Raw genomic sequence first — 72,089 nt, forward strand, 5'->3', positions numbered from 1 at the left:
ATTATGGTCAGCTGTCATACCATTTATCAGAAAACCCGTATTACATTACCCAGCCTTCGTAGCAGTTTAATATTGAAGAGCCGTATTCCAATAGTCAACGTTCGTACCCCTTACCAGTAGAGGAGTCGTATTGGTCACAACTAGAACCGGACCACATTCTTGAAACTGCTCAAGAGACTGGTGACAACGAGTACGCCACACATATTTCTGGTTACAAAGATGAGGACGACGATGATGGTGATAATTACATTCGCGAGGCGACGATGTTGTATAAAACGGATAACGTACGAAACCATACGTTTTGTTAAAAAAAGATAGATTTTGTAATTAGTATTTTGAACGTGTTTTAAATTTGACGTTATATTGTTTCATTTTTTTTCTTCTCGTGAGGAGTTGGATGAATGGGCAAAGAAAAGAGGTCAGGAGCATGGGTGTGTTGTTGTCCAACGGTCTAGGACAAACGCCTTGGATCTTGGATGCAATCGCGGTGAGGAACCAAAAGTCACGACGACAATAAGGCGTAACGACAATATAAAGAAGGGTTGTCCGTTTAAGCAAAAGGAAGGTACGACAGGGTAGGTATTTTTGGAAGCTTCGGGTCGTAAACTAGACGCACAACCACGATCCGTTCGTCTTTAAGGAGGGTCACGCTTATCTAAGGAGAATGTCCGATGAGGAGGTTGATATGGTTGCGAGGTTACACATAAATGGCTTCAAGACGCAAAAAAAAATTACACTCTTACGAAAACGGTTTCCCGAAACCTGCGTTATTGAGAAGGACATACACGATCTAATAGAGAAGTTGAAGAAAGAAAATAGAGTTGGCGATACCCCAATGCAGGTTCACGTTTTTGAATTTGACTTCTTACAACAGATGTTTAAAAAATTTATTAACGTCATATTAAACCGGGTGCAGGTATTTTAAAACTTCCTGAATGATAACAGGTTCGTTTATTATACACGGGAGAACCCTTCCACAAACCGCGTGGTGGATGTATTCTTCTGTCATGATACGTCATTTAAAATGTGGCGTGCGTTCCCTCATTTGTTGTAGATTGACACGACGCACAACACCAACATGTACAAATGGCTATTTGTTCAGTATATTGGTGTGACGTCAACATCGAAGTCGTTCTGTATCGCGCACGCGGCTCTATTCACGGAACGTCAAAAGGATTTCACATGGGCCCTTAAGCACCTCAAAGGTATGCTCGAGGATTCTATTGAGCCGCACGTCATAGTCACGGATAGAGACTTCGCCCTGATGAATGCGTGTGAACAAGTATTCCTGAGTGCTACCAAAAACCTATGCAGGTGGCACATACGTGAAAATATAAAGAAAAAGTGGAAGGGTATATATGATAGCGAGGTAAGAGAAGATTTCGCTCTCTTGTGGACGGTCTTGTGTGAGTCTTCCACATTAGATGATTACGAATAGAACTGTGTAAAGTTTCAAGGAGATTTAGGCCAGCATGGGAAACAACGTAAGTCTTTCGTATTATAAATATACAGTTAGTGATAATCTACTAGTACATTACATAATTTTATTTTTGTTTCCTTTTTAGAGGTATGGGACTATATCCATGATAGCTGGCTGGTGCAATACAAGGGAAAGTTTTTATCTTGTTGGATGGATGACTGGTTAAACTTTGGTGAGACTAATACTTCTCAAGCCGCATAGCAGTCAGACCTCTTTCCCGATGAGAGAGGGTCCAGAGTGGTTTCGTGACTTTCCGATCCTGGTCATTTCTAATGTTACAGATACTCATTGGATATATATATATATATATGAAACTTGAAGAGGGTTTCATAGTGTCGTTGCCGGTGTATACTTGGGCGAGATTTGCAAAAGAAGAGGCTTACGGATGGAGAGCCTTGTACGAAAATCGTATAAACGAGTACCTTAGAATCATGTAAAGCTGGCCAGTAGAATGTCCTACTGTTGATTTATCCAATTGATTGTATACATATATCGATGGTTCACTGTTAATTATTATATGCACGTTGCGTTTAAATTAAAAATCAATATATAACTTTTTATATTAATGTAGCACCAATCCTGGAACTATTACATTCAGTTATTTGCACCGTGTTAAAAATGAAAAAAAAAAACAAACGGTTGGGTCTATAAGTATTGTTGAGAGGGATTACATACATAAATATCAACGAACCCAACTACTGTGACAAATGTGAACCCTGTCCCATCCTCACCATCATTGAATCTGAAGAACAATGGAAGACGTTCACAGAGTTGTCCAAAATAGCATCTACACAACCACCATTAGCTCTTTGACCATCCGTCTTAGATTGTTCGACGAGTTTTATCTTCTTCTAAATAATATTTACACAGAGTTTGTTCGAAACGTATGGTAGTTGTTTTGGTAAAATATGGTGTATGAGTTTGGGAGAGAGGTGACATACGGTGTAGAGGGTTTGGGGGATTGAGATGATGACTTAAATTGAGTGGCTGGGGCTGGTCTAAATATCTTAAACCGCCACGTTAAGTCCTTTACGTGATGGTTTAGACGCTTATAATATCAATTAACCCCACGTAGAACTCCCTACTTGACGGTTATGTTCCATTATTTTCCAACATCTCAGGAATCTTGCAGTGTGTAAACGCTGTCGGCTGTACCAAATACGTGACGGTAAGTGTTCTATGCGGCGTATAGGACGTTCCCATAATTTCAGCTTCCAGACTTTTGTAACAAATCAACATGACCAGTACCTCCAACACACCAAAAAATCCCAAATTACAGAGAAGAATAACGATGGATTTTTATAGTTCTTAACCAGCTCCAAAATCTGCAAGAATGACAGACAAACTTTGGAGGCGCATAAGGAGGCCGTCTCAGGTAGGCGTTTCTGGTACGTCGTCAAGTACTCATTCGGGAGATCAAGAAGAAAATCCTGTCGAAAACCCTCAAGAAATAAAGAAATTTGCGGTTGAATTCGAAGAGTCTAGGAGCTGGTCGAAGGATGTCGTTGATTTTTATAACAAGGGGGATGCACCGTTTTGCTATACTCATTTCATCACCAAACCATTAGATCGTAACTTTTGGGGTGCACTACTGGGTTTCGAGTCTAGTGGGTCTTTGTCATCAATTGTGACTGATTATTTTAATTTAAATTATATTACAACAAAATATGTACACCATGTATTAGTGATATATAATATTTTTATATAATATATAATATTATTATATGATATTATAAATATTATAGTTATTCTTATATCATGAAATTGTACCGCATGTTGAAGCGTGGACAGTAAGAATGATGCGTGTTAGACAATCAAGGCTATTAAAATATCCAAGCGAAGACCAACGTTGGATGGTGTTGTCTCCTGATTTCTACGATCATATAAAATATGAGAAGTCCTTAACTGCTAGGGAGATGGCTGGTGGAAAATAACCATACCCTTCATTTTGGAGGTTGACTACATTTATCTCCCCTTATGGATTCAAGAATCGAGCTGGCTTCTGGTCTGTATTGATATGCGGACCATGGTATTACCCAATATTGGACTGACACGAGATGGAGGAATGAAAAACGACATCATGTTGCGTACTACATGGAGATGATAACTTTGTTTTTCGGGTGGTTTCTTGATGATATTCACTATTGGAGCAAGTTCAGTCATCACATCAAGTATGACATGTATATTGGTTTGGTTGAGGTAATTGTTCCTCAAGATAACGGTAATGTTTTAAATGTCGGGGTTCTTGTTTGCATGATGATGGAAAACCTTGTTAGAAACAAATCTCTTATGATAGAAGGTGACGTTGAAGAGGCATGTGTTAGATACCATTGTCACATGGCTGACTAACTATATAGACGTAGTCGTATGTGAATGTAGTATTATGTGTGCATTTTATTGAGTTATTTTTAAGTTCGTTGTGATGTCTTTAACATTAAATAAAATAACTATGTAATCTTTAAATATAAAATATAATAATAGTGTTATAATAAACGATTACATGAGAATTTAAAAATAGTAAAGTCCAAAATAGCATCTACACGGGAGATTCCAATCCAATACAAAATAGTATCTACACAACCACTATAATAAAAACTAAAAATCCACATATTAACACCTAACCCCTACACACTACATTTTGGGTATTTTCGGCACTGTTGGGATTTATGAAAGGGGGCAGGCGTGTTCATCCCCCTCATGTTTTATCTGTTCGACCAACCGCCTTAGATTGACCGACGGGACTATATTCTATATTTAGTAAAAATGAACTCCAAAATAGCATTCACACAGCCACACTTATCTTCTTTATTTTTGACAGAATTTTTTGTAGCTGTGTAGATGCTATTTTCGGACTCCATCGTTATTATTTTGCAGGGTATTATGTTGAGGAGAATGATTTAAATTATGTTGTATGGGTTGAGTGGTGTGAGGGATTAACGAGTTTTTTTTTGTATGGAGTGTGTAGATTATCACATGTTATATAGTTGGTTTCTTGGGGGCTCTATCCACCACAGAAAGAGCTTTAGGAGGCGTATTCTGTAAAAGCCAGCAGAAGGAGCGTGTTAACAGCCCCATTAAGACTGTACGTGGCATATATATATTAACCGCCACTCGAAGAATTTTAAGTGGCGTATATAGGTAACGTGACAATCTATAAAGTCTATAAAAAGCCTGAAGAAGGAGCGTGTTAACCGCCATGGAAAGAGCTTTAAGTGGCTTATAGCACCTAACCGCCACCGGTAGAGCTCTAAGTGGCGTATATAGGTAACGTGACAATCTATAAAGTCTGTAGAATCCTATAGGATGGATCATGTTAACCACCACTTTAAGACCTCTACGTTGTGTATGCATGTATGGATGCTCAAGATTTTCTTTAACAAAGGAGTTAGGACGAATTCGGTGGGTATTGATAGCACTCATTATGATACCAAAAATAAACCGAAAAAATAATCTCGTCACCCTAACGTATTTAAAACAAATTAAAAACAAAAGAAAAATAATGGACGTAGCAAGTCAACACAAATTTATATGGGTATCGGTTAAATTTTCAACGATACCGGCAGGAAAAAACATCCTAAAAAGTTATCGTATGTTTAAATTACACGATTATTATTTAAAATTTATAAATGATTACATTAGATAAAACTACTAGTACATCAGTATTTAAAAAATATTGTAGTTCAAAATAGCATATACACAGCTTCGCCGAGCTACTTTTTTCCCTTGATAATAAAGTGGTACGTTAAGTATTGGTGGTGGCATCGGACTCCCTTCGTGTTTCTTTTCTTGTTGTTCTTCTACAAATATAATGCTACCATTCTTTGAATATTATTATAGCGGGTTATCCCCACTATTGACAATAATGGAGTTCAATGTGAACTCCAAAATTACATCTACACAGCCAACGTAATCTCTTTAGCCCGACATTTTTTTTCTCTGTTAATCATAATGTGATAAATCAAGCTGTCATTACTCCTTCGTTATTACCCACGGAATGGAAAATAAGGTTGGTGATGGAAATATGGATGGATAAGGAGTTTGTGTGATTGCGGAGACCATTTATAATGGATTTTTGGTGGATCATAACCGTGACGTATAGGCCTTTAAGTGGCGAATAACGATAAATCAATAAGACTCTACAATTTGCAAAGGCTACAAAAATAATGTCGTCGAGAACCGCCACCGTAAGATCTATACGTGGTGTATACATGGGGTTCCAAAAATCTTTAAAACCCTGTCCATCGTCCCTTTGCAACATAATTCACCCTACCCAAATCCTCCACCATGTTTCATCACGAGCATATTTCCTTGGCAGGCTCATTACTTTAATTAGTCTCCAACCCCTTATTATTAATTAAAACACAAAGATCATGTTTATATAGTAAAGTCGATTATTACTAAAACCGTACGTTGGCTGTGTAGACCCTATTTTAGGGTGACATTGTAGGGGTGGGGTGTCATGGCACCGTGGAACTATTAATTAGTCCGCCCATTAAATCCCAATGGTGCAGATAAACGGCACTGTAAACCCCATTAAATCATGGAGTGAGGTGACGCAGCCACATACCACCACAAAAGTAATAGATCTAACGGAGATGTGCCTGAAAAGGGGTTTGTAATTTTTCCTTCAAAATTATTGATGAACTGCGTGTCACCTAATTCAACAGTGCCTATAATAAGCATCGTAAAATCCGTTGAAACATGGAGTTGGGAGATGCGGGAAAATGATCAAGATGCCCAAAACTCCGTTGATGTTCTAATTGTATTTGATAAGATACCAATTTGTAACAAAAGATTGTTGTGTAAATGCTATGTATTATTATTAATCTCAAAATTTCAAGTTTCTATGATTTCGTCTAATTTTTATTATCAAATTTTAGTTAAGTTTCTATTTTATGATGTTGAGGTTGTTGATGTTGATAGTGTTGATGATGATGATGATACTGAATATGATGACGATGATGGAAATGATGTTTTTGATGATGATGATGATGATGATGATGATGTTGGATGATAATGGTTATGAAGATGATGATGATGATGATGATGATATTGGATGATAATGGTGATGATAATGGTGATAATCATGATGATGACGATGATGACGACGACGGATGACGATGGTGTTGATGTTGTTAATGATAATGTTGATGATAATGTTGCATGATAATGGTGATGATCATGACCATCATGATGATGGTGATGATGGCATTCTTAACTGACTCGGAGAGCTCTCTACGTGACGTATACAGATAACGTTCGTCGCATTCTGCAAAGCCTGTAAAGCCTGAAAAGCAACGAACCTCCACGGTAAACACTCAACGTGGCGTATGACGTCCTCCAAATTTTGTCTACAAAAGCCACTCTGGTTCACCAATTTTTTCTAACACCACACTTTATCATAAACCCCTCCTCCATGTTTATCATAAACCCCTCCACCATGTTTCCTCTTGACGACATTTCTCTCTCGACCCAAGAATTACTCAAAACACCAACAACCTGTTTAACTCATGGAGTCCGTTACTATTAAAACCTTATGTTGGCTGTGTAGACACTATTGTGGAGTGACATGCAGGGGTGGGGGTGTTTTCGTGGCCCGGTGGAACTTTTAATTATCCATTGTCGTATATCCCAACAGTGCCGATTACAGGCACTGTAAACTCCATTGAATCATGGAGGGAAGAGATAAGGCCACTAACCACCTCAAAAAAATTAAATTTAATAGTGATGGACCAACATGGGGTTCATAAATTTCCATCGAGGTTTTTGATGAAAAACTGTGTGCCCGAAATGCTACCACAAGAGGAGGTACTGGTGCGAATTACAATTTGATGGGCCAAATGTATTTGATAAGATGCAAATTTGTGACAGTATTTGTTGGGTAAATACTATTTTTGGAATGTAATATTGTTAGGGTGTTATTAATAATTTCAAATTTCAAACCAATCACCGTTATGTATTCAAAACCGATCATCATGTATTACTATGTTATGTATTATCTTCGATTTGATAAATTCTGTGTAATACACTGGTGCAAAAGCTAATATAACAAATATAACATAATAAACAAAACAAAAAACAATGACGATGCATTCGGTTAATGTAGCTTCCTTTACGTAATATAAAATAATAATGTAATCTTTAAAATATAAAATCTAATAATATTATTATAATAAACAATTACATGAGAACGAACGAGTACTTACAAACTAAACGCAAAAACAATATAATAATAGTCCTAACATGTTTAAAACAAATTAAACAGGATATAGACGTTGCGGTAACAAGTCCAAAATAGGATCTACACAGGACGGAGACAACGGCCATTGCTTAAATTTCGAAATCGGCCTGCCACCTTTTTTCATTTAATAATAATGTGGTACTCTCAGCAGTCGTTACTCCTCGCTGACCGAGGGTGTTATCCATATTTTGGGTATTTTGGTCACTATTGGGATTTATGAAGGTGCCCACCATGCATGTTCATCATCCCCGTGTGTTATTTTTTGTTAATAAAGACTCCAAAATAGCATCTACACAGCCACCAATATCCGCTCGACCAACCGCGTTAGATTGACCGACAGGACTTTATACTAAATTAATAATAATTGACTCCAAAATAGCATTCACACAGCCACAATTATCTTCTTTAATTTTGACAGAATTTTTTGTGGTTGTGTAGATGCTATTTTCGGACTCCATCGTTATTATTTTGCATGGTATTATGTTGAGGAGAAAGATTTAAATTGTGTTGTATGGGTGGAATGGTGTGGGAGATTAACGAGTTTTTTGTTGTATGGAGCCTGTAGATTATCACATGTTATATAGTTGGTTTCAGGGAGGCTCTATACGCCACGGAACGAGCTTTAGGTGGCGTACAAAGGTAACGCGACAATCTATAAAGTCTGTAAAAGCCTGCAGAAGGAGCGTATTAACAACCACGTTGAGACCTTTACGTGGCTTATTTCTGCTAACCGCCACTAGAAGAACTTTAAGTGGTGTATATATGTAACGTGACAATCTATAAAGTCTGTGTAAAAGCCCGCAGAAGGAGCGTGTTAACCATCACGGAAAGGGCTTTAAGTGATGTATATAGGTAATGTGTCATTCAATAAAGCCTGAATGGAGGAGCGTCTTTAAAAGTTCATGATACGGATCAAGATCATGTTACGAACTGATTCAACTCTTTAATGTATTGAGCAGAAATCAATACAAGATGAAAAACATGATAGATATCTCGTTTAAGCCCGAAGTTTATTGATAGTAGTGACTCGATACAAGATATTACAGTTAAGAGTAGTAGCATGACTAGATCTGAAAATACAACAATAAATGAATATGATCCAGAAGCTTCAAATGAAAATAACAAACTAACAGACTATTTATAGAAATACATCAGCTAAACGTATATGTCCAGCAACACCGTATAAGTCACTTATACGGGCACTTTACATATATGTAAACGTGTAAGTGCATCATACATATACAAAGCAGATGTGTATATGTACAAGTGCTCGTATAAGTCCATGTGCCAATCTATATGTGGAAACACGTATAAGTCCACAACAGTAGCAGCATATAACCCATCAATCAATATGCAACTACTAGTAGCTGCATAAGTCAATCAATACACATATACGTCCAAACATGAACAGCAGCATATATGATCAAATATAATCATCAACCAGCATGGTTCACCGTATATGTCTAAAACAAAAGTCAGCGTATAACCACAACTTATACGCCCATTATGTAATATACCATATACGTTGAATATGTCCTCCGAAACCCGTTTCTTCACACTACTATCAACCGACCACTAACAAGATGAAAAGATAAAGACGTTTCGTGTATCAACAGTCTTAAACCACCACCTTGAGACCTCTAAGTGGCGGATAGTCTGGAATTTTTTTTTACATAAGAACTCTACGCTTGTTATGATACCATGGGTATTGACTACGCGCGTTATGATACCAAAACTAAACCCAAAAAATAATTACGTCACCCTATCTAACCTATTTGAAAAAAATATGAACTAAATAAAAATAATGGACGTTTTCGTAGCAAGTCAATACAAATTTATTAGGGTATTGGTTAGACTTTGTACGATACCGGAAGGAAAAAAACAAACAAATTAAGTTGTAATATGTCATAACTTAATATATAGATAAGGGATAGTAATGTAATTTTTAAAATATAATAATACTATTATAGTAACCTATTACATTATATTAAAATACTACATCATTATTTAAATAATATTGTAGTCCAAAATATCATATACACTGCCACCAAAAATATCTTCCCCAATCACTTTCTTTCCTTGATAATAATGTGGTACGTCTAGTAGTCGTTAATCTTTTATTTTCTTTTCTTAATGTGGTTGCTAGTCAACACAAATTTAGTACGTATCCCATGGTGACATCGGTTTCTCTTCAAGTTTCTTTTCTTATTGTTCTTCTACCATTTAAAGGTCATCCATATTTGATCATTGTTCTTAGTGGGTGTTATCTCCATTATTAACAATTATAGAGTTCAATGTGAACTCGAAAATAACATCTACACGGCCAATGTAATATCTGTAACCCGACATTTTTTTCCTTTTAATCATAATGTGATAAATCAAGTTGTCGTTACTCCTTCGTTATTACCCACGGAATGGAAAATAGGGTTTTGGTGATGGAAATATGGATGGATAGGGAGTTTGTGTGATTGCGGAGATCATTTATAATAGACTTTTGGTGGATCATAACCGTGACGTATAGGCCTTTAAGTGGTGTATAAGGATAAATCAATCAGACTCTACAATTTGCAAAGGCTGCAAAAATAATGTCGTCGAGAACTGCCACCGTAAGAGCTCTATGTGGCGTATAGGAGTTCCAAAAATCTTAAAAACCCCGTACCCTTACATTCACCGTCTCAACCAAACCCATACACCATGTTTTATATTGAGAATATTTCACTCTCCACCACAATATTATTCGAAACAGCAATCTGTTTATCACCGTCGGTCATTCTCAGTAGTGGTGGTCGTGTAGATGCTATTTTGAGGTCCATTGTTATCAATAAAGATGTAACAACTCGGGTTTTCAAACTTATAATATATACCCACTACCCCGACCCACTTTATATTCGGAAAATTTTTATCAATAAAATTATCGCGCTTATCGAGTAAACTAATTATTATAATATTATTGCTTGTTCACTTATTTTTATATATAACTTTAAAAATATTTCCGTTTCAACCCAAAGCTAAATTATAACCCTATTACGTTTCCACCTCATTAGTGTAGGGACTAAACTGCAATTTCTGGTAATTATTATATCTTAACTCACTCATTTACCCTTTAACCCAAACCCGATTACCTGTATAATTTTAACCAAACCTGTCCAACCATACCCACATTGTTTCTTGATCAGTAATCATCATTTTAAAGTTGGAATTTATTTGTGTAAATCGTTTATGTTGCCTAAAGTAGCCTTCAACGGCGTATTAACTCAACGTAAGATCCGAAATTTATTTGATTGTCAAAAATATGCCACCGTCTTCATTAATATGGTACTTGATGATTTACAACCAATATTTATTCAATTAAACTCGGATATAAGCTCCTCGACACCCGGCGATCTTAACCACATAGTTAATTGGACCTTACCAGCCGCAGACCATCAGTTCTTATTCAAGTTTTGGCCACGGCTTTAGCCTCATTATTTATCATCAATCCATTAAAAAAAGCTAGTAATTTTTACATGTTTCTAGTTCGTTTTGATCAGTACTAAGAAAGCCCTAACTTTAATTCATTAATCAATAAGCGGATAAACGAATTGGTTAATTAGGTTTCATAACCAATTAGGGGTATTCAACTGTTGTATTTAAAATATTGTTACGGTGTTCTAATCATCTGGCACATGTGCATTAAACATGTGTGCCGGCTGCCACCCGGGTTAGAGTCCCAGTGGCTTAGTTTTTAGTATTTTTACTTTTTTTGTGGTTTTTGATGGTTATAACAAATTTTATTTAATATTAAATATTAATTAAACATTATTTTACTAAATTGAAACTAGTAGGTTAACATTTCTGTAAATTAATTACGCATCCTAGTTTCGTGTGTGTGTTTGTTTATATATATATATATATATATATATATATATATATATATATATAGGGGTGAGTTATTGTACAATAATGACTTATCGTACATTACGTACGCAACACTGCTGGTCATCGATTTCAATTTCACGCAATGGCAGTTTGGTAAATAACCCAAATAGTAGTTCGCGATCAAATTCATCGATTTAAAATCGATTCCGATCCAAATTCAGAACTCCTTAATCTATCTCATCCAATTTCTAAACTCTAATCACAACTTACAGTATGAAATCTCAAAAGTCAAACCCAGAATTGAAAAGAACGTCACTGAACATTAAAAATCTTCAAATTGATCAAAAATTGATGATTTAATCAATCAAATTGATGTGTAAGAGGCTTTAGAATCATCAATCGATTATGAAAATACAGATTAACACACTTAATTGAGCTCTGATTATGGTTCATGTTTAAACGTTCTGCTCAAAGTTTAAACGTTCTGACCAAAATAAACACCAAAATGATGATTTAATCAATCGAATTGATGTGTAGAAGCATTTAGATTCATCTATCAATTATGGAATTGCAGAAATAACGCACTCAATCGAGCTCTGATTACGGTTCAAAATATTATGTTTAAACGTTCTGAAACATAACTGAATACCTTTAAACGTTCTGACCAAAAAAGAACATCTTTAAACGTTCTAATACATTCAACGAAGCACTGGGTGTTAAAAAAAATAAATATCTTTAAACATTCTAATACGTTCTAAGAAGTTCAGGTTGTTTAATAAAAAGTTTAGAAGTTCTAAGAAGTTCTGGGTGTTCAAAAAAGTTTAGAAGTTCTGATAAAAAGTTTAGAAGTTCTAAGAAGTTCTGGCTGTTCAGAACTTCTAAAACTAAAAAAAAAGAAATTAAGCACATGTAAACATGAAATTGAACACTGAAATCACTTCATATAATCTCATAATCATCAAACAATCATCAATCGACTGTTAATTTGATCATTGATTCGACCATATGAACAAAATATGGAACGTCAACTGGGTTTCTTCAAAAACTCAAAATTGATTAATTGAAATCTCAAATTGATGATTAATTGGACCAATTTCAAAGTTTAATTGATCAATTAGTTCAACAATTTCAATTTCATTTGGGCAATTTAATCAACTGACATGTGAGCAACGATCGATGGTTGTGTCGGAAGAAGATGGTGGTCGCGAAGGTGGATGGTGAACGGAATCGTTGAATGGCGATGGTGAAGGTGGATGGAATCGACGGGAGAAGAGGTTGAAGGAGTCTGGCTCGCGTAATTGTGATTTTAGTTTAGGATGGTTATTGAAGATGGACGCTCCAGACACTCGCGTACCTATTGTACGATAAACGATTTTCGTATTCCATCTTATACCATATATATATATATATATATATATGTGTGTGTGTGTGTGTGTGTGTGTGTGTGGTAAGGATCATAAGAGAACCTTTTGTAAATTGAGAACTTTGAGAACTACTATTTGACCACTAAAAACACTTTTAAAAAAAATATTTAAAAAAATCATAAAACAAAAAATAATAAAAATTTTAAAAAAGTAAAAAAACCAAAATTCTTATATTTCATTCCGGTTTCATTAAAAAAAATAAATAAAAATAAAAAAAATAAAAAAAACATTTCTATTATACACATATGTATAATTTTATATAATATATAGTTACGTAATATACACATATGTACAGTATTATTTATCTTAAATTATACATATGTTACAAAAAGACATGTAAATGTACATATATATATATTATACATATGTGTACATAATTCAGCAAAACCGAGTTTTTTTTATGAAACCAGGATGATAAAATAAGATTTTTGGTTTTTTTACTTTTTTGATTTTTGCTTTTTTTTTATTTTTTTATTTTTGGGTTTTTTGTGGTCTAAAGTGGTTCTCATAGTTCTCAATTTCAAAAAAGTTCTCTCATGATCCTGATCATATATATATATATATATATATATATGTATGTATATATATATGTATGTATGTATGTATGTATGTATGTATGTATGTATGTACGTATGTATGTATGTACGTACGTATGTATGTATGTATGTATGTATGTATGTATGTAATATATATATACACACACGTTAATAAAACGAACTTTATTTTATTAAAATCCGAACATCATTATTGACATTTTCTCGTCGTTAATCGTTTTTACAAATTTCTTATATTTCTTATACTTATTAGGTTGGGGTGTGACAGAAGATTTATAAAATGTAGACGACCCTCTACCTTTGTACTTCAGATTTGATGGCTATGACGACGAGGACGGTTGTCGTGAGCCAGAAGAACTTCTAATAAGTACGACAGCACCCTCTTTCAAGTGGGATATATGTTGGGTGATTATAATAAAACACCCATCGTTGAAATGTTCAATCAGTTGGGTGCGGAATCGTGACCATACCGAAATGCTACCAGCGGCGGATTACAATTTGATGGGCTAATTGTATTTGAGGAGATTAAAATTTGTGTCAGATAGTTGGTGTAAATGCTATTTTGCAATGTAATATTTGTATTAAATATTAATAAATTCATAATTCAAGTTTCTATAATATCGTCTCATCTTCGATATCGTTCAATGTTATTAATATATATATATATTGTATACTAATATAAAATTATATTATAATAATAGAAATAATAATGATAAAAAAAGAAAAGACTAACAAAATATATATTCACATTGTATGGTAATATAAAATTATATAATACTAATAATGATAATAATAAGAATAAGCTAATAGAAATATTGGTGGTGGTGGTGATAATGATGTTGATGGTGTTGTTAATGATGATGACGACGACGACGACGACGACGATGATGATGATGATGATGATGATGATGATAATGGCGATGATCATTATGATGATGATGATGATGATGATGGATGATAATGTTGGATGATAATGGTGATGATGATAGTGTTGGATGATGATGATGATGATGATGATGTTGTTGGATGGTAATGGTGATGTTAATGATGATGATGATGATGTTGGATGATAATGGTGATGATGATGTTGTTGGATGGTAATGGTGTTAATGATGATAATGTTGGATGATAATGGTGATGATGATGATGATGGATGTTGGATGATGATGATGATAATGATGATGATGATGATGTTGGATGATAATGGTAATGTTGATGTTGTTGGATGGTAATTGTGTTGAAACTAATTGAGGGACTAATTGTATTTGATGAGATAAAATTGTAACTACTACTATTTTTCATTTATTATATTAATATCTATTACCGCCACGTTAAAAAATGTAACAACTCGTAATTGAGGGACGAACTGCCATGTTAAACTCTAACTTCATTTTTCTGTTATCTTTATTTATTACTATATCTTTGAATTATATTCATATTACACCCCCCCTAAACTTAAGTTTTAACCCATTGTGTAATGAACTTCAGGGAACTTATTGCAAATCTGCTTAAATATTATATCTTCAAACCTATACCCATATCCATAACCCTTATTTGACCCAAACCATTAACCCGTTTGTTTTTCTTGCACCTATGCCTAAAACATCCTATACCAACGAACTGATTAAAGAATTATGATTAACAACGATTGGGTTTACATTATTAACAGAATGTAACGTATATAATAATAGTAGGGGCCTTTTCATGTAATATCACATATAAAAACAGGCTCATAAAAAAGTTAAAAAACCAAAGCGTTTAGGCCTTACCCGGACGTATAACATCATTTACCGTCACGTAAGAACCTTCACGTGACATATAATATAACAATATCACATATAAAAAAGGCTCATAACAAATTAAAAAACCACAACGTTTAGGCCTTACCGTGACGTATAACATCTTTGACCGTCACTTAACGACCTTTACGTGACGTATAACACACAAACCCTTATTTCCGTCGTTTCGTTCTCTACGTGATTCATTTCAAAAAACATAAACAAACACACCTACACTCCATATATGTACGAGAGAACGATCTCGGGCATCAACGGTCATCTCAATAAACAACGACCACACCCCGGCACACTCTTATCAGGTACGTAATCGTTTAGGTTAGTTAATCAGGTTATTTTAAGTTTAGTTAATCGGGTTAAGGTTTGGGAAATCGTAAACGTCAATCGGTTAGTTAGTCGGGTTATTTTAACGTTTAGTTAGAGTGGTAGGAGATTGGGAAGAATGTCGGTACTTGGCCAGCCAGGTTTCGGCGATGTGTAGAAGATGATACAATCCGCCACGTTGAAATCTATACATGGCGGATTGATTTTTTTTGGTTAATTAAATTAAATCATATTTAATTAATATATACAGATGGAGAACTTCAAGGAAGAGATTGAACACCAGGAGCAGCAGGCACGGTGGAGGCGGCAGACACAGCGGTCGCCAAAACCTATTGTGGGGGATGAAGTGTTAGTGGGTAACCCACACACGTAGTTTGTTGTCACGAGACTCAAGCACGACCGGTTCCCGCAGCTCTGGCTTATGATGCCTCGGCCGAATATCATCTTAAGCCATACTTTTATTGATCGGGTTGGTGAGACCAATAAGATGTTACAATATGTCGGGGAGGACACGCCGTGAAAGAGGATGTTTACAATGAACTACCCCACACACCGGGAGCTTACGCTAGAGGTTTACTCTACATTCCGTTTCAGGTATTTACTTTTTATCTATTTTGTCAAACTTTGTTTACCGACAACAGATTACTTAAATATATTAAAAAGTTGTTAATTTTATTTCAGGCCACGGGGGGCGGGGAGGCCAGAGTTGCATATGAGAGTTCTGGACCCAGAGGGTCGTGCATGGGAGGTTTTCTTCAAGATGTTTGGGGTCGGGCGATACTTTTTAATGGAGGAGTTCGCTATGGCAATCGGCTTTTACACCGAGCAGGAGGTCCGGCAGCCGATCTACACCACCAGCATCCACGAGGGCCCGGACGATTATTTGCGCATTTGGTGGCGCACGATTGGGAGTGCGCCTTTCGGTCATAGTACCCAAGAAAAAGCCTCTGGCATCATTAACCTGTTGTACATGTATGTTAAGTTACGTTACTTTACGTTACGTTACATTATATTATGTTGCGTTACATTATATTACATTGTTTTATATTACATTACTTTACATTATATTATATAACGTTACATTATATTATATTACGTTATATTATATTTTGTTGTGCATGTCTTACACAGGCTGATAGCCTCATCGGTACAGGGTCGGATTTAGGGTGTTGACCACTGCTGCCTCCGAGACTTGTTTTATTTGCGGTGCCTCCTGACGGGGATCCAATGCAACCTCGCTCGCGCCATCGCCGACTACATCTCCACATACCCTGCACAAGCAATCGTGAGGACCGTTGCTTGGTGACTGGAAGCACAGCTAGCTACTTTTACGATCCCGATAGTTTCCCCGCGTGAGCTCAGCCATGCTAGTACCCAAGGCATGCATATTGTTCGGCGGTTTGAGGATGCCGACAGGAGGAGAATATACCATCTCGTTATGAACTTGAACTCTCAGCCTTACAACCCAATGCCACTAGTCGAGCCTTCACCATTGGGTGCACCGGAGGTGCACGTCGAGGAGAACCACATCGAGCCAACGGGGGAGCAGGACGGAGGGGAGGGAGGGGAGGATGCAGCGGAGCATTCAGGTAACTTTTATAAATCGTTTACATTTATTTGTTTCGTCTAAATATTAACGTTTAATTATCGTTTTAATGTCAGCCACAGGTGCCACAGCATGTCCCGCGCACCTATCTCGTTGTGCGTTTAGATTATGCCACCGATGCCTGCTTACGGAGAGTAGAGGACGTGGTGCTATTGATGCAACGTTATATCGATTGGATGATGGAGTGGGAGGCCAGCCGACAACATGGTGAGGATTACGCATTACCTCCGCCTCGTTTTGACCACGAGGCTAGCACATCGAGGGTCGGAGCCAGCACCGACGAGGACGACGACACAATATTGTAGATATTTATTTACATTACTTTGGTGTTTTCTATGAAACATTACTATTTTGTATGTACATTAGTTTGGTATTTTGTATAAGATGATATTATGCTTTTTAATATTGTAAAGTTATAATGATTAAAATCCAACTAAAAAATAAAGAAAAACATGATCATAGAATTAGTTTTAACAATATAAATTAACTAATGAAATAAAAAAAACGATTACGAAAATTAAGTTATAAGAATTAAGTAATTATAGTCAGATACACCACAATGATGTGACCGACGGCCAAAGACAACGAACAAACAAACAACGCAACCTCTGCCGCAGTGAAACCCCTACTACTGACACCAAACACATACGATGCCTTAACTGATACAAACATAGTGAAAATACCGAACAAACTGTTGTGATTCCAAAGTACGGTCCTCTTGATTAATATACACCTGTCGGAATAACAATACACAATCACCTCAGTGATTAATACAATCTGAAAAATCATTATGAAGATTAAGAAAACCAAACCAAAACAAAAGCCGACGGTTTGGATTCGGTTTTGCGTGTAACTAAAACACAAAAAATCAAACCGAAATGAAGTTTTAGATTTTCATTTTATACTTCGAATTTTATGTTATTTATATTTTTTTAAATGAATAACCATGACCTCATATTCTACACTAAACCACCTTATCACCTCTAACAAAGTGAGAATTACGTTATTTTTAAAAAAAATTAATGTAATATAAGTCAAATATTTTAGCTAAAAAATATAAAAATCTTACAATAATTAACAACAACAAAAAAAACAAAAATTAAATAATTAAAAGACATATATTTTAGCTAATATAATATAAAACTCTTATAATAATTAACACCAACCAACAAAATCAAAAATTAAATAATTAAAATATATAAAAAGACAAAAAAAATTAATTTTTTTAAGATGGCGGCTTCAATGCGTCACGTAGTAAACTCTACGTGACGGTTTGTATGGTTTTCGAACCACACAGCTGACGTTGTGGTTAGAAAAGCTCTTTATATATGAAAAAGATCATCATTTAAAATTAGTTTTATCTTTTAAACGTCCTTTTCTCTTTATCAACTAACATTGAAAGTAAACAAGAATGCAGGTTTATGTGATTCAAAATTTAATTTTTAATGAACACTGCCACACTGGTCTATCTTATTTAAATAAACTATATTATACATAAAATTAACACTTAAAACAATTTGATGAACAAACATAAATCATAGCTGTATATTGGAAAAATAAATATAAATCTAAAGTTAATTCAATCAATCAATCAATCAATCATGCTCAGTAAAATCTCACCGACAGCAAAGCTATAAGTAGGGTCTGGGGAGGGTGGGATGTAGGCACACCGTACCTCTATCCAAAGGAATAAAGAGGTGGCTTCCAGAGAGACCCTCGGCTCTAAGAACATGCGTATGAAGCAAAATAAAGGAAAATAAAGCAAAATAAAGGAAATCAAATTTTAACAGTTATATAAAAACTACTACTAATTATAATAATATTAATATTAATATTAATATTATTATATAATATTAATAATAAGATCACAGTTTAACAGCTATATAAAAGCTAATAATAATAATAATAATAATAATATATGCAAGGGAAATACCATTATGGTATGTGGACTAAATAAGTTAAGTCTAAGCCCTAAGGTATTCAATTCTCTCTAAAAATCCTTAACTTTAATTCTACTTCTCCACGAATTCCTATCCTCAACCATGTCCTCGGAGAGGTTTAGGTCTATCAAATCATGCCTAATCCTCTCATCCCAAGTCAATTTCGGTCGTCCTCTACCCCTCCTCCCCTCTATAGTAATGTTTTCTACGGATCTAACAGGTTTCGTCGTCTGTCTTCTCTTTACATGTCCAAACCATCTCAATCTCCACTCTCTTATCTTGTCTGCTATTTTCGCCACCCCTAATATTTCGGTCGTCCTCTACCCCTCCTCCCCTCTATAGTAATGTTCGCCACCCCTAAAGTTAATTCAAGATTTACGAATTACAATTTGGGTATTTTTGAGAGATTACAGATCAACAAACAAATCTTTAACTTATCCCAAAAGTGTATTAATTACAATATGGTTTATGTTTGAGATAGTAAAGAACAATGATATGTTAATTAGATGACTTACCTTATGATGTGTGATCCATTTTCAAAGCAATTCGTGTTGATAACGTGTTTTGAAACCAACCTAATATCAAAGCAATAAGAGACATATAGGGAGAGAGAGATTTTATTAATAATGTAGAATACAATGAGATACAACAGAATAAAATATAAAAAGAATTCAAATCTATTTTAAGATTGATAATCATAATAATAGTTATTTATAACATTTATCAATTTATTGAACAGCGGTTGTATTATAAGACCAGGACAATCAAACAAGAAGCAAGACAATAACTCAAAAGAAAATTAGAAAGAAAAGTTTACAAAATTACACTTTTTTACCCATTCTAAGTTAAGATGTTTCCCGGTTTTTTACCCATAGAAAGATGTTCTGTCTTTGCAATTGAGATTGTTTTATTGTTAAATGAAAACACTCTTTTATTTCTTGCCTTTCAGTTTTGACTAAATAGTGATTACTTGGCAACTAATCAATGGGGTAAGGACATGGTTGTAAAAATCGCTCCTAGGCGTCGAGTACTTAACGAGTAATCCCGCCTAGGCCGAGTTCTAGGTGAGCCATCCCTGAGTACTCTCTGACTAAGGCCGAGTACTCATTGACTAAGGTCTTCTAACTACTCATTCAACCGTATAGCGATTTTTACAACCTTGGGTAAGGACTAACTAATTGGAGCCTAAGCGAGAATTTTACAACCATGCTTTTTCGAAACCAATATTATGTTGTGGACTGCAAAAAATGTTAACAAAGTTGTAAACACTACTTTGTTGATTTAAGAGAAAAAAATATGAGATTCTTAAAACTACATATACAAGTGTATGAGAAAGTTAACATACTAACAAAAAAACATGTTAACTATGTGAAGCAAATAGTATAATTATATATACAAATAGTATAATTACATAATGTTGTATATATACATACAACTAACATGTTAATTTAATTTGTATTTTATCTAAGAAGATGCTTGGGTGAACTTTTACATTTTGCTTATTTGATTTTAAAAAAAAATTGTATTTAATAAAATTTATCCAAAAGCTTTAAAATGAAATTTTATAAAAACCAAAAAAACAAGTTTGAAAAGTACATTTAAACATTCATAAAGCCCTAGAAGTAACGATTCTCTTAAAATTGGTTGGTTATTCAATGAGACACAAATATCTAAAAGAATGCGTTGGGAGTGAATTTATTTATGTTAGTGCGATTTTGGACCCTTGAAAAATATTCATTAGAGCATTCTCAACCCGTTCTCCATCCCTATTTCTATAATTATACTAAAAAACACTATGTTTCTCTTTTCTGTTTAATTAAATAATATTTTTTATACCTTAATCATTACAGTTTTCTCTCTTATGTACTCACAACCAATCCAACAAATATTAAAAAATAAAAATGTTTCTCCAAATGTTTCCTCAAATTTACAGAAAATCACTACATTTCTCTCTCCACCCTATAATATACACTCACAATCACTCACAACCTCACCCCATAATTTACAAACTTCCCTCACATAATTATAGGGAATGGGATGAGAATGCTCTTACATAGGTCATAAGTCCAAAGAGGGTATATTGGTGAGAAATAAGTGTTTAATAATAAATTTATTTACAATATATATATATAAATAATATATCGTAACGTGGCATGTATGTATGTATTCGTAACCAGCACCAATTCAATTCGACGGGGCCGACTTTTAGTTTTAGAGTGAAGAATAAATAATAATAATAATAATAATAATAATAATAATAATAATAATGGGTCGTCGGGTACGATTACTTGTTCAAAGTGGTATTGATCGGAGATTCTGGAGCGGGCAAATCCAACCTTCTTTCTCGATTCACAAGAAATGAGTTCTGTTTGGAGTCAAAATCCACCATCGGCGTTGAATTCGTCACTCGCACTCTTCAAGTAATCTCTCCCTCTCTCTCTTTGTTGATTATTATTACTATTACTATTACTATTTCATTAGACTTGTTGATTTATTGGTAAAATTGTCAATTATTTCAGAACCCCTTTTTTATACTGCCCCCGAAATTTAGGCTGAATGAACCAATCTAACCATTAAATTAACAACACAAGCAGGAGATAATAATAATAATAATAATAATAATAATAATAATAATAATAATAATAATAATAAGTTTGTTTTGTCATAATGAATCTGAATGTGATTTTTAGATAGAGGGAAAGACAGTGAAGGCTCAAATATGGGACACAGCCGGTCAAGAGCGATACCGGGCCATAACCATACTGGGGCGCCCTTCTCGTATACGACGTCACAAAACCCACAACTTTTGAAAACGTCAAGCGGTGGCTTAAGGGACCATGCAGACTCAAACATTGTGATCATGCTTATTGGAAACAAAACCGACCTTAAACATTTGCTGAAACCGAGGGTCTTTCGTTTATTGAAACATCGGCTTTAGAAGCGCTTAACGTGGAGAAGGCTTTTCAGACGATTCTTGGTGAGATTTATAAGATTGTTAGCAAGAAAGCGCTTGCAGCGGTTAATTCAGCAGCTAGTATTAAACAAGAAGAGACATTAGTGGTTGGAGCTCAAGAAGGGAATACTAAAAACAATTGTTGTTCTTCGTTCTAGCTGTTTGTTATATAGATGTTTTTGTTTTGACTTGAATTTTGTTGGATTTGATTTCTGGTGTGGTACGCTTCGTAGCGTTTTTAGATGAAAGATTTAATTCCTCTAAACGTTTTATACATTATGTATTAAAAACCTAAATAATTTACTCTGTTTGGAGGACTTTTTATTCTTTTTTAAATATCTATCAATCAATCATACCCAATGGAATCCAACCAATAGCAAAGCTACAAGTAGGGTCTGGGGATGGTGAGATGTATGCACACCGTAACCCTATTCAATGGGATAGAGATGTGGCTTCCAGAGAGACCCCCAGCTCTACAAGACATTTTTATTTGTATGAGAGGATATAAGAGGATATCAAAGTTCTACAGTAATATAATTAATAATAGCATATAATAAAAATAATAATACAAATATTAAATAGATAAAAATATATAATATATGAAAAGAATATACATAATGATGTGTGATTAAAAAAATAAGGCAAAAAGAAGCCCCTAAGTTAGTCTTTTCTCCCTAGAAATCCTTAACTTTAATTATGTGTCTTCAAGAATTCATATCCTCAACCATGTCCTCAGAAAGATTTGTGTCTAGCAAATCATGTCTAATCCTCTCATCCCAAGTAAATTTAGGTCGGCCTCCACCCCTCCTCCCATGTATGGTAATGTTTTCTACGTATCTAACAGGATTCGTCGTCTGTCTTCTTTTCACATGTCCAAACCATCTCAAATCTTCACTCTCTTATCTTGTCGAATATATTAGCTACCCCTAATCTTTCCCGAAACACATCGTTTCTTATTCGGTCTAACCTTGTATGCCCATACATCCCGCGTAGCATTCTCATCTCTGCTACCTCCATCTTCCGCACTTGTACCTTTTTGATGGCCCAACAATTTGTTCCATATATCATTGCAGGTCTAACTGGTACCCTATAAAATTTTCCCTTTAGTTTAGTTGGGAATCTCTTGTCGCACAATATACATGTGGCTGCTCTCCATCTACACCATCCTACCTGAACTCGATGGGTCACATCACTGTCTAATTCCCCATCGCTCTGAACAAATGATCATAGATACTTGAACTTCGTTACCAGCGTAACCACTTGTCTTTCAATGGTGATCTGGACGTCCTCATTGTCATTTATCCCCCTAAAATCACAGTGTAGGTACTCCGTCTTAGAGCGACTAAACCTTTTATCTCTAAGGTTGTCCGCCCCTCCTCAACCCTCATGTTTAGATCTTGCTTTCTCTCAGCAACTAGCACAATATCATCTGCGAACATCATGCACCACGGGAGTGCCTCCTGAATCGACTTTGACAACTCATCCAAGACTACTGCAAAAAGAAATGGACTTAATGCTGACCTCTGGTGAAGGCCTACTTTCACGGGAAAGAAATCAGTATCCCCCACGAGTGCACGGACACTTGTTGCACTCCTGGTATAGATTCCATAATTATCTATATATATTTCCTTGGGACCCCTCTACCCTCCAGGCACTCCCAAAGCACTTGGTGTGGCACATTGTCGTACGCCTTTTCTAGGTAAACAGACACCATGTAAAGGTCACGCTTCTTCTCCATATACTTTTCCCTTAATCTTCTTATAATGTGTATTGCCTCTGTGGTGGAACGCCCCGACAAGCCAAATTGGTCCACCGTAACCTGAGTTTCCTGTCTAAGTCTAACCTCATCACTCTTTCCCATAGCTTCATAGTATGGCTTAGTAGTTTGATTCCTCGGTATTTACCACAGCATTGGGCGTCTCCTTTGTACTTATAGATAGAGACTACGACGATGTTCCTCCACTGGCCTGGCATCTTACCACATCATTGAGGACAGTATTGAACAAAGCAGTTAACCACATGACTCCTTCTCCCAGACAGTTCCACATCTCGATGGGTATGTTGTCTGGGCCAACCGCCTTAGCCCTTCCCGTCCTCCTAAGTGTCGTTTGCACCTCTTCCCGTGTGTTGCGTCGGCATTAGCAGTTATTCGGTTGTTGTCGTTGAAAGGTTGTGTTGTCATATTCTTCTTGGTAAACTCTCCCATTGTTAAAAATGTTGTGGAAGTAGGTTTGCCATCTTAGCTTGATGTCCTGCTCCTTAATCAGTACATGCCCATATGTATCCTTTACAAACTTCACAGGCCCTAGATCTTGCCTTCTACGCTCCCTGGCTTTGGCAATCTTAAACATATCATGTTTCCCTTCTTTTGTTTCTAAATGTTCATACATCCGTTTATAGGCCTTGTTCTTTGCTTCCGACACTGCCTTCTTAGCCTCTCTCTTGGCCGTTTTGTAGACAAAGTAGGTTCAATGAGTTAAAAAAATAAAATAACCCATAGCCCAATATACGTAATTCGGATTTCTTGGTTAATTTGAGTTTTCAAAAACAAAAAATCACGAAATTAAAACCAATTACCCAATTCTGTTTTGAATTTGAAACCAAGGGGGTGTTTGTTTTTTCACAAAAGATCTTCCTGACTTCTTTTGTCTGCTCCGCGCAGACATTGAGGTTAGCATATTGTTTGTTTTTCGGAAAACAATTCATTAAAAAAGTTTGCGCTCCCTCTTCCTCACGCAGACATGGATCACCTATTTCTCAAATCTTCTAGCATCTTTCATACCATCAGGTCTTTCATAATATCTTTTCTCTCAAAACCCTAACCATCATATTATCTTCTCTTTCACACGTCTCCGCTCCATTGATCCTCTCCACCGTTGGCAACTCTCCACCTCTCTCCACCCGTCAGAGACCCTCCACCCTCTCCACCTCGTCGACCCTCTACAACCCTCCACCACTAGGCATGTTTCCAGTTGATTATCTTTGTACTTTTGTGCTTGGTTTTGTAACTTTGTTAATGAGAGATTGATCTAGTTTTTTTTTGGTTTTGTTAATGGTAGATTGATTGTGTTGTTCTTTGGTTTTGATAATGTTAGATTGATATGGTTTTTAGGAGTAGGCAGGCAGATGTTAAAAACAAACACTCTTCTTAGCACAGACTGCGATGTTAAAAACAAACACTCTTCTTAGTACAGACTGCAGACCTTTGGTCCACCTATTCTTCTCCAAAGGTTTGCAATGTGGTCCACATTCTACAGCCATTTTACCTCTTAAAAAACAAACAGCACCCAAATATAATTCTGTTTGGTTTTTAACAGCTTCGTTTCGGTACACTTTTTAGATTAACTGGTTTAAAACCGAATATTGAACACCCCAATGTTGAAAGGATTACAAGTCTTGTATATAAGATATGTAACGTTTTGTATCACAACTTGAAGACTAACATCAACACCATAACGGAAACACTTTAAATAAAGATCGTCGATATCTATACGTAACGATGATGCACCGCTCACGTCTGTGCCATGCATGGACATATTTAGTATCACACGAGTTAATTTAGTAGGTCCTAGATGCTCTCTTTTAAAACAGGTTTCTGAACCTCATGTCAATGTTTTGAATGCAGGATTCATGTTTCATTTTTTTATTATATTACGAGTTCATGACCCATCTTGTGTTGAAGATAATGTTTAATTCTGGGTCCATGTTGCAGAAAGCTGTTTGCTGGTGTAGGTGTTCAAATCATTGTTTTGTCCAGAAATTTTAAACCTGGCAAAACAGACGGGTATGGGTCAAAACAAGTCATTTTAAAAGGTGATAGTTTTGGTACATGTCAAAATAGGTTTGGATCAAAATGGGCACAGGTCAGAGCGACCAATTTAAAAACTTTACTTATAACTATTCAATTATGCCCTTTTATTATTATTTTCACATCGCTTGTTAAATATGATCAACATCATTTATGTTTGTATCTTGTAGAAGATGAGTCAGTTTGTTACTTATAATAAAACAAATATAACCAATCAAATCTATATATATGAAACAAAATGTAATAAGTTATTTCAAAGTTAAATTGACAACTGTAATAAATTCGTTTGAACTGCAAAAATATGAGTTGATCTATAAAAAGAATGTCACATTCGCAGCTTTGGGAGTAAAGTGACAATTTTTTTAAATGACCCGTTTTGACCTCTACCCATTTTGCCAAAATCCATCCTGACCCGAACCAAAATAATCTTTTTTATAACCAGTCCTAACCCAAACCCATTCTGGCCTGTTTTGCCAGATCTTATAACGAGTGATCTGCTTTATCAACCATTATACTTATTTTTTTGGTTGTAAATCAAAAGCTCATAAAATCATATTAACCAAATAATTCACTTATGACTTTGTATATATTGTGACAACGTGTATATAGTAATAAAACATCATGAGTCAGAATAAAAACCTTGACTTCTTGACATTGAAGCAGTCTGTAAGTTTAACCAAATCGCAACGACCATGAACTATTCTGTGAACGTTTGTAGCTGCCATCGATCCCAATAAATTCGGAATCTACAGCAACAATTCTTACGTCCCGTTTGAAGCAACTGTTTCCTGAATTTTCAGTTATGTTTCAGAGGCCAATTTGAAAGTTCAAAAGAATTTCTTGAAGTTTTAGATGCAGATTCTTGTGCATATGAGAAATTTATAAGGCCGTAACCAGATTCGGAGGTAGAGGTAGACGAGGGATGATCAGTTTTGGAAATGTTGGTACATGTGTGCTTTCCGAGGTAAGTGATGTCAAATGTTGACGGGTCTTCGCTGGATCTTTGAACTTGTTTGGTTGCACAACAACCGTGTGTGTTACGGTATGTGCATCTGTAATACTCTCTGCAAATTTATAAATAAGGATTGGATAAATGCAGGAGATATGTAGTAACAGAAAGGTGGACAAATTGCATGAAAAGATAACCAACTTTCATCAAAATTTTGATTCTTTAACCTTGATAACAACTAATACAGGTGTGAACAAAATTGAAACAACCGAACCGTAATCGGAATAACCGATGTAACCAACTCAAAACAACCGAGCCTGGTAAACGACGCATTGCGGATGTACAAATGATCCAAGCCGCTCGTGTGCTGATCAAGATTTGTTCGTTAAAAGTTAAAACCCAGATGGGCATAAACGAGCTCGAGCCTCAAAATTAGCTTATTTAATAAACGAGCCCGAACCCGAGCTTTAGCCGGCTCGCAAGCCTAAACGAGACTATTATTTATATAAGTTTTATTTAATATAATAAATAACTTTGTAATAAGTATTATTATGTATAACATTATAAAAATAATAATAAAATAATATATATTATGTAAATTAAAAAATATACCAAAAATAAGTGCAAGTAAAATAATTAATAAATAACAAGTCAAGCAGGCGCCAAAATTAGGCTTGAAAAACAACTCATAAGCCGAGCTAGAGCGTTAGAAATACAGTTCAAAACGAGCCAAACTCGAGCTCTAGATTGAAAAACTACTCCGAGCTCGGCTTGGCTCAGTTCGTTTACACCCCTAGCAGTTTGGTTTTATATATTTTCAAAAACTGATTTTTTGATTCGATTTCTCTATCACCAAAAACCCAAAAAAATCGAACCAAACCGAACGTGTAACCCAAAATTTTAAGGTCTAAAAGTGATGATGATGATGATGATGATGTCTAAAAGTGTAACGATCAAATTATCATTAACTAAAAAGAATATTAAGCCCCAAACTTTGTGGCCCAACTTCACTGTTTCGGCCATTTCTTTTTTTCCCAAAATTTTCAAGCCCAAATGGTAAAACAAAAAGAAGCCAAAACCAAGTCGAACTCATTGTGAAAACCGAAAATAACCGAACAGTTTTCAAATACCCAGAAAACAAATTTTCGTTTTAAGCCCAAAACTGACCCATGCACACCCCTAACAACTAACAATGTTCTCATCATCATGTCGAAAAGAAAGTCAACATGGATATAGAACACGCCATAGTTTTGACCAGCAGTGATTACATTAAGTTAAAAATTTGTTAAAAGGTTTTATGGATAATTAGCAGGGGGTGTTCTTAAACCGTTGAAACCGACCAAACTGAAGCAAATCGGCTGGGTCAGCCGCTTTGAGATTTATATGGTTTGATCATGGTTTGAAAAACCAGCTTTAACGGTTCGGTTCATGATTTGCACTTGGAACTTGCCGATAACCTTTATTAATTTTTTATTTCTTCATTTCTGGAATATGCAGGTGTATAACTTTGAGAAACCATCTTTATCATTTTAAAAATTAAATACAAGCCAACAATTTTGAATAAAAAAAGGTTCTAATTGCCAAACCGAACCGAGGCGGTTTGGTTTCCATTTACCGAAATAGTGATTAGCAGTTAGCTGTTTAGCCAAGAGTTTTCATCAATACCGGCTGAACCGACCGTGACCCATGAACACCCATGGTTCTTAGCGAAAATTTGAAAGTTCTAAGGGTTTTTTTTCTGAGCAAAAAAAAAGACGGTAAACGAATAAAGTAACAGGAGCAGGGGTTAAAGAGAAACCTGTGATATTTGGCATTCAGGATTTCTTTTTGACCATATTTCCTCCACATATAACCATCATTCGGGGGCACTTCAAGCCCGATCTCCAGGTGCACTTTCACTTGCTCTTTCCACTTAACCATGCTACTACTGCAACTCTTTCTGCATACCAACAACCCATTCATTTTTCAGAGAAAATAGTAAGCTTGACTCGTTTGAGATAAAACTTAACCCAAACTGATTAGTAAGTAACTTACTTCTTTCTAGAGGCATCTTTTTTATTAGAATCCTTGGTATCAGAATCATCATTATACGGCCTGGAACTCAACGATTGCTGGTATTCATATTCTGACACTCTGATTCCCGTTCCACCATGTCGTGACACAGCCTCGTCATCAGAGTCGGTTTCATTGGAAGAGGCTGGCAAATTCAGATCAATCTCAAGCTTCCTGCATTGTTCTGCGCCTTTGGTTAAGTTGCTGCTATACATACACACGTGATTGCCTGATGAATTCAGACTCATTTGCAAATCTGACCCCCAAACACAAATAATAACATTATGAATATGCTATATAAAACTAACTATTTATAGAAACTTGTACACTGTCTATATGATATCATTAAGATTCTTTTAATTTGCATGAAGATTGTAATATAGTATAAAAGCCCATGAACTGTTCAGTGTTTCCCCAATTAGAGTGGTTTGAGTAATTAGAGCATTTATTTATATTCAGTTACAGGCATAGCAAAGAGATCATTACTAAATTAAAAAAAGAAAATCATACATATTCTAAATAGAAAAATTAGAAATTCAAAAAACCTTATTAATCAGTCAGTTACAGGCAGCAGAAGGGAAGATGTCACCTACTATGATCAGATCGGTTGAATCTGAGCAGAAGAAGACAAGTGCTGTTCAACGAGAGATAGAAAGATGGTGAATTGGCGGCCGGAAGGAATACTAACAGATCCGGTGCGGTTGAGGCAATGCAAACAGCTTTCCTTTCATTTATATGTTTGACTTTGAATAACCCCCCACTTGACAATCAAATCAAATCAAATCAAATCAAATCAAATCAAATATATATGCATGTGCCAAGGGTTGCTTAATTACATATTAATGGGGTGTTTGGCCTAGCTTTTTTTAGCAAACTTTATAGCTTTTTTTATAAAATAAGCTTAGTTTGGTGTTTGGTTTAGCTTTTTTAGCTTAGGCTTATAAGTTTATATAAGCTAATTTGAAAAAGCTTATTTGAAGATGATTTTTTAGCTTATTTGAAGAAGCTTATTTGTTTAATAGGGGTAAATTACTTATTTGCCTTCAAATAGTGATGGATTAATAATATTGAAGTAACTTATTACTATAACAAATTAAAAATGATGGATTTAACAACTTATTAAGATGTATAATCAACTTGTAGAATATAAGCTAATCCAAACACTTAAAAAGAGCTACACTTTGACGTCTGGGTCTTCAGGGTCTAAGGATATTTCTTTAACGTCCTTCTCCCTTGCTTCCAACAATTTTCTAGGATGGTTCTTTAATTGCTATGCAATACATTGTTGTGCAGCTGGCTTCATAGATGAAGTATAGTAGTTCCTAGCTTCTGCTTGATCACTATCAATCTTCACCACTCCCCATGGAGTTAGTAGATTTATGCATGGATGATATATTGAAGCGATAACTTTCATTTCATGGATCCAAGACCTGCCAGGGACAACAATACAGCAAGATAGATTGTCAATAACACAAAATTTTTGAAAAGAATTAACTCCCTCGATATATATTAAAAGTTTAATGTCCCCCAGCGTGTTCTTAGTTTCACCGCTGAAGCCAACAAGGACGGGGGATCTTGGAAATATTTCAGCCTCATGGATATTCATCTTTTTGAGAACATCGGCCTAGATGATGTTCACAGAGCTCCCACCATCTACTAGAATCCTACGAACATAATGATTAGCAATAAACAGTGTAATAATTAACCCATCATGAAGAGGATACTGGAGGTGCATTCGATCTTCCTCACTAAAAGTCATGACTCTTTCATTAGTCAAAGTGGTTGTTTGGATAGTCCTTACTCCATTCTCTAACTTGGTCTCTTTGGTGTGTCGTTTTGTTGACGGGGAAGAAGTGCCACGAATGTCTGATCCTCCAGAGATGAAGTTGATTATCTGCGCATCTGCTAGAGGTGGAGCAACCTTTTCTGGAACTTCTTCAGGATCTTGGATCCTTAACTTCTTCATGTCTAAGAATTCCTTAAAATGTGCTAAGGAGGTATCCGATTCCTATCTCTCTTCTAAGGCCGAAGAATTCATCGGTCGCCACCTTGCTTTTTCACCTACATCCCTCATGGCACATTATAGTCTAGTAGTGTCAACAGAGAAACAATATTCTAACATTCTAGGGCATTCTTCTTCATCCTCGTCTTCATCTACTTCATGGACGCTCTGGTTGTTGAATTTTGTATAAGGCTTGGAGTTATTATTTATTTACGAGGATCCTTGTTTCTTATCAAGTTGTTCATGCTTTGTTGAATCACCAAGTTTTTCTTGGATCATCTTGTCATCTTTTAACCTGATGAACCTTAGAGCCCTGTTCCTGACTTCGTCTAGGTTCCTGCATGGAGTCATAATAAAATAATCATAAAAGGAGAATCCTTTTTGCAATCCTATCTTGAATGCCTCGACAGCCGTAGCCATATCAAGGTTTTGGATTTCCAAGGCTTCCCTACCAAATTTAGTGATAAAATCCATTAGGGATTCATCACGAGGTTGAATAATACGATATAAATCACTAGTTAACTTCTCAAATTTTCTACTACAAGAGAATTGATTATTAAAAAGATTAACTAAGTGAGAAAAATGAAGTAATTGAATAGGGAGGAAGACTTAGAAGCCATTTTATAGAAGATCCAGTTAGTGTGGATCCAAAACCCTTGCATAAACTGTTGGGTTTTAGCAAGATTATCAAAGTCCAAAATAACCATTTATTAAGGAAAATGCAGCGGAAATAAAGTATTTAAATCTCGTTAACCATTACACATAAACCCGTTTATGTAAAACCCAATGCCCGGATCCATATACGAATATGCATGCTATCAAAACACAACCATAGGGTGTTAACATATATATACCTTCAAGTCTACGGATTCAAAGGAGATGAATGAGGTTGAATGGCTAGAATCCAAAGGAGGAATCCTCAAGTTTGTATACCCGACAAGCTCCAACAAACACCTAGGTTGCTAGGATCCAAAACACTTGCAAGAACACCCATGTTCTTCTTCTTCTTCTTCTTCTCGGTTCCGAATGGAGGGAAAAGAGAGAGAGCAATGTGTGTGTGAGAGAGTATGGTTGTTTTTCTCCAAGAAAAGTAATCTCCCAATCAACAACCATGCATGCTTTGAAAGAATAAAAGGAGGAGAGAGAAGAGGGAGGAATTTTTCCACCCAAATTTCAAATCCACTTTTTAATTACTTACATTTTATTTACTTATGATACTTATGTTATAAAACATATCATAAGTAACATGCAATATTTTATTTAACCAATTTAAGTAACATCTCTCAAAATATAAATTATCCATATAGTTTATTTAACACACAAATGCAAATATTTAGAAAACCATTTTCCAAATATTATAAGTGTTGATAATCATTACTTAGAACATATCTAATAATAATTATCGTGGTGTTTGTCTAGCTTGTTATTAGGTATGACCCGACTTGGAACAATACGTACTAGCCACATCAACTCTAATATGTGTCTTGGGCAGATAAATTCCAACAATCTCCCACTTGCACAAGATTCATAGAAGATTGATGCAAATAGAAAATAACGCCTAACAACGGTTTACTATCCCTAATACGCATGACGAAGTGCCATTCAATAACATCATCCCCTTCGAGTCCCATACTTGAAAATGATTTGGTGAAACTATCATTTATCCTTTTGCCACAAATGTCGTGTTAAATCCAGAGACACAGAGTGATCATTCTCTGTTGATCTAACTTTTCAGGCCTTAGACATTTAACTCTCAACGAATAAGAGGGACAAATCCCTTATTGACTACATACGTCTCTCACTATCACCTTGTACTATACTTGAGCTTAGTCTTATGTACTGACATATTTCAGAGCAGTGGAGAACTAAGTCAAAGTATAATAGTCGGTGAATATCAAGACCCAATATGTATCTCAGGTCGGAGGATACTATGATGTTCGCCTTTACTCAAATTTACTCATGATCACAAATCACAAGGATTCCATGCAGTAAAATTTGAGGGCGGGTCATGTCCAATATTTATCCCATAAATATCTATGAACCTTGGAAGCAAACCCTTTGCTATATATTCATGCCTTATGAATATCCACCAATCCAAGTTCATAATAGTCTTACCTTCATACTTGTTCCCACAAATATGAACGACTACGGACATTTAGAATAATTAACTTATTCACGGATTTAAACATGCTAAAATGGAACATAACTCAAAAGTCATAATAATAAAACACAATCATATGAATGAGCCAAAATAACAATTGTTCCGATATCCAAATATATCATAATAATAAACCACAATCACTAGAATATCGAAGTCCTAAGGCGCAAGTATGACCCTCATGCTTTGTCCTTTCAAGGAGCTTCGTGAGTGGATCCGCAATGTTTTGTTCAGTGTGAACTTTGTGAATACATATATTTCCTTTTTCAACATCATCCCTTATGTAGTTGAATCTCCGCTCAATGTGTCTAGTCTTTTGATGTGCACGGGGTTCCTTGATTCGAGCAATCGCGCCCTCGTTATCACAAAAGATTTCTAGAGGGTCCTGAATGGTACGGAATACCCCTAGATCGGCCACGAACTTTCTAATCCATGCAGCTTCTTGAGCTGTCAATGAGGCGGCGATGTATTCCGATTCAAGGGTGGACAAGGTTACCCCGTCTTGTTTTGCACTCTTCCAAGAGACAACAACACCATTTAGAATGAAGACATATCTCGATTGTGATCGAGAATCATCTAGATCAGTTTGGAAACTCGCATCCGTGTAACCCTTTACAACGAGTTCCTCTTCACCAGAGCCATATATCAAAAACATATCCTTAGTCCTCCTAAGGTATTTCAATATGCTCTTAATCGCCATCCAATGGCTGGTTCCCAGATTTTGTTGGTATCTACTTGTCATGCTCAAAGCGCATGACACATCCGGTGTGGTGCAAATCATGGCATACATGATGGATCCTATAGCAGATGCGTATGGGATTCCATTCATTTTGTCTTGCTCATCCTTTGAGCTTGGACATTGAGAAGTACTCAACATTATTCCTCTTTGAATAGGTACTAAACCCTTCTTAGAGTTCTCCATCTTGAACCTTTTTAAGATCTTGTCAATGTATGCACTTTGATTCAAACCTATCAACCGCCTTGATCTATCCCTATAGATCCTTATTCCTAGAATATAGGCGGCCTCACCAAGATCCTTGATGGAAAAACAACTTCCAAGTCAGGCCTTTACACCTTCCAAGGTTGGAATGTCATTTCCAAATAGTAATATGTCATCGCCATATAATACCAGAAAGGTAATGATGCTCCCACTAGCTTTCTTATACACACAAGCTTCATCAGCGTTTTTGATGAATCCAAATTTCTTAACTTCATCATCAACGGTGATTCCAACTCCTAGATGCTTGTTTCAATCCATAGATTGATTTCTTCAACTTGCATACTTTGTTAGGATGTTGTGGATCGACTAAACCTTCGGGCTGAGCCATATAGACATCTTCCTCAAGATGTCCATTTAGAAAAGCAGTTTTGACATCCATTTGCCATATCTCATAGTCATAATATGCGGCTATGGCAAACAATATCCTTATAGACTTTAGCATTGCCATGGGCGAGAAAGTTCATCATAATCAACCCCTTGAGTTTGAGTGAAACCCTTTGCTACAAGTCTAGCTTTGTAAGTATCCAACTTTCCATGCATATCAGTTTTCTTCTTGAAAACCCACTTACTTCCAACCAGTTTGGAATTAAGAGGTGGAGCAACCAGGTCCCATACTTGGTTGTCTTGCATGGATTGCATCTCAACGTTCATGGCTTCCAGCCATTTATCACAATCAGATTGTGACATTGCATCTCGGTATGTGGTTGGTTCATCGGAATCTACCACATAGCATCCATCCGTGAAATATCCATATCTTTCAGGTGGAGTGCTAATTCTACCAGATTTGCGAACGTTTTGTGTGTTTTGATCAACCATTTGATCATCATCAACAACCTCTTGTTGGTTACTAGTGTCAAGCAAACGTGTATCGGCTTGTGGTTCTCGATCTTCCTCGAGTACCATAGTTCTATCAGTTCCTTCCATAAGGAACCTTCTTTCCAAGAACTTAGCCTTGCGAGCTATAAACACTTCATGCTCATTTGGATTGTAGAAGTAATATCCCATTGAATCTTCGGGATATCCTACAAATATACACTTAGTGGAACGAGTTTCAAGTTTATCAGGGGTGTATATCTTAACATAAGCCTCACAGCCCCATACCTTTAAATATGATAATGATGGAACCTTTCCATGCCATATTTCAAAAGGTGTCCTTTCCACTTTCTTGGTTGGTGCCATATTTAAAATAAGGGCAGCAGAGATCAGTGCGAAACCCCAAAATGATAGAGGTAATGTGCTTCTAGCCATCATGGATCGAACCATATCCAATAGAGTTCGATTCCTCCTTTCAGACACACCATTATATTGTGGTGTTCCGGTTGGAGTAAGTTGTGAGACAATCCCACAACTCATTAGATGATCTAGAAACGCATCATTGAGGTATTCACCTCCTCTACTGGATCGAAGTACTTTGATTGTTTTGTTGAGTTGATTTTGTACTTCATTTTGGAAGACTTTGAACATTTCAAAGGCTTTATTTTTATGTCTTAACAAGAACACATACCCATAGCGACTATAATCATCGGTAAAGGTAATGAAGTATCTTTCACCATTCCTTGTCATTGTCCTAAAAGGACCACATACATCCGAATGTATGATACCTAATAAGTCTTTCGCCCTTTCATTAGTTCCACTAAAGGGCTCCTTGGTCATCTTTCCCAATAAATAAGATTCACATTCATCAAATGAATCATCACTTGATTTCAAAAGACCATTCTTTTGAAGTGTATGAATCCGATCTTTGTTTATGTGACCAATGCGACAATGCCAAAGAAAAGTTTTACTCAAATCCAATTTGAGTCTTTTGGTGCTAGCTTGGTACAACGAGTTATCAATGGATGTATCATCATGAACCAATTCATAAATGCCATTACACGGCATTGCTTTAAAATAAAAGACATCATTCATGAATACATAAAAACCATTGTTTACAAACTTGAAATCATAACCAAATTGTCTTAATACAGAAACAGAGATAATATTCCTAGTCAAACTAGGAGAATACATAATGTTTTTCAAAAGAACTTCCAAACCATTTGGAAGCTTCAAAACATAATATCCTCGGGCTTGGACGTCAACCTTTGCTCCATTGCCCATGAAGAGACTTATATCTCCTTTCTTGAAATCATTTCTTCTTTTGAACCCCTGCAATGAATTGCATATATGAGTTCCACATCCGGTATCCAATACCCATGTGTTAGAAGAAATAATATTAAGATCAATATGGATCATGTAAGTTGTACCTGAGGTTTTCCCCGCATACCTCTTAGCTTTCAACTCCTTGAGATAGGTTGGACAATTTCTCATCCAATGACCTATCTCCCCACAACCAAAGCACGGATCCTCAGCGCTAACCTTTAGCTTCTTAGGTTTGGGTTCCGCCTTTTCCTTTCCCTTGAATCCCTTCTTGACTTGTCCCTTACCAATGGCAACCTTTGCCTTTGGTTCCGGGTGATGCCTCTTCTTCAAGCCACCCTCATTGATCGTGAGAACGGGTAAAACCTTTTTATCCATTCCGGCTTCGGCTGTCTTAAGCATTGCATGAAGCTCACCAATGCTTTTGTCCCATCCGTTCATGTTGTAGTTCATAATGAATGTCTCAAACCTTTTAGTTAGGCTGTTTAGGATCAAATCCGTGGCTAACTCTTTTGAGACGGGACAGTTAAGCCATTCAAGCCGATCAATGTGGCTTTTCATCTTAAGCACATAAGATGATACGGATTGGGTTTCTTCCATATGACATGCATGAAGTGCTCGAACCGTTTCGAAGCGCTCCACCCTAGCTTGAGTAAGGAACATTTCCTTAAGCTGGGTAATCATGTCATACGCCCCATGATTCTCGAAATCCTTTTGGATCTCGGGAATCATTGTTCCCAACATGAGGCAAGAAACTTGCACCGAATCTTCGGTGTATTTCAGCCAATCCGCATAGGCATCCAAGTTGTTGACGTCGAGTTCATCGGGAATAGGATCGTCTAATATATAGGACTTTTCTCTTGCTTGAGAACAATTCTCAAGTTTCGATATCAGTCCATAAAGTTATTAAAGTTTAGACGATCCTTATCTAGAATGGATCTTAGTGATAGATTATGCACGTGAGGGATAATAACGTTCTGTGGATTGTTTATGGCCATCTATAAAAGAATTTAACAAAGTTCAATTTAGTATTTTCGATATCAATAAATTTTAATCTTTAATACCCTTTAATGTCTCCAAGACAATTATTAATTAAAATCTAGAATCCAACGTTTCATTCAAATAGTAGTTAGGTGACCCTTATCCTACTATTCAAATTAACAAGGTAGTCAACGTTTGACAATTGCAACCCTTTGCAACTTCTAGTTTTATGGGATCGGTTAAACATCATATGTTTAGTTGGCACGTTTAATCCCATCAACACCTTTGAACGCCATGTGCCGGTGACCCTATTCACATGGTTTCAAATCAAGCCGTCCTACTTACACACACGTGTGATTTTACACATACAAGTGGTTAGGTGACCCTCATCCCACAAGTATTGTAAAACCACCTCAAGATAACAAGTTTTCTTAAATGTGGTTAGGTGACCCTATCCCCACATCAAGTCTACAAGTGACTTAAGTGTCGTATAAAAGGATGGTGTTCAACTTGTTTTAAAAGGGATTTTAGTTTTCAAAATTCTAGATTGGAAAACTATTTAATGTACCTTCCATTTGCATGCATTCAAATGTATTGTACCTTTGAAAACCAATTTTCAAATTCCTTTAAATAAAACCCATTTTATTATGAAATCAATAATAGTCAATAAAACCAATTTTATCACTTAATAATTTCAAAGGAATCACTTTTATGCTAGTTGTCGATTTTAATTGTTAATATCCAAACATGATAAAACAATAAACACAAATCAACCACATAAGCATAAAACAAACACAAGTCCATAACCATAGCCACCTAGTATGACAACACTTGTTTAACGAAACAAGTGTACCAAAAGGTCTCTCCTAAGGGACGAGAATGACACAAGACATTTGTCGGTGAACTCCCACTTGATCCCGCATCCATATGCTTCAAGTGTCCACCTAGTGTTGTGACTCTTCCGCTTTATTTGGTCTTCTATTTGGGCTCCAACTTTAGCTCCTAGCTTCCTTGGGCCTCCAAGTTTGGGCTTTGGCCATTGGGCTAAAATCCCATCTTGGACTATGAAGTCCATTAAGGCCCAAAACCAAAACCGTAACTTTGTTGCTACTACTTTTACAAAAAATATATCCTAATACATTTTTCTCTAGTAAAAGAAATACAAGTAATCTACTTATTATTGCAAACCAATATGAAATGAATAAATAGATTACAAACCCAAATAAATGAATATTACAACCATATAGAATAAACCGAACAAATCACAACACAGACACACATCCAAAGGTCATGGCTAGGTTATGAACATCCAAATTCACATCCAAATATGCAAGGTCTTAGAAGACCAAAATGGTTCCCCTCTTACCCATAAAACTTTCGGCCAAGAGAAACAAAACCAAACGTTTCGGGTTTTGTCCAAACAAAATAATTAATCATCCACATGACTTAATTCTTCAAGATTATCACATGCATGTAAAGTATAATCTTGAGGAACCAAGGGGTAACCAAAAGCCTAAAGAACTTTCGGCCATATGGTGAAACACACCATAAAACCCGAAAATTTTTAGATCTATGAAGCATGTATCCGTATAAGCGGCTCTTGATGCCATTGTTGGGTTTTAGCAAGATTATCAAAGTCCAAAATAACCATTTATTAAGGAAAACGCAGCGGAAATAAAGTATTTAAATCTTGTTAACCATTACACATAAACTCGTTTATGTAAAACCCAATGCCCGGATCCATATCGAATATGCATGCTATCAAAACACAACCATAGAGTGTTAACACATATACCTTCAAGTCTACGGATTCAAAGGGAGATGAATGAGGTTGAACGACTAGAATCCAAAGGAGGAATCCTCAAACTTGTATACCCGACAAGCTCCAACAAACACCTTGGTTGCTAGGATCCAAAACACTTGCAAGAACACCCTTGTTCTTCTTCTTCTTCTTCTTCTTCTTCTCGGTTCCGAATGGAGAGAAAAGAGAGAGAGCAATGTGTGTGTGAGAGAGTATGGTTGTTTTTCTCCAAGAAAAGTAATCTCCCAATCAACAACCATGCATGATTTGAAAGAATAAAAGGAGAGAGAAGAGGGAGGAATTTTCCCACCCAAATTTCAAATCCACTTTTTAATTACTTACATTTTATTTACTTATGATACTTATGTTATAAAACATACCATAAGTAACATGCAATATGTTATTTAACCAATTTAAATAACATCTCTCAAAATATAAATTATCCATATAGTTTATTTAACACACAAATGCAAATATTTAGAAAACCATTTTCCAAATATTATAAGTGTTGATAATCATTACTTAGATCATATCTAATAATAATTATCGTGGTGTTTGTCTAACTTGTTATTGGGTATGACCCGACTTGGATCAATACGTACTAGCCACATCAACTCTAATATGTGTCTTGGGCAGATCAATTCCAACATAAACATGCTTCTTTGAGTCGTTCTGGAATGGGGTTAATCTCTATTTTTTCTTTGTATTGGGCTACATGTTCTTCCGGGTCAGTTGTGCCATCATAGACTTTCACGTTGGGAGTCAGAAATTTCTTTGGTATCTCAGCATCACAGATGGGCAGAGCAAACCTAGATATCCTATTACTTCCATATGGAATTTCAGGAATAGGCCTGACCACTCCTGGAACACTAGATATCATATCCTTTAACTTTTGTAACTCATTAGCCATAGCTTGATTAATACATGTATTCTGCATAAAGCAATGGTTAGTGTCTAAGGATACATTGTTGTAATTGTTATCTCTTGGTTGACTAAATGATGGTATCCAGAACAATATCTAATATAAGGCATCTCATCCATGATAGTTGGTCCACCAGAAGTAATAGTTTGCATAGGACTAATGTCTGCCTCATGCAAATCCGGCGATATTTGATGTTGAATTCCTAAGGATCCCTGATTCTGCATAAAGGTTCCTTGTGGCTGATAGTTGGAGGGTCCTTGATGAAACATTCCTAAGGATCCTAATTGAAAGATGGAGGATCCTTGTTGTGGAAAGATAGATGATCCTTTTTGGAAGATGCCTAAGGATCGGATAGAGGATCCTTGATCATGTTGAGCCATGGATCCTGATTGAAGGATAAAGGATCCTTGAGCATGTTGAGCCATGGATCCTGGTTGAAGGTGTTGGGATCAATATTCTACAAAGGAAAGATTGGATCTTCTCAACCTCCTCAAGAAATGGCTAAGTATGGAGAACGAGCAAATTTGGCTCTTCGAGCAAGCCTAGAACTTATTCAAGCAATGTATTTTTCTTTTGAGAAAAGTTATCTTATAGAAATCTTCAAAGTGTTATTTCGAGCTAACTAAAATTCATCAAGAAAGGTTGTTCTTCTAGTAAAGCAACGTTTGTTTAAGGGAAAACCCTTGATTTAACCAAGCTAAAACCAAGTATTTTGGTGGATTGAGCAAGGTTTAATAATAAACAGTGATCCAAGCATACTTAAAGGAAGTTATTGAAGAAATTACTCTAAGGACTTCCAACGAGAAAGATTCAACCTCGAGCAAGCTATAGTGTCACCAGCACACTTAACTTGTTTAAATAAGTTAAAGACAAAAGGGTGAAGGGATCAATGAAGAACAAGTTTTCTCATAGGATATTATCAAGCAAAGTTTGGTAAGATCATGAAGACTGAAGTATTCTTGAAGAACTATTCCAAGCAAAGTTTGGTAATATCGTAGGATATTATCAAGCAAAGTTTGGTAATATCGTAGGATATTACTAGGAGAACTATTCCAAGCACGCTTAAGGTTATAAGGTCTGCTCGACATGAATAAAAGCTTACAAGCTTACTCGAAGATCTGTTTACACTTGTAATAATTTTGAATACGTTTGAGTATGTTATGTATCAATCATTAGGGTTTCTAGAAGATGTCAGGTGCGCTTGATTATGGAAACTATAGGGCACATTTATGTCAACAAACACAGAGCTAATATGGTGATTTGACGGTTGACACTTTCTCACACTCTCTCGTAAAAGAATATTTATGTACGGAAAGCTTCCTGAAATACAAAAATTCCACCTAGAAACCCTAATCGATTTTCATTGTATCCTTCATAATATTAATGGAAATATTTTGAGTTACTTTTGTATTGTATGATACAGGGGCTTAAAATGTCATTAGTAGAATCTTGTTAAGGACGTATAAGTCTAGCCAGCGTATAAGACTTGTACGCGGCGTATAAGTATTATACGCCAGGATACTTATACGCTCCATTGGCATTTGTATATATAGCTTGTAATTGTCATATTTGGTAATAGGTTTTTGAGATTTCTCATCAGTTTGTACTATCAATGTTATATCAATATAATGATGATTATGAGTGATTATGTGATCAATTCCTTTATTATATGTTTATGCCATATGATATAGTATAGTAAACACAAACTTATCGATCCGTATCGTATCGTTCTCCATGTATATGATGATGTTTATGATCCGGAAAAAGGTCTTTCAAGTGGTATCAGAACTTTTGGCTCGTGTTTGCTACTGAATTGAACGCATTTACTTGATGTTTTGAAGATTACAAAGTCAAAACCATAACAAATCACTAATTCTTCAATTACTCATTCATTTTACCGTCAAAATTCAAATTCCTTTGTTGATTATGGTCATTTTTTACTTGATTATAATTTCTGCACGAGTGGAATCATCAAATTTAAGCTAATAATCAGGTTTCAGATCTTGAAGTATGAACAATATGTCAAGTGTATAAGTCTCTGTGATCACCGTATAAGTTGTTTATGTGCCGTATAAGTTGATCTATCCGTATAAAGTGGCTTATCCTTATAAGTTTAGGTTATACGGTGTATAAGGGTTATCCTCTGGAAGATTGACCTCTTTATAAGTATAAGTTTGCCGTATAAGTGTCTTACACATTGTTAAGACATATACGCTTGCATACTACTTATATGCTTCCTATAACATATACGTTGGTTTAAGCTGTTTTTTTGATTTTCATACAACGATGGAAGATTTGAATGCTTTTATGACACCCGTCACCAATACTTCAGAATATCATTTTGAAGAATAAAATGGGAACGTCTAACAATCCACCGAAGTTGCTAAGAATGGAAGACTATCCAAGTTGGGCTGATAAGTTCGAGACCTATGTTCAAGATGTGAATTATGAGGCATAGGAAGCGGTTGAGGTGGAGTACATTATTCCACAAAATGAGAATGGAACAAGCTGTTGGTTATCCCAAATACCTGAAGGTGAGAAGCAAAATCTTCTTAAGGAAAATAAGAAGATGAATCTTTTCAAACAAGCCATTAAGTCTGAGATTTTCCAACTCCTACAACACAATGAATCGTGTCACTCAATCTGGGAAGCTTTACTGAAAAAAGATAGAGGGAATCCAGATATGAGAAAGTCCAAGATTGCCATTTTAAGGAAGGAACTTGATATTTCACTATGGTTAAAGGTGAATCAATGGCACAATTGACTGAGAGGTACCGTCACTTGGTGAATGAAATGAAGCGATTCAGCATTGATAAGAAAGAGTATGAATACATTGACAAACTTGCTGATTCTCTATCTGATGAATGGGACACTTTCATTATGATTCTACATTAAAACCCGATTAATTATGCAAGATTGACTCTTGATCGATTCATTGAAAAGTTGGAAGCACAAGAGCTTGAAGTTTGCAAAAAGCAAAAGATGAAAAGTATTACTGTAACTCAATACATATAGTTATACTTCAATTCATCACAAACTGTGGTAGCTGCTAGCCCGAAGATTCAAACTGCTTTTGTCACAAATAGTAGGTTTGGTGGTAGTTCTCAATCAAGTCAACCATCTAACATACCACATTACACAAGCATTTATTATGGAATTAACTCTGCTCCTGATCAATATCCAAAGCCCACGAGTCCATCATCTGATGTTGTTCAATGCAACATAGTTGTTAATATCAAGAACAACTATGGACTGACTGTCAAAAATGTTCAAGAACATATGGCTTTTCTGGGATCAGTTTTAGAGTCATTTGAGTGTTTAATTGCCGAGCGTATTGGTAATTACAACATGATAATAGAGGATTATGATAAGATTAATCATGAGGAAATGAAGATGCTAGATATTCATTGGTGTATGGCGAGTGTTGTTCGTAGAGCACAAAGATTCAGAGAAATTACAGGTAAGAACTGCCTTGATGGGACGACTTCAAAACTCAGATTTGATAAGTCAAAGGTCCAATGTTTTCGATGCAAAGAAAAAGGTCAGTTCAAGAGGGAATGTACTAATACAGAAGCTGGAGATGCTAGTCCTAATCCTTTTGGGTGAGATTACAATCGACAAGCAATCTATCATCAAAGCTCTCCTGCGTCAGCTGAACCATCAACGAAGAATGAAGCATCGTCATCAAAAGCGTGTCATGCACAACTAGATGAGGGTTTCAACTGGAATTCTATTGTTCATCAAGCAAATGTTGCTGAGGTGATTGATGAGAAAGCTGGAGAATAGGTATGTGAAGCAAATATGGAAACTGAAGATATTGTTGCTGATCTGACTGATGGTGACAAGACTAAGTATGATGATCAACAAGAGAACATTGTTGAGGAGATGACAAGTGATCCTCAGGGGACAGAATCTCCTAAGAGTTTTGATTCAATTCCAAATGAATTTTTTAAATAATTTTTACCACCTGATGTGTTTGAAAGTTTTGTAGGTTGGTTAAATGGCGTGGAAGTGCCTCATGGAAAGATTGACTTTGGAATTGATAATGAAGAGGATGAGATTGTGGCAACTGATGAAGTTCATGTAGTAGCTGCAAATATTGAATAAATTAGTGATGAAACTGTGCCAGCTGAAGGAGTTCCAGCGACAGTTGATGAAGTATTGAAGATGTTTAAGATGAGTTTGTTCATCATGTTTGCATGGCTGGCCATGGCCTTAAAGATCCAATGACTCACGTTGGATTATGGATAGTGGAGCCTCTTGACACATGATTGGAACTCTTCATTTGCTAAAGAATGTTAAATCTATTCGAGGAGGAAATGTGGGGTTTGTGGGAAATCAAGAAGCACAGATTATTGGTGAGGGTACTCTATCGAACGGGAAGGTGATGTTCGAGAATGGGAATTATATCACTGAGCTGGAGAATAATTTTCCAAGTATCTCCCAAATTTGTGACAAAGGTAGTTCAACTCACTTTACAAGTCAAGATTGTTTGACTCTGAAGCCTAGATTCAAGATACCAGATGAATGGATATCGATGAAAGAACCAAGTGAGAATGATCTTTATGTTCTTTATAAGAGTGTTGCATCATCGACTCAAGGCACTGTCTGGTGCTTTGTCACCAAGGCATCTGAAAAGGAATATGTGTTATGGCATCGACGAATGGGTCACATCAACATTCGCAAGATGAACTATCTTGTTCAAAACCAACTGGTTGAAGGGGTAAACGTCAAGGGTTTTCATTTCTGTACCGATTGCGTGAGTTGTTAGAAGGGTAAACAAAAGAAGAAATCTCACTCGACAAAGTATCTCAATTTAATCAACTTACTTTTCGAGAGGGTAAACATGGATTTGTTTGGTCCCATGAATGTCAAAAGTATCACCGGGGAACTTTACTGTTTGGTGGTTACTGATGATTACTCATGCTTCTTGTGTGCGATGTTCTTGAGTCAAAAGATGAGACCTTAGAGAACTTGATGATCTTATACAAGAAGCTTGAGATGTTATATAATCTGCCAATTCGAAGGATCAGAAGCGACAATGGTACCGAGTTCAGGAACAACAAAATGCTTCCATACTATAACGAGCGTGGTATTAATCATGAATTCAATGCTCCTTATACTCCATAATAGAATGGAGTTGCTGAACAAAAGAATAAGACGTTGATTGAGATAGCTAGGGCTATGTTGATTCAAAACTATCTGTTAGCTTTTGGTCATACGCAGTTGCCTTAGATTTTTACACTCTTAACCGCGCTCTAAAGGTAAAGAAGTTTGGTAAAACTTGTTTCGAGATGCTTAATCGACGAAAGCCGAACTTGAAGTGGCTTGAGCCGTTTGGATAACAATGTACTGTTCTTGATCCTGATGGAAAATTTGGTGCTAAGTTTGTGGAAGGATTCTTTGTTGGTTATGCTAGTCCTTTACGACGTGTATTCTTACCTAGAATTAACCGGATTGTGCAAGTACAACATATTGACTGTCAAATATATGCTACTCCTATTCAACGAAAGGGCGATTCGTGGATGTTTGACTATGACAACTTGTGGAGTTGTTTCTTATTTCCTAAAGAGGAATTTACTTATGAAATGCCCAACTTGTTCTTCAACTCGAGAACCTCATTTTCAAGCTCGGTTATCTTCGAACAATGTTTCAAAATTTCTTGAAACGTTTGATCGTTGATAGTCATTTTAACAGATAACTTAGCTTTGAGATCATGATTACTAGTCGATAATGCTTCAATCTTTTCTCTAGATCTCATTTGAGAATCTAAAGATTGTCGACAAGTATCTTTTAGTGAATCAATTTCTCTCACTAAACTATCATTGTGATTTTTCAAAGACTCTAACTTAGGTTTGTTTTTCTCACATTCAACACAAGTTACTTTAGAAGACACATTAGAAGAGATAGGAACAGAAGAATTAACCTCATTGATCTTAGCCATGCAAGCAAAAGTGGTTGGAAACTTGTCACATGTATCATCAGAATCTGTTTCCGTATCATATCAGAAGACAACTAACTTCCACTTGCATCTTGAAAAACTTCATTTGTCTTGAACTTAACCAAATTGGATTGATTGTTGTTACACGGTAGTCATTGTGACCAATCAGTTCCATCCAGGTTAGTCAGCATAGCTTGTGACCCAGAAGAAGATGATGTGGTTCAAAAACTTTTAATAACATCATTCCCATTTTTACTCGTTGAACTTCGATCTTGATTTCTAGGACCAGTATACTCCTTCTTCGGCTTGTCACACTCCTTTGCAAAATGGTCGAACTCTTGGAAATTATAACATTTAACCTTCATTTTATCAAATATAACCTTCTTGTTTAAAGCATGAAGATCTTTGCCGGTTCGTTGCATAAACCTTTTAACCTTTCGAACAATCATCACCATGTTCCATTTCAAATCCATAAGTTCTAACTCATCCAGATCGGTTTGATCGTAATCTTCATCAGTAAAATCACTAGTAGCAATCTTACTACTAACCAGATTCTCATATGAGGTCATGAAGGCAGACAAGAAAGCGAAGTTTTGTTCAGCTTCCTTCATGTTTACATTCAATGAAGATGAAAATGAACTTGCAGTGGATGAATTTCCAGATCCACTAGATGAACCAGAAGCACCAGGTGACCCAGAACTTCCAGCAGAATAGAAACATGCTCTTGGATCACTATAGATAGATGTCGCATTCTCACTTGCAATTTGTGTAAGAAATGCAGTGATTGGAGAGATTTTCGAACTCAGAGGCATACTTCCACCATAAAATGCCGGTTCTTGACTATCCTTAGAAGATTTCTGACATCTAAGATCATGCTCACGAGCTTCGATCTTTTGTATGAATTCAGTTGCGGTCAGATCTTCATAACTGAAGTAGTTGTTTTCCTTCAATACCATTAGAAAGGTGGAATACGAACTCGGTAATGCACTCTTGAGTGTATCAATCTTATCAATCTTAGTAGGTTCCAACTTCATCTTGTCCATCTCGGCTATCAGATGATTAAACCTTGTTTTCATCTCCTCGACAGTCTCACCCTTAAGTAGGTTAAAGTTTCTAAATTGAAACTTGATCATTACCTTCTTGCTTTCAGCGATGTTACCCATACTCCTCATACGAATGTGTTGGAATAACGAAGCACAAATCTTTATGCTACCAACTTGGTGAAAGATGTTTTTGGGTAAAGCCATTGTAAGAGTAGATTAGGCTTTTGTTTCAATCTCTAACGCTTTCTTTTCTTCTTGAGAGTATTGAGAGATGGCTTTAGGTGTGAAGCCGATAGTCTCATCTCCAATAATCAGAACGGTATATTCCTCATCCAAGCAATACGAACAATCAGGGTGAACTGACCCTAATTGAGCACAGAAACGGGGTTCCCACTTAGCAAAATCGCTAAATTTCATTAAACGTGGACATTTTGAATGTGAACCGATATCGGTGTCCAGTTGCAACATTTGTTGCATTAACATATTTTGGGAAGCTAAAGCATACATACCAGCCATTTTGAAAGATGACAAGACAATCAAATTTCAACGGTTAAATTTGAAAATATTTTAACGAACCGTGAAAAGTAACTTTGACGAATTGTGAACAGTAATGAATCAGGAATAACTTTAACGAATTTGGGGGTTTAACGAATATAGAAAAATGTCACACGAAATAGGTTATAACGAACTGGGTCAACGAATTAAGTCAAAGTAACGAATTAGATTGACAAAATAGATTGACGAAATAGGTTAACGAATTAGGTGGTTCCCTTAACGAATCAAGTTACGAACCAAACAAGTGAAAGCTTAGCGAATTAATGTAACGCATTGCTGAATTCCCTTAACGAATCACTAAGTCAAGTTTAACGAATCACAAACTCAACTTAAAGAATTAAGATAACGAACTTGCTACAGTTGATAACGAATCAAATATAACGAATTAGGTTGTTATAACGGTTATAAAAAAACTCTGACAACTTTTGCCACGTGGCAAAAGTTTGTTAGATTCAAGGTTAACGAATCAGACACGTGTCTCACGAATTGGAGCACGAATCAGAAAAGGTAACGAACTGGAACACGAAGTAGCGAATTAAACTAAGGAACTGACTGAGATTTTAACGAATCTTCAACAATCAGATGAAGATCTTCAAATCTTCAAACATTCATCACATATTTCCAGAAATCTGGAAACAATAAGAACACCTAAACAAGTCCCAAATCCGTAATACCAATTCAATACTACACTAAAACGTCCAATTTACCTATCAAATTACTCGAATACACAACACGAATCCAGATCTAATCATCCCGTAACACAATTAACTTTATCTCGTAACTCAATCAACCAAAACCAAAACTCTGTTTCGGCTAAACTCAGATCCAGCCAATCAACAACATAGATTCACACCAATTCACAATTCCAGTCCACAACACCTTCCTTATACCTTAACAATCTCAAATCCATATATGATCAATTCACACTTAATCTGATCAAATTCAAACCGAACACAAAATAATATCAAAGTTATACTAAGCAGTTTTTAATTAACGAATTAGAACACAATTCAAGAGCAATCGAATCCCCGAAAGCTGTGATACCACTTGTGAAATCCTAAGATCTCAGATCTAAGGCTTAATTAATCAATAAACGGATCTAGTTCATTGTAGCTCTTATAGATTATATGTTGTATATATTAGTATTAGTTTGTATTAGGTGTATATATTATAGAGAATAGATTAATTATGTGAAGCTTGAGTGAGAAGAAATCTGGACAGAGATTCAATACGTTAATTCTCAAAAACTTAAATATACAGAGGATGAATCCTCTATAAATAGGAAGATGGGTCTTGTTCATTACACATTCCGTAACGAACTAGCCACCCACTTCGTTACAATACAATAAATAAACATCCATAACGAAACACCCCCTGATTCGTTAAACATTCTTAACGAATCAGGAGGAACTGTTGGTGCATTGTGCCAGTAGTTCATTAGTCTTTAGTTTATCGTGTTTGTAATCATTACATTGTTTGTTACGTTTTGGGTGAACTTAATGGGTTGGTTATGTTAGTAGCGAACATGGTATATAGGCGAAGTTAGGGACAACTTCGCCAAGGGTGTTTGACGAAGTTGTCGCAGGTCTATATAACCTAACTCCGGCCTTTTTGTTTTGTAAGTTTCTGGTCATTTTGACAAGGACGGCTAGGGGCTTATCGGTTGTTCGGTTTTACATCTAATAACACTTAAACCTTTGTTCTTACGTGTTGCGTATTCTTTACGTCCCTCTCGTGTAAACACTCGTACTATATACGATGGGGATTCCGCACCCTCGTGTTACGAGATACTCCTGTGTAGATCCGACTGGGAACCTACAATTGGTATCAAAGCTTTTGCTCGTGATTGTGTGGGTCGGGATTATCACACGAGTGTATTCAGGATGGATATATCCCTCCAAGAACTATATTCGAAGGTCGGGAGCAACTTAAGAAGTATAATAAGATGGAGGATGATATGAAGAAGATGCATGAGATTCTACACACGTTTAGAAAGTACAAGTCTGCTAGAGAATTGTGGGAAGCGTTAGAAAACCGCTATGAAGGAAACGTAGGAATTCGGAAATCAAAGCCAAAATTGCTTGAAACTCAATTCTCGGTGTTCAAGTACTTTAAGAATGAATCACTTGATGACATCATCACAAGATACTATCACTTGATGACCGAGTTAAACAAGTACTCCATTAAGTACACTGAGGTTGAGATTGTGGAAAAACTTCTGGATGCTCTCCCATAAAAATGGGAGATATACACAGTTTTGATTAGAGAAGATAAAGAGTTTGAAACCTTTGATTTGGAAACGGTGGTCAACAAGTTACGTAATTATGAGCTTAATATGATAAGAAAAGAGACTCCTACTGATCAGGTTCAGGATCCGAGAATGCATGGTGCAGGGGGTCTCCAAACTCAAGCTCTAAACTAGAATCGGCTGCTTACTACTCAGGTGGCGATTCAAACTCTACTCAAGATGGTCATGTGGTGATGAATATGGATGGAGATATATGCTTTGTAGCTGATGGAAGTAGTGCTTCAAAACCTCATTCCTCGGTCGGCAACTCTTCCACTAGTTCTTCAAGTGTAAATTACTCAAAGATGCCCATGAGTGTAAAATCTGTTGAGCAACAGTTTGCTCTTTATGCCTCTTTCGTTGCTTCTTATGAGAATTACATCAAAGGAAATATATTTGACCCTGCAACCTTGGATGAGGATTATGATCAGATAGATGCTGATGACATGGAAGAAATAGATATGCAGTGGAAAATGGCAATGATAGTAAGAAGGGTAAAATGGTTTATGAAGAAGACTGGAAGAAAGTTCGTGGGAGAGAGACCGGGATTTGAGAAGTCAAAGGTTCGTTGCTACAATTGTCAACATAATGGACACTTTGCAAGAGAGTGTACAAATGAAAGAGTTGAACGGAGTCAGAACAGGCCTACTCAACAAAACGAGAATGGTAATGGTACCGAAACAAAAGCCATGGTGTCTCAACAAAATGGTGGGTATAATTGGAACATCAAGGTTGAGGAGGTGATTGAACAAGCGAATCTGGTGAATATTGTAACTGGAATATGTGAAAAGGAACCAGTGGAGGATCAAGCATACATGGCAGAAGTGAATGATCAGCTCTCAGAGGTATGTTCTGAACCTCAGTGTGAACAATGTGAGAAATTGTCTGAACAATTGAATGCTTTAACTGATCAGTATGTAAGTTTGGAAAAGGAATTAAAAACGTTAAAAGAGGAACATCACTATTCTAAAAAAAAGGAAAAAATAAAAGCTAGTGAAAAAGACATAAGATGCCTTAAGGCCACTCTAGCTGAGAAAATACAAGTCATTGATCTAAGCTATGAAGTTTTAGAAGAAAAGACCAAACTTATAGCTGACAAGGATAAACAGATAGCTGATTACCAAGTAAAAGTGGTGGAATTGAACAGGAAACTTGAACAATTTAGGAACTCTTCCATGATGCTTGATCATGTCCTAAGTGTTCAACGTTCCCCAATCAACAAAGGGGGAATTGGATACATAGAAGTTCCACCACCTTTTAATAATAAATATACTTATAATCCCTGTAATCAGCCATCCGTTTGTGTTGAAACTGATCAGACTGTAACGGGTAACATGAAAGTCAACACTGGACCCGTTAAAGTCCAGGCAAGCAATACTGACGTTAATATAAACGAATCAGTTCAGAACAACTTCTTCTGTCACAAGTCAAGTATCAAATTATGAGAAGTCCGTCGACTCTGTTAAGATGGATGATGAAGTTGTGTTACTCAATCGGGGGGAGAATGATACTTTTGGTGAAAAGAAATCTTCCTTAAACCCATTTGTTCCCCCCAATTTGAGACAAACCGTCAGTAACACAACCTCATCTTCTGCAGCAACTCCCGAAACGGATGTTCGGATGGACACTAATAGTTCGAACAAGAGTTGCTTTAGACGTCATAAGAGAGGACACGTTGTCAGTAACTGTTCTCTGAAAAGGAAGAAATCTAAAAATATGAGGCCAACCAAAACTGAGAATAAAAAAAACCTAAAACTGGTGTTGATAAAAAGTTTAAATCTACCAACACTAATCGTTGGGCAAACCCATGATTTCAGAGAAACCAACCTCGTTTTTTTCCGGTTAATCATAGAACGTATAACTCTGAATCATATGAAACTTTTAATGCTAGAAACTCAAGGATGTTTGGCTGGTCTCATAATGATTTTTCTAGAAATCTTCCTATAAGATCAAACAGACGTTACTCCCCGCAAAGGAACTTTAGGCAACCCATGAGTTGGATGCCGTTTAACAAGTTTGACCAACCCAAGACTTTTGGTCTTGGGTCCCCCGCTTTTAATTCGTCTCTTTAATTGTGCAGGAACAGTCGAATAGGACTGTGAACAACATGTGGGTTGTCGACAGTGGCTGTTCCCGGCACATGACGGGTAACAAGAAATTGTTACGTGATTGGAAAGCCGTACAGGGAGGAAGAGTTAGTTTTGCAGGAGAAAGTGGAGGAAAAATTTCTGGAATCAGTACAGTTTACAAATGGAAGGATCAAGTTGGAGAAGGTAAATTTAGTAGAAGAATTAAAGCACAATCTTCTAAGTGTCTCTCAGATCTGTGACAAAGAATACACTGTGCACTTCACAAAGGACGAAGCACTAGTGCTTTATCCTGGTTTCAAGATCGCTGACAACTAGGTAGTCATGAAAGCTCCAAGAGAAAAGAATACATCTGTGATGGACATGAGGTCCACTAAGATGGCGACATAAGAGTTATGCCTTTTGTCTAAAGCAACAGAGTTTGAGTCAGAATTATGGCATCGAATGATGGGTCATATTCATCTACGTAAAATGAATTTCATAGTCAAGAATAATTTGGTACTTGGGGTTCCATTGAAAAGTTTCAACTTTGAAGATCAATGTTTGTCATGCAAGAAAGGAAAGCAGCAATAGAAATTGCATCATTCCAAGATGATTAACTCGATTGTCACTCCCCTAGATTTACTGCATAGGGATCTATTTGGTCCCATAAACTGTGCACTTCACAAAGGACGAAGCACTAGTGCTTTATCCTGGTTTCAAGATCCATGACAACTGGGTAGTCATGAAAGCTCCAAGAGAAAAGAATACATCTGTGATGGACATGAGGTCCACCAAGATGGCGACATAAGAGTTATGCCTTTTGTATAAAGCAACAGAGTTTGAGTCAGAATTATGGCATCGAAGGATGGGTCATATTCATCTACGTAAAATGAATTTCATAGTCAAGAATAATTTGGTACTTGGGGTTCCATTGAAAAGTTTCAACTTTGAAGATCAATGTTTGTCATGCAAGAAAGGAAAGCAGCACAAGAATTGCATCATTCCAAGATGATTAACTCGATTGTCACTCCCCTAGATTTACTGCATATGGATCTATTTGGTCCCATAAACGTTAAAAGTTTGGGTGGTACATCTTACTGCTTAGTTGTGACTGATGACTACTCACGGTACTCGTGGGTGTATTTTCTGAAAGCTAAAGATGAAACAGTGCAGCTGGTAATTAACTTGATTACCAAAGTGGAAAATATTGTTGGGGGAAAAGTCAAGTTCATCAGAAGCGATAATAGCACAGAGTTCAAGAACTATCAAATGGAGATGTTTTGTCTGCAGAAAGGGATAGAGCATCAGTTTAGTGCATCATATACTCCAAGGCAGAATGGAGTAGCTGAAAGGAAGAATAGAACTCTAAGAACAGAAAGAGATAGAGCATCAGTCAGGACTATGCTGGCAGATGCTAAACTTCCCGTGGTGTTCTGGGCTAAGGCTGTCGCAACAGCCTGCTATATCCTTAATCGTGTTTTGACTGTTAAAAGATTAAATAAAACTTGTTATGAATTAATACATGGCTAAAAGCCTAATCTGAAAGGTCTGGAACCTTTTGGGTCCCCATGTTCGATATTAAAGACTAATTCAAAATTTGGTGAGAAAGCCGACGAGGGTATTCTTGTTAGCTACGTGGTTGGTTGTCCCAACAGAAAAGTCTTTAGTCTATCGAACAATAAGGTTGAGGTGGTCTATAATACGGACATTACCAGTTACAAACCACCAAATCCTAGCATGGGACCAGAGGAGGCTTTTGATTATGAAAAATTGTTTAAGTCTTTTAACTTACCATCTATTGAATCTGCAGATATAGAAGAAAGGATGGCCACACAGATGCTACTTGATGAACAAGAGGCCATCACACATCGTCCAAAGTTTAATGATAAAGAACCTATTGTGTCTAGTGCTAATGAAACCCCTTCTGTCTCAAGTGGTGATGAATTTATAAATCCGTTTCACACTCAACATGAGTCAGTTGACCTCACTCCCAATCTAGGTGAAGACTTGGAGTTCGATCCTGTCCAAACCAACAGAACACACAAGAATCATCCTTTGGAAAATGTGATTGGGAACCCTTCTGATGGATTGCGAACCAGAAGGAGCTTGGAAGAAAACATGTGTTTATGCGAGCATTAAAGACACTGGTATTATGAATGAATGCTTGTATGCCTGCTGTATCAGTCAAATTGAACCAAAGAACTATCAGATGGAGTTGAAAGATAGCTCGTGGGTCGAAGCCATGCAAGAAGAATTAGCTCAATTTAACAAAATAGAGGTATGGCAGTTGGTTGAAAAGCCACCGAATGTGCATGCAATCGGTACTAAGTGGGTATTCAAATGCAAGAGAGATGAGAAAGGGGTAATCGTCCGAAACAAAGCAAGATTAGTATTCAAGGGATTTAATCAACAAGAGGGGATTGACTACGATGAGGTGTTTGCTCCTGTGGCAAGACTGGAGGCAATTCGACTTTTCTTGGCTTTTACTGTACACAAAGAAATGAAGGTGTTTCAGCTAGATGTTAAAAGTGCCTTTCTAAATGGCAAGGCCGATGAGGTGGTATATGTCGAGCATCCTCCAGGCTTTCCTGATCCAGACTTTCCAGATCATGTGTGCAAGCTCAGTAAAGCATTATATGGTCTACATCAGGCTCCACGAGCTTGGTACGCAACTTTATCTGATTACTTGATGGAGAATGGGTTTGTGAGAGGAAAGACTGACAGTACATTGTTTGTAAAGTTGAATGGGAAGCATTTTATTCTCGTTCAGGTCTATGTGGACGATATCATCTTCGGTGCCTCAAAGATCTCTATGTGTCGGGAATTTGAAGCGGCCATGAAGAAAAGGTTTGAGATGAGCACGATAGGTGAATTAACATTCTTTTTGGGTTTACAGGTAGACCAAAAGAAGGATGGCATGTTTATTCATCAAACTAAATATGTTCACGATGTGCTCAAACGCTTTAAGATGGAAGAAAGTACTCAGTTTGACACTCCAATCTGTGTCAACCACAAACTGGGTGCTGACTCCGACAGTGATGAAGACATGGATCCTACTCAGTACCGAGCAATAATAGGTTCTTTGATGTATTTAACTGCTTCCAGACCTGATATTATATTTGCAGTTTGTCTTTGTGCTCGTTTTCAGGCTAATCCAAAGGAGTCGCACATGAAAGGCGTGAAGAGGATTTTGTGGTATCTTAAGAGAAAGCCTAAGTTGGGGCTTTGGTATCCATAAGGAGGAGAACTGAATCTGGTAGCATACACAGACTCTGACTACGGAGGATGCAATCAGAATAGAAAATCAACTACTGGTGGCTGTCAGTTTCTTGGAGGAAGATAGATGCCGTGGCAACGCAAGAAGCAGACCTCTGTTGCCATATCCACCTGTGAGGCTGAGTACATGGAAACATCAAATTGCTGCTCCCAGATTTTGTGGATACAACAACAAATGCGAGATTATGGTCTGAATTTCACTCAAACTCCTATTTGCATTTATAACACTGCTGCAATATCAGTAACTAACAATCCCGTTAAATATAGTAAAACAAAACATATTGACATTCGTCTTCATTTTATATGGGATTGTGCTGAGGAGAAATTAATCTTGCTTGAAAATGTTGATTCGATGGATAATTTTGCCGATCTTTTTACAAAAGCTTTTGACCGGTCTCGTTTTCAAAATCTAATTGAGCTTAATGGGATGATCAATCCTGAGTAACCTTATTTCTATTGTTAAAAAAAACGTCACTATCGCTGAAAATTATGTCGGTTGCTTAATTTTGAAGGACATATTCTTGAATATGTTTGGTCATTATCTCTACTTGTAGATTCAAAGGATAGCCATTAACCTAATGACTGAAAACAGCTGGGGCGGTTGTGATGGGCTTTTATTCCTTCGCTGAAAATTATGTCGGTTACACTAAGTTGGTGGGACACAGATTCGTATGTGTTTGGTCCTGCTAATCCACTGGATTTTTGGGATAGCCATTTACCTAAAGGCTTAGAAGTGATCGAGGCGTCTGAATGTAAACTGTTTTTTAGGAAATGATATATTTTTTTAGTTTATAGCTTCTCATAAGCTTCAAAGTTGTTTTTAAATTGAAAATTGATCCAACCTTTGGAAAATGATAGATATATTGATTTTGTGTGCCTAACGGGTGAAGTAATTAAGCTTAAAAGACTTTAGAACAGTTATTGTTTGGTAAGGTAGCTTTCCATGGTGTGTAAAAGTTGAAGTGATACAAATTAAACTGCTCGATTTACTGTGGAGAGTCATCATGAAATGTGCATGTCTCCACATATATCTCTCCGAATGATAGGAAGAAAAGTAATTACCCAGTCATATACGAGCCTGTTAGTGTCTTGATCCCCGCGTAGATTGTATTATCTTACTGTAGTGATCCAGATTCGGGACTTGCAGTGTGTTCGTTATTACTCCTAAAAAAAGGTCATGATATCGTTTGTTGCCCTTGAAACTCAGAAGAACTAATACGACAAGGATGAGGCATAATTTGAGTCTTGTACGCACTAAATGAAAGGCTTGTAAAGCCTACTCTCTTGTACATGTTTCAATTAGACACTATGGGTCGAAGTCAAATCGGGGTGATCTTGGGAAAGACAAATACGCCTTGAGAATAGATAGGAGGCATCACAGTCCCATAAGTGATGTCCATCTAAATTCTGAGCCTAATTGAACCTAATCAGTATCACAGAGGAAATGAAAACCATGCTAAGTTTCATACATGCCTTCAACTTGTTTATCTATGTCATAATAATGCTGAACATGAATCCTAGTGACAACCTCTTAATCAGTATGATTCCAAGTTCAGATCTTTTCTTAAACATGTTGGGTTCTCTACAAGACTGAAATTTGATCCCGTCTATGTTATTTTACTTTAGTTTATTTTATACGTTTGTCTTAATTGTGTATAAAATAAAAATCTGGGTTACTCGTTTTTGATATTTTTCTTTCAAAATGTTCTAAAACTAACTTCGCTATGGCGAAGTTGTCAAAACCAGCGAAGTTGTTTTAACTTCGCCCCTGGGTTTTTCAGAAAGTATAAAAGGCAGACAAGGGTCAAAATTGGTCAAACATACACTCTTAAACCCTCGGCGAACTTATCCCTCTGAATCAACCCTCTCATAAACTGCTTTTTGTCCACTTATAAGGTTCAGTGAATTCTATCGATTCATAATTTATTAATTTCATTTGTTAATCGATCCCATAATGAAGGGTTTTTATTGGTTTTCTTGAATAACCCTAAAAGTCTTTAATACTCATCGGTTTTTGAATGTATTGGTGATATCTGAACCTCCGAGGCCTTAATCGGACATCCTTGTACCTGTTTTGACCCTCTGATTGTCCGTGTTTGCAACTGAAAAGGATCTTGTTTTCGGCGGCGTTTTTGTGGCGAAGTTACTATACGGCAAAACAGTTACTTCGCTTATGCTATAACTTCGCTGCATGCCATCTTTTGGTCACAACTTCGCTAAAACACTAACTTCGCGACCTACATGCTTGGAGAAGTTAACAACTGATTAAGCATTTGTCTAACTTAGTTCGTTTGCTTTTCAAGTATGGCTGCGGTAGCAGGTGCTGGTGGCACTGGTGGTGACGAAGGAGACGGTGATAAGAGACAGTTCTTTCCGGGACACAACATGTATGTGACCTTGGACCCGAATACTCGTGGAGCTGAAGATTACTCAGAGATTATTTCGTTTCTCATCCGCTCAAGGATTTTTCATGCTATCACTACGACCCTTCCAATCTCTTTACCAAATATTGAAGACTTCTGGAGAACGATTGAATATGATTTTCGAGTTGAACCTCCGGTTATGCGCGCTACCGTTAATAAACAAGTCATGTAGTTTTCAGCTGATCAGATACGGGCAGCCTTACAGTTTGGGTCATTGGTAGACGATGATGGTCCTACTGAGTATCCTGCGACGTTTCGATATGGTGATTTTCTACGAATGGGATACTCTGGTCCGATGGAAGATTCACAACGCCGAAAGGGGTTTCTGCTAGACCAATGGCGTTTCTTAATGCATGTGTTGAGCGTTTGCATGTTTGGTCACAAAGCTGGATCTGATGGTATGGGTGCGATAATGCAGTCTGCTATGACCGCGTTGACTTATAATAAACCGTTTAGTTTCGGTCAGGTGGTGTTATATGAAATTGATCATCAATGTAGGGCCATGGATCGAGAACGGTTCTTGATGTATCCCATATTTTTACAGATGATTCTTAATCACGTAGCTCCGAATCTTCCACAGCGGCGTCCTATTTCTTTTGTGGAAAGTGTGAATAAGCGGATTTTTGCACAGTGTCGAATGTCGATTGCACGAAGCAAGGCTGAACGTCGTCCGAGGCACACTGCATTGTTTGGATATCTTGTGAATCCTGCTTACGTTGCTCCACCAGACGATGGGTTCAATAATCCTGCTCAGCCTCAAGTCGATATTCCTCAACCACCTCTTGTGATTCAACCACCACCGGTGGTTCAAGAGGTTCCTGTTGTTGACCCCATCGCAGTTCCCGCCGAACAAGTTGATCTTGATGTTGCTTTTTGAGGGCAAGGCTTCGTTGATATGGACACGGTTGATCCTTCTAAAGTTCAAACCTCATTAGTTGATGTTACTGGTGTGCATGTTTCTTTGGTTGATACTTCTGTGGGTCCATCTATTACCTCGGTTGTGGATTTTGAGGAATCTTTATCCGATTCATCTATAGATGATGTTGTTGAGGCACAATGGTTTCTAGCCACTCAGGAGAAGGTACAGGGGAAACGAAAGAAAGATTCTGATGATGACAGTGAGTCTGATTATGAGAAGGAATTGTATGCTCTAGTTCGGAGATCAAAGAAGGCTAAGAGTGGTGAAAGCTCGCGCGTAGTTCATTTTGCTCCTCCGCGATTATCGAGTTTGTTTACGCTTGTTTCATCTTCACCGACACCCTTGGTAGTGACTTCTGGTGCATTATCGGTGGCTTTGTCAGCACCATCTATTGCACCCTCTACGGTACATATGTCTACACCGGAGATCGTTTCTTTACCACCTCCTTCTGTTACTCCATTGGAGGTGGTTGCTATGTTTGTTGAGTCAACACTGGTGGCTACTGCTGGGCCCTCTGTCTCAGTTCCACCTCCAGCTACTATACCACCTACATCTGATATTCCAGTAAGCTTGGGCATTCTACCGCTATATGCTCAGGATACTTCTCACATGTTATTTGATTTTGACACTACTTTGTCGGATTCTGAGCGGATTTCGGCTCTGGAAAGGGTTGTTGCTGAGCAGTCAAGGGTGAATGTTATTCAAACTCAGGCTATCCAACATCTGGTGGCTGAGAATTAACTCCAGACCGCACTTCTTGGTGAATATGGTAAGTTTTTAGATGCTTTGAAACAGTTCTTATCATCTCAGGGGGAGACTAGTTGCAAAGGTGATGAGTTGAGAACAAAGAGGAGACATGACAGAGATGATGATCCCAATGCATCGAAAGATGCAGGTGGTGAGCTGCCAAGAACTGAGCAAACTCTTGGGGCGTCCACATCTCAGGGGGAGTCTACTGTTCCATCTGACAGTGCAAGTGGTGAGACTATTATGATAGACGATGAGGATGATATGGGTGAAGATGTGTTGTCTTTGAGTGAGATTGAAAAGATTGGTGAACATACTGAATTTGACAGTGGTTTAGAGGATGGTGAGATACCTGATGATAGTATTGAACATGATATTCCTAGTGCTGGGCAGGATCAGCTGGGTCAAGATGATAATGTGTCGGGTGATTCTGAATGGGAGGAACAACCAAGGTAGAAAGAAGAATATGCTCGGTGGTTTATCAAGACAAAGAAGCCAGTGGTACCTACGATGTTCAAAAGGAGTTTTAATATAAAAGGATATGTTGAGTCAAAGAAGGGAATCATTTGTTGGCTTTATGATGATCAACTCAAGTTGTTTATGATTAAGAGGTATGATGGGATTCAGTATTTTGCTAAGAAGCTGAGATCGTTCAACACACTGCCTGAATGTGAAGTGAAGGAATTGGCACGTCTGAGTTTGATTAATAGGAGTGAAGATATGTTTGCTGGCTGGGTTGGTAAGATTGTGTGGAAGGAAGTAGTGAAGGAGAAAAGTTTGAGTTGTTAGAGCCTTAGAAGGGTAAGCTAATAAAGGATACTGAGAGAGGTTTGCGAGCAGATGGTAAGCCATGGATGGTGATGAAGTACAAACCTATTCTGTGTCTGAAAGAGGTTTCGTTGAAGACATTTCCTCAAGATGTGATGAAAGACTTGAAATGGAGGTATGTTGATTGCCAGACCGCTGAAGCTGTGATGGAAGATCAGGATGAACCGGAGATCTTAAGGGTGTATGATCCTATGCACCTGGTTAACTTGTTTCAAGCTGATTTGCAGGTACTCAATGAAAAAAGGGATATTGGTTTTTGATACTCCTAATTTTCCCTCATTGGTAGATAACACTCCAAACTTTCTATTTGTCACCAACCACTCCCAACTTTCACCATATTGGCCTGTAGCACTCCCTGTCTAAATGAAAACTAATCTTGTTAATGTTTTGGACTAAAAATGTCATTCAAATTAGTTGAGGGGGTAAAACACAATTTTATTTTTAACACACAGCCTCCATTTCCGGTGACCTCGTTTTTCCGGCGACCTTTTTTTTTCCGGGGAATTTGAGTTTTCCGATTATCTCATCTTTCAGAAAATGGAGATGGTTCAGAGGTGTAAAAAGGTGATGGAGATCATGAAGATTGTGCACCAGTGGAGATATGATGAAGATGGTTCTCGCCGGAAACCTGCAACTCGATTTTCCGGCACGCAGGCGATCCCAGAAGGTGGCTGGGTGAGACACTGGTGGTGGCGGGGGGCGGGGGTGGCGGTTTTGGGGAGGTGGGCGGTGAAATGATGGATATGGTGTTCGCCGGAAACCTGCAACTCGCCGGAAAACTCAAATTCATATGTGAAGCTCGGTGAAATGATGGATATGGTGTTCTGAAAGATGAGATAACCGGAAAACTCAAATTCTCAGGAAAAAATGAGGTCGCCGGAAAAACTAGGTCACCGGAAATGGAGGTTGTGTGTTAAAAATATAATTTCTGTTTTACCCACTCAACTAATTTGAATGACATTTTTAGTCCAAAACATTAACGAGGTTAGTGTTCATTTAGAGGCGGAGTGGTACAGGAAAATAGGGTGAAAGTTGGGAGTGGTGGGTGACAAATCAAAAGTTGGGAGTGTTATCTACCAATGAGGAAAGGTTGGGAGTATTAAAAACCAATATCCCATGAAAAAAAGATCTTATATATTCCTGCTTGAAAGATGATGCGAAGGAATATCAGAGGGTGGTCTCAGTTTGTGTGAGACACGGGGGTGCGTGCCTGAAGACCGTTAGTATGGCTTTTGGGATTACAAGACGAAGCGAAGCTGTAAGAGAAATGAAGCTACTGCCAAGGGGGAGTCTGTTGGTACATTGTGCCAGTAGTTCATTAGTCTTTAGTTTATCGTGTCTGTAATCGTTACATTGTTTGTTACATTTTGGGTGAACTTAATGGTTTGGTTATGTTAGTAGCGAACTTAGTATATAGGCGAAGTTAGGGATAACTTCGCCAAGGGTGTTTGGCGAAGTTGTCGCAGGTCTATATAACCTAACTTCGGACGTTTTGTTTTGTAAGTTTCTGGTCATTTTGACAAGGACGGCTAGGGGTTTATCGGTTGTTTGGTTTTACATCAAATAACACATAAACCTTTGTTCTTACGTGTTGTGTATTCTTTATGTCTCTCTTGTGTAAACACTCGTATCGTATACGTAGGGGATTCCGCACCCTCATGTTACGAGATACTACTGTGTAGATCCAGCTGGGAACCTACAGGAACTTAACTTAAGGTCTAATTCATTAAACATCCTTAACGAACTAGACAGTTCCTCTAACGAACTAGCTTAGATTAATAATATCTTTTACATTAAATTAAACGATAAATACAAAGACTCGAGACGCAAAACCGTGTACTAACAAAATCCACTTGGGTGAACAGAAAACAACCTGTTGGGCCGAAATTTGTTATAAAAACATTATTATGTTTCATTTAAGTTCCATATAACTTGTTTCTTTCACAACTGGACTTCAATGTTTGAGAATTAAAAATTATGTCCTTAAACTTATGCTTATCGTTCAAGTTATATAAACACTTGCTAACTTAATTCATTTGTTGCAGTAATGGCTGATCAATCACCACTAAAGTTCGTTGATACTCACAATATAGCTGGATACCTGTTTGATCCACCTTTGACACACAAGGAGTTTAAGTCTATCATCGTCGGTCTCAACACCTGCAAGATTTCTCACAGTTTACGAGAAACTCCTGTCATATGCAAGAAGATGATCACGGAGATCTGGAATATTGCTTCGATCAACCAATGAGGAGTGGGTGGAGTTGTTACTATTGACTCCAAAGTGCAAAAGAAGCCGGTTGTCATCACATAGGCCATTATACGCGAGGTTTTTTTATTTGGAGATCAACCTGACTATCCAACGGAATATCCGGCTGAAGCTGTTACGGAAGTTCTGGTCAGGATGGGTTATGAGGGATCCTATCCTTCTACTATTGTAACGATTCCGACGAAACCCGGTATACCCTAACCGGTAGACAATAGTTACGTCATATTTAATGTCGGGTACATGAATTACCATAGTAATTATACGAGAATACATGGTTCACTGTATTGATTGTACGTGAATATATAATTCATCGTATTGAATATGCGATTAATCGATCGATAGTTTTTGAAACCCGAACGAATCGAGGGTTCAATTATAGGCGATATCTATAATATTTAGTGATTTTACGAAGCATTAATGCTTCGGGATAAGTAAAGTATGGCACAGAAAAAGAATTTTGATTTAATGGTACGTCGGTACGTTAAACGAAACCTTTAATACCAAACCGAGCAAGAGACGATCGATCAAGCCGAAAAAGATGCGCAATAATTAATAATATGATGTTTTAAGTTAATAAATGTCATAGTTTAAGTTTTTTAAAGTTTTTAAATCGGTTTTATATAAATTTCATTTTTAAGCCGAAAAACGACCGTTTTAGCCTCGTTTTAAGCCGAATTAAACATTTAACCGAAAAACGAACTGAACCAGATTATCCAAAACATTATACGGATTGCGAGAATCCAAATGAGTGGCCAAGAATGGAGAGGTGGGTCCCACCCCACCCCTCCTTTAACACCGATCGGATTGGGGATCATCCCCTAGCCCTTCATTTTCTTTTTTCTCATCAAACCTCTCAACATTCATCAACTCTTTCCATATTATGATTCAAAAACCGAGAGTTCTAGCAAGAAAAACAAGGTAATGATCGAGTTATGCACGTGTTCATCTTCGTTTCTTGAGTTTATTTGCAAGAAAATGAGGTTTCAATGACGAAAACCGATTCTTGCATGATCAAGTGATGTATACGGGTTATACAAGGGATCTTGGTCCAAGAAAGGAGTTAAACGAACCAAGAACGAATTTTTACGTTTTAAACTTTAGTTTTGAAATAATAACCGAAACAATAGTGTAAGAGGCTTGATCGTGAGTGTAACTTGCTTGGTATTGTGGTATGTTGGTTGTAGGCTCTGTGTTTAGTGGTAGATAAGGCGGAAAGACGAGTTTAGCTTGTAGTGGCGGAAAACGAAAGGTATATTCGGTTTATGTTCGGTTTTGGAGTTTTTGGACAGATTGTGGTAGGTTTAGAGTTAGGTCATGAAATTTTACAGGGATGATCTACACATGAAAATATGAGTTCTGTGAATTTTGGTAATTTTTGGATAAAGGATGAATATTTGGTGAATTTAATGCTCGGTTTTGGCCAAAAATGGTGAAAAATAGTTAAATATCATGAAAAATTCTGGAAAATTTCAGATGAGCTTTTTATAACATGTAAAAGTCACACACAAAATTTTACGTCAGTTGGAGAAGTCTAAGTAGGCTTTTCGGTTAAACGAGTTCAAGGGTTTTCTAGCTCGGTTTTAGTGAAAATGGCATGTAAAAAGAGATTTTGGTTCAGGAAAAATTACAGGGGACTATGTGGATGGCAGGGGTCATCCAGGAAAAATTTGGGATTTTTCTAAGGTCATTTGGTATTTACGACATATTTGGTGTTTAAATGGTGTTTAAAAATAGATAAATAAATTTTATATATAAAAATTAATTCTTGAAATATTTTTATAAAATTCCCCACTGTCAAAAAGTGATTTGTGCAAAATTTCAAGATCCGAGATTAAACGGATAATTATTTGTGCAAAAACAAACTTTTAAAGTTTAAAACGCGTAAACCTGTAAAGTTCGCCTAAGCGAGCTGACTGGTGTATAAAAACCCTAAAAATGAACTATTTTCATATGATTGAGTTAAATAAGTAAAAATAAATCATCCGAAAATAATTCGGATGATTTGAGTAATTTTACCCGATTTAACAGTTTCCGGTAGACTAAAGACGGAAACGGGTCCCGCGGCCAATCGGGGCGTCTAAACCGAGCTCGAATTTCACAAATTTAATTAAATTAACAGTCAACCACTACTTTCGGGTCTTGTTTGACCAAACTCATTTTTGAAACGTAAAAACGGATAACCGTGCTAGGCACGCAAAACGGGGAAAACGAACTAATATTAAGTTTGACTATTGAACTCTAAACGAAATCACAATCTGAGTCCGGAGAAGTGTTTTTGGGTTAACATTGCCCCCAGAACGGGTACAGTGCTGGGTTAACAGTGTCCCCAGATGTACCGGTTAACACGGTTAAAGTTATATTAATAATGAGTGTATAGTAACGATCGTAGGGATCATATTACAGATTGGACGTGTTAACTGATAATGATTGTTGTTACCTGCTTGCATGTGCTAAGGTGAGTTTCACGAGCCCCTTTTTCTGAATTGTTTTCAAATATTTTCCCGGGGCGGAAGCATGTTACTACTGAAATGTTTAAGTACATACTGAACGCATGGATTTGCGTGGATTTATATATATTTTATTGTACGGGAATCGTACGGAAATGTACTAAGATGGTAATTGTCTGAGTTGCTAACATTCTAAGGCCCCGGAACACGAGTGATTAACTGAAAGCCGGTAGAGTGTGGATAGTACTATTGGTCCGACAAACCCAACTGGTCCGGCATGGATTTGCTGATGTTTCCCAGCTAGTTGCACATGTCTATTTTGGGTGTTATATATATTTTGCTATGTAATGTTAGACATAGCGGTTTGGGGCAGGTTCGTGGGTGGAGTATGCCACGGGGTTGTGTGTGTTAGTCAGAGGTTTCACTTGTGGGCTCAGCATAATTACATCGATAATATTATATTTTGATAATGATTTATCATGGTTTACTCGAATTGTGAAACTCACCAACTATTCGTAGTTGACCCGTTTTCTCACATGCTTTTCAGGTACAATTAAGATGAAGTGATTGCTTACGTGCTAAGTGCTTGATGTGTGTAAGATTTGCGTGCGGGATGTTAGGATACATTATAATAAATAGAATTATGTATCGTATGGTATGATGTGTGTAACACCTAGACGGTAGATAATGTAATTTGAAGTATATTAATGTATTCAGTTTCCTTTATAAACAATGTGGTTGATATCAGAGGTGTCTGTTGCATCCCGTTTACGTTTCCGCTGCGGTTACGGGGTGTTACAGAAGTTGGTATCAGAGCCATTGGTTATAAGGAATTAGGATGTCTTTAAAAGATACCTAAAATATAACCAGTAGCTCGAGTATTATAGGATCTGAATATCAACTAATAATATATAGTGATGGGATCTGGATGAACTTGGATGGACAAGTGAGTTATTATGGTCCGGAACATAATAACAGACTTGTCCGCACGAGGGAACTCAGGGGAAGTCACGGGGAACATTAATAGGTAAAAATGGCAACATATGTGTAAAGTATATAATATTATTTATGCGTGCTAATGTGTATATATATATATGTACGTATCTTGTGGGTACATGTATTGAGAAATAGGACCCCGATAAGGAACCGGGGGATGAAATAATAAAAAGTACCGAGGATGCTGAAATTTCTAGAGCATCGGTTGGTGATAAGTCGGACTTATCGGGCCATAGTTATGATATTACCAAGTTAGATCTCCCGTTTGACATTAACCAGAAATATCTAGTAACCGTCACTCCCAACCGAAATTAATAAATCCCTTACCCTACCAACACCGGTACCGTATATCCTAATAACCCCCTATGTTCACCCGAACCGACGACCCTCACGTACGGACGGATCTGTACCTGAACCCATTCCTATTCCATTAAGGTAAATAAATAAATAAATAGAATAAAATAAAATAATAATAATAACAATAAATTTGATAATAAATGAGCAGATAAAAATAATATATATAAATATATATGTGTATCTCTCACTCTCAAACATATGAGTCATACCACCTCCAGATCGAGAATCACCGATTTTAGCGAACCTAGAACGCCTGAAGACATTGACTGAGCAAGTGATAGAATTTCCCATAATAGTAATTGATAATATTTGAAGGTAACCCATGTGCGCGATCACCTTGAACCTTGCAACTCCCTATGTTAACCTTACATCCGTTAGATGCCCATACCCATGTATACTCGAATAGAATGATTACCCATACACAAAGAGGTGTTGGAATCATTATAGCCTAGTTGGTTGTTCGTTCGTAGGTGGTATACCGTGTATGCCGGATATACAAATAGACACGGATATTATAACTCCGTGGTATGTAATCGTTTGGTGCTCACGGTGAGCATGCATCGGTTATGCTGACATGCAGAAGGATATTGAAATTAACCTTATTAAACATTAATCTTTGTTGAGAAAGATCTATATGTCTGTTGGTGACAAGGGTTATGAAACATATTTAAACGTTAACCGACGTCAGGTTAAGTCCTTATGATATTATATTTGTGGGACATATATACTAGATACCGATATGTGTAATATGTATGATAATATTTGGTGTGCATGTGTACCTGCTGTTATGATTGAGCTGGTAACGAGTTATACGGTGAGATTAGTATTGATTACTGCGTACGGGATGGGTACGGCAGAATGATATAAAAGAATAACTCCAATGATGGAGATTGATATGAGTCAGTTGATTGCTCAAAGATAGCAGATGATAATACCGAATGACGTATCACAGATCACTGCTAGTGTTGATGCAAATGTGATCGCAGAATTATGGATCGAGCAATCACATGAATAGAAATATTTCAATTCTTAGTGGTATTACTAAGAGTGATAATGTCCCACCGAATACTATTATGAATACAAGTATTAGTTATAAACTAAACATGAATAGTAGTCGTAATGAATTAGATCCGGTATGAAGGATATGTTTGTTGGTTGTGTTAAGGAAATTATTAATAGTTTGCTGTGGTAAAGGGAGGAATAGATTAGCGAGTGGATAGAAAAGATCGAAATGGTTAAGGATATTGGTAAGAGTCTAGAACATGGTGTAGTGAAATTTGCTACAGATATGTTGGTAGATTATGTTGTATCGTGATGGAACACGATGGTACAAAATTATAGTTAGAAAATTATTACCCAGACGATATGGTCAGAATTTGAAATTCTTGTGCTAGAGCACTTTTATTCAAGTAATTAAGTTCAGAGATTGGAAACTGAGCTATGGCAGATAGAAATGTTGTGTGCTGATCACTTAGAACACGCTAATCGTTTGAAGGAATTGTCATGTCTGGTAACATGGCTAATTACTCCTGAAACTAAGCGAAGTGAGCGCTATATTGGGGACTAACTCCATCGATAAGGAGTATAGTCAATCCTGTAAAATATACAACCTTTGGAAGGGTTGTGTCGCAAGCCAGCATTGATATATTTGACTCTATGGGAAGCGGAATGGAAGGACGTTAGGTGAGACGTCGAGTGTTAAAGAAGAGAAATGATAAAGGAATAGTGCAAGATAGGCTTTTGAATAAGTAGGTATGTCCTACAACCCAGAATTATACTAAGACTAGTTCTGGTGTGAAAACATGAACCGCATAAAGGGTCCTTCCCTAAATGTGGAAAATATGGTTATCGGTAGGAAGAAGACTGTCGAGTGATAGTAGGCCACAGGTGTGGTAAAGATGGACGTAATGCCCCAATTGTAGAACCAATTGAAGCCATGTGAACCGGCAACCCCAACCCATTCGTGTACAACCACTCCGAACCCAACAACTTCAATAACAATCCATCCAAAGAAACCAAATTATACCAAACAGTTGTACTTGCTATGAATGTAGCAGTACAGAACGTTTCGAGAGAAATTGCCCAAAGTTGAACCAAGGTGTAGTTGGAAGACAAACCTCATGGCAAGCATCAACCTCTGATCAAGTAAGGAGCCGTGCTTTTGTGAGTAATTCGAATAAAGCACGTCATGATCCAAAGGTGGTGTTAAGTATGTTGTAGTTTTAAATCAACAGGCTTCAGTGATATTTTTACGGTCGTCGATAGAAGTTAGTTCCTGTTAACCTCCTATCATTTGGAAAGATACCGATTAGTGAAACTATAGAATCCTATACTGTAGAATCGCTAACGGTAAACCCCTAATGGTTAACTAAATTGTTCGGAATTGTCCTATTATTCCGAACGATTAACCTTTCCTTATTGACCTACGACCAGTAAAGTTAACAAGTTTTGACGTAATAGTTAACGTGGATTGGCTAACTCAACATGAAGCTGAAATCAAATATGAAAAGAAGATGATTAGAAGCTCTCTTTCGGACGATGAAGCGATTAGATACAGAGAAAAGTGTACGGTATTATGTTACCACTCTAATCTCATCTTGAGATGGTATAATATTTACGTCAAGAAGACGTGGTGTATTTAACAAACGTGATTGCCACAGATTTAAAAGAAAACATAAAGAAGATATCCCGGTGGTACGCGAATTTCCACAAGTTCTCCCAGAAGGACTTCCTGGATTACCGCCAACCCGACAGGTCGAATTCAGAATCGATTTAATGCCTCAAGCTGGCCCTGTTGCTAAAACACCTTACCGACTTGCACCAACTGAGATGCAAGAATTTTTGGATGAGGTTTTATACGACCTAGTTAGTCACCATGGGGTGCACCAGTGTTATTTGGGAAATGAAGGACGGAAGTATTAGGATATGTATTGATTAGAGAGAATTGAATAAAGTGACGATCAAGAATAGGTATTCACTTCTTTGAAGTAAATGATCTGTTTAACCAACTGCAAGGGCGATTTATTTTTAGAAAATTGATCTTAGATATAGTTATCACCAAATGAAAAATCCAAGAGGAGGACATTGCAACAACAGCGTTTCAGACTCGTTACGGCCATTATGAATTCTTATTTATGTCATTCGGGCTAACAAATGCGCCGGCAGTGTTCATGGAACTCATGAACCGAGTCTGTAAACTTTATTTTGACAAACTTGTCATAGCATTCATTGATGATATTTTGATATATTTGCAACGTAAGAAGAGCACGAACGACGTTTAAGGAAAATTGTGGAAGTGTTAAAGTAAGAGGAGTTGTACGCGAAGTTTTCGAAATGTGACTTTGAATACAGAAAGCATAATCCCTTGGTTATGTTGTAAGGCAACAAGGATTTCACATAGATCCAAATAAGATAGAAACCATTAAAATTGGCAGTCACCCTAGGGCGCCAATTTTTAGGACTAGCCGGAGACTATCAGCGGTTTATTAAAGAATTTTTAGCATTACCTAACTCATAATCCTTTGAACGACGCAAATGTACAAATTTTATAGATGATAAGAGACCGCAGTCTCATATTCATCGAAGATGGGTCGAGTTGTTAAGCGATTATGACTGTGACATCCGTTATCACCCCGGCAAGGCTAACGTCGTAGCCGATGCATTGAGTAGGAAAGATCGGGTTAAGCCATTGCGAGTGCGAGCGCTGGGGATGATAGTCCAGTCGAACCTTTCGGATCTGATTCGAGTCGCTCAACGTGAGGCGTTGAAAGAGGAACAATTGGAAAAGGAGGGACTTTACGGCAACGAGAAGAATTTCGAACAGCGCGTGGACGAAATTCTCTACTTCAAAAATCGGGTTTGGATCCCGACCCTCCATGACCTTCGTGAATTAATCATGGACAAAGCGCATAGATCGAAATATTCCATACATCCGGGATCGGATTTGACTATTGATAATACGAATATCTGAAAGAATTTTATTAATGGCCGAGTTGGAGAAAGATATGGTTACGTATGTTGGTGAATATGTAAGTTATGCAGGAGATAAGGCTGCACACCGAAAACCCTGGGGAACGCCACAACGACAGAAAAATTCGCCAATGATAGTGGGAATAAATTACAATGGATTTCGGGACGCAAATTCCCAAGATATATCAAAGGCATGAGGTAAATTGGGTAATCGCGGATCGATTAACCAATCCTCGCATTTTATCCCAATCCATGACGATTACCACAATGAATTCTCGCCCAAATTCCTGATGGGGAAATGGTATCTCGTCGTGGAGTACCATTTTCAATGATCTCAGATCGAAATAGTCATCCTACTTCCATTATTGGAAGGCGGGGAAGGAAGCATCGAGAGCTTGAAGCTTTCTATGGGTGAAGTAGTTATCACCAATTTGTTAAAGTGAAAATGGGCGTTAATCGAGCCATAAGATTTGAATTGATTCGAGAAACGACCAATCGGATTTATAATATTTAAGATAAGTTGAAAGCAGCGCGAGATTGGCAAAGGATTTATGCCAACATTCAAAGGAAACCATTGTCATGGGAAAGAGGTGACAAGGCATTTTTAAGGCATCACCTTAGAGATGTGATATGAGGTTTTGCAAAACCTAAAATAGCTCCTTAATATATTGGACCTCATGAGACTATCGCCAGGATTGGTCATTTAGTTTGTCGATTAAAGTACTCCAGGGGCTAAGTACTATACATGATGTTTGCCATGTATTCGGATTGAAAAGTACCTAAGCGATGGGGCAACGAAAGTACTAGTAATGGAGGTACTCATAGAAGATATACTTGATATCATAAATAATTCCGTAGAGATAGTAGACGAGAAAACTAAACAGTTTGGACATACCAAGCTTTATTGATTAAGATTAAGTGGAATTCACAGCGAGGACCAGATTATACCTGGTAACGCGAGGGTGAATTCTGAAGGGAAAACCCCCCACCTTTCTCTCGGAAGGGGATAGTGGGCGTGTAAAATTTCGAGGACGAAATTTCTTAACGGGGGGAGAATGTAACGATTCCGACGAAACACGGTATATCCTAACCGGTAGACAATAGTTACGTCATATTTAATGTCGGGTACATGAATTACCATAGTAATTATACGAGAATACATGGTTCACTGTATTGATTGTACGTGAATATATAATTCATCGTATTGAATATGCGATTAATCGATCGATAGTTATTGAAACCCGAACGAATCGAGGGTTCAATTATAGGCGATATCTATAATATTTAGTGATTTTACGAAGCATTAATGCTTCGGGATAAGTAAAGTATGGCACAGAAAAAGAATTTCGATTTAATGGTACGTCGGTACGTTAAACGAAACCTTTAATACCAAACCGAGCAAGAGACGATCGATCAAGCCGAAAAAGATGCGCAATAATTAATAATATGATGTTTTAAGTTAATAAATGTCATGGTTTAAGTTTTTTAAAGTTTTTACATCGGTTTTATATAAATTTCATTTTTAAGCCGAAAAACGACCGTTTTAGCCTCGTTTTAAGCCGAATTAAACATTTAACTGTAACACCCCGCAACTGCAGCGGAAACGTAAACGGGATGCAACAGACACCTCTGATATCAACCACATTGTTTATAAAGAAAACTGAATGCATTAATATACTTCAAAATTACATTATCTCGTATTTCATTACCGTCTAGGTGATACACACATCATACAATACGATACATAATTCTATTTATTATAATGTATCCTAACATTCCGCACGCAAATCTTACACACATCAAGCACTTAGCATGTAAGCAATCACTTCATCTTAGTTGTACCTGAAAAAACATGTGAGAAAACGGGTCAACTACGAATAGTTGGTGAGTTTCACAATTTGAGTAAACCATGATAAATCCATATCAAAATATAATATTATCTGGGGACACTATTAACCCAGTACTTTACTCATTCCGG

At 36.9% G+C, this 72,089-nt stretch overlaps 1 protein-coding gene and 1 pseudogene across 3 annotated transcripts; one reads left to right on the forward strand and one right to left on the reverse strand.

The window, feature by feature from the left end:
• The first annotated feature begins 17,058 nt into the window (after window positions 1–17,058).
• Window positions 17,059–22,459, forward strand: LOC143616774 (ras-related protein RABA2a-like; annotated as a pseudogene). The gene is made up of 4 exons (XR_013150720.1): window positions 17,059–17,266; window positions 17,346–17,490; window positions 21,496–21,643; window positions 21,914–22,459. The product of XR_013150720.1 is annotated as a ras-related protein RABA2a-like (transcript).
• A 3,107-nt stretch (window positions 22,460–25,566) lies between these two features.
• Window positions 25,567–29,252, reverse strand: LOC143616772 (uncharacterized). Of its 2 annotated transcripts, XR_013150719.1 has the most exons (4): window positions 28,968–29,252; window positions 28,732–28,872; window positions 26,624–27,048; window positions 25,567–25,944 (listed from the first exon to the last, which is right to left on the reverse strand). XR_013150719.1 is itself a non-coding variant. In XM_077089507.1 (3 exons), the coding sequence occupies exons 1-3, from the start codon at window positions 29,231–29,233 to the stop codon at window positions 26,781–26,783; spliced, it is 675 nt and encodes a 224-aa protein (XP_076945622.1). In that variant the 5' UTR covers window positions 29,234–29,252; the 3' UTR covers window positions 26,312–26,780. The 2 variants fall into 2 exon arrangements, 1 of the variants encoding a protein (XP_076945622.1); XM_077089507.1 differs by lacking the exon at window positions 25,567–25,944 and having other exon boundaries at window positions 26,312–27,048.
• Window positions 29,253–72,089: the final 42,837 nt, after the last annotated feature.

The sequence above is a fragment of the Bidens hawaiensis genome, unplaced genomic scaffold (assembly GCF_021521415.1).
Source record: "Bidens hawaiensis isolate Kalapana, Puna unplaced genomic scaffold, B.hawaiensis_p1.1 tig00049710_1, whole genome shotgun sequence".
Classification (NCBI taxonomy): Eukaryota; Viridiplantae; Streptophyta; class Magnoliopsida; order Asterales; family Asteraceae; genus Bidens; species Bidens hawaiensis.

What these genes read in the sequence shown, in the direction of transcription:
- LOC143616772 (XM_077089507.1), bottom strand. Translation starts at nt 29,233, where the DNA reads ATGAGTCTGAATTCATCAGGCAATCACGTGTGTATGTATAGCAGCAAC. An exon ending in AAAGATGCCTCTAGAAAGAA is followed by an intron (nt 28,873 to 28,967) that starts GTAAGTTACTTA and finishes GTTGGTATGCAG; the next exon opens with AAAGAGTTGCAGTAGTAGCA. An exon ending in CTGAATGCCAAATATCACAG is followed by an intron (nt 27,049 to 28,731) that starts GTTTCTCTTTAA and finishes ATAAATTTGCAG; the next exon opens with AGAGTATTACAGATGCACAT.